Source organism: Cavia porcellus, unplaced genomic scaffold (assembly GCF_034190915.1).
Source record: "Cavia porcellus strain 051 isolate PalLab524CR breed Dunkin Hartley unplaced genomic scaffold, mCavPor4.1 scaffold_5, whole genome shotgun sequence".
Lineage (NCBI taxonomy): Eukaryota > Metazoa > Chordata > Mammalia > Rodentia > Caviidae > Cavia > Cavia porcellus.
This window is the reverse complement of record NW_026947488.1, coordinates 101,174,731-101,246,819: the sequence shown is the minus strand read 5'-3', so window position 1 is coordinate 101,246,819 and position 72,089 is coordinate 101,174,731.

The window sequence follows — 72,089 nt, the reverse complement described above, 5'->3', positions numbered from 1 at the left end:
CTAACTCTAACCCTAATCCTAACTCTAGCCCTAGCCCTAACCCTCTAACACTCACATTAATACGAACCTTCAAACCCTAACACTAACCATAACGGTAACCCTCTAACCCTAACCTTAACGTGGAACCTAAACCTAACCATCTAACTCTCTAAATAAAACCCGAACACTTACGCTCTGATCCTAACACTTAGCCTAACCATAACACTAAACCCAACTGTCAACCAAACCTAATCCTAACCCTAACCGTTACCCTAACCCTATCCCTAAAACTACCACTAACCTTAACCCTAACCCTAAACCCTAACCCTAACCCTAAAACTAACCCTAAATCTAACCCTAAAACTAACCCTAGCCCTAGCCCTAACCCTCTATCCCTAACACTAATACTAACACTCAAACCCTAAAACTAACACTAACTGTAACCCTCTAACCCTAACCTTAACCCCCAGCCTAACCCTAACCCTCTAACTTTCTAAATATACCCCGAAAACTTACCCTCTAATTCTTAGCCTAAGCCTAACCGTAACCCTAAACAAAACTGTAACCCAAACCTCAACTTAACCGTAACCGTTACACTAACCCTAACACTAAACATAACCCTAACTCTTACTCTAACACTAATCCTAACCCTAACACTAACACAAACCCTAACTATAAACCTAACCATAACCATAACCCTAACCCTAACACTGTCACCCTAAACGTAACCCCAAACCTAACCCTAACCCTCACAATAACCCTAAACCTAACCCTTAACCTAAACCTTACACTTACCCCAACCCTAGGCCTAAACCTAACCTAACCCTAACACTAAATCTAACCCTAACTGTAACTCTAACCCTAACCTTAACCCTGACACCTAACACTAACACTAGCGCTAACACTAACCCTAATCCTAAACCCTATCACAAACTTTAACCCTAAACCTAACAGTAACAGTAACTCTAAATCTAAACCTAAGCCTATCCTTAACCAAATCCTAACCCTAACCATCCAATCGTCTAACCCTAGCACTAACCCTAACCCTTACCCTAACCCTAACCCTAACCCTAACCCTCTAACCATAAGTCTAACCATAATCCTCTAACGTGAACCCTAACCCTGATCCTAATCCTAACAATAACCCTCTAATCCTAACCATATCCCTAACACTAACCTGAACATTAACGCTCTAACCCTATAACCATAACCCTAACCCTAAATGTAACACTCTAATCCTAACCCTATCAATAAGCCTCTAAACCTAACCCTCTAACCCTAACGATAACCCTAATCCTAACATTGACACTAAACCTAACTTCTAACCCTAACGCTAACCCTGACCCTAAGATCAACCTTAACCCTCTAAACCTAAACCCGTAACGCTAACCCCAACCCTCAAAACCTTACCATAACCATAACCATAACCCCAAACTTCCAAACCTCTAACCGTAAAACTAACCCTAACCCTAATACTAACCGTAACGCTCACCCAAACACTAACCCTAAACTAAAACCTAAGCCTTACCCTAAACTTAACTTTAAACCTAACCCTAACTTTCTAACCTTAAGCCTAACCCTGCCCCTAACACTAACCCTCTAATGCTCTAAGCTAACACTAACTCTAACCATTACCCTAACACTAAAACTAATCCTAAACCTAACACAAACCCTAACCCTAACCCTAAACCTAAAACTAACCCTAACCCTAACCCTAACCCTAAACCCTAACCCTAACCCTAACCCTAAAACTAACACTGACTCTAACCCTAAACCTAAACCTATCCCTAGCCCTAACCCTCTATCCCTAACACTAATAATAACCCTCAAACCCTAACACTAACCCTAAGCGTAACTCTCTAACCCTAACCTTAACCCTAAACCTAACCCTAAACCTCTAACTCTCTAAACATAACCCTACTACTTATACACTAATCCTAACCCTAAGCCTAACCATAATCCTAAACCCAACCATCACCCAAACCTGATCCTAAACCTAACCGTTACCCTGACCCTAACACTAACCCTAACCCTAACACTTACTGTAACCCTAACTCTAACACTAACACTAACCCTAACCCTAACCCTAACCCTAACACTAACTCTAAACCTAACCCTAAAACGAACCCTAACCCTAACACTAGCCTTAAAACTCTAACCCTAAGGCTAACCCTATCCCTAACCCTAACTCTCTAACACTCTGACCCTAAAACTAACACTAACCCTATCCCTAACCCTAAACCTAACCCTAACCCTAACACTAACCCTAACCCTAACCGTAACCCTAACCCTAACCGTAACCCTAAAACCTAACCCTAACCCTAACCGTAAAACTAACCCTGACTCTAACCCTGAACCTAACCCTGTCCTTTGCCCTAACCCTCTATCACCAACACTAATAATAACCGTCAAACCCTAACACTAACCCTAACCGTAACTCTCTAAACCTAACCTTAACCCTAAACCTAATCCTAAAACTCTAACTCACTAAACATAACCCTAATACTTACCCTTTAATCCTAACCCTAAGCCTAACGATAATCCTAAACCCAACCATCACCCAAACCTGATCCTAACCCTAACCGTTACTCTAACCCTAACACTAACCCTAAACCTAACACTTACTCTAACCCTAATCCTAACCCTAACCCTAACCCTAACCCTAACACTAACACTAACACTAACACTAAAACTAACCCTAACCCTAACACTAACCCTAACCCTAACCCTAACCCTAACCCTAACACTATCACTAACTCTAAACCTAACCTAAAATCTAACCATAACCCTAACACTAGCCCTAAAACTCTAACCCAAAGACTAACCCTATCCCTAACCCTAAATCTCTAACGCTCTGACCCTAAAACTAACAATAACCCTATCCCTAACCCTAAACCTAACCCTAAACCTAACACTAACCCTAACCCTAACCGTAACCCTAAAACTAACCCTAACCCTAACCCTAACCCTAACCCTAACCCTCTAACTCTCTAAACATAACCCTAACACTTGCCCTCTAATCCTAACCCTAAGCCTAACCATAACCCTAAACCCAACTGTCACCGAAACCTTATCCTAACTCTCACCATTACCCAAACCTAACACTAACCCTAACCCTAACACTTACTCTAACCCTAACCCTAACCCTAAGCCTAACCCTAATCCTAAAACTAAACCTAACACTAACCCTAATCCTAACCCTAGCCCTAGCCTTAACCCTCTAACACTCACATTAATACTAACCTTCAAAGCCTAACACTAAACGTAACGGTAACCCTCTTACCCTAACCTTAATCCGGACCCTAAACCTAACCATATAAGTCTCGAAATAAAACCCGAACACTTACCCTCTAATCCTAACACTTAGCCTAACCATAACACTAAACCCAACTGTCACCCAAACCTAATCCTAACCCTAACCATTACCCTAACCCTATCCCTAAAACTACCACTAACCTTAACCCTAACCCTAAACCCTAACCCTAACCCTAACCCTAAAACTAACCCTAACTCTAACCCTAAAACTAACCCTAGCCCTAGCCCTAACCCTCTATCCCTAACACTAATACTAACACTCAAACACTAACACTAACACTAACCGTAACCCTCTAACACTAACCTTAACCCCCAGCCTAACCCTAACCCTCTAACTCTCTAAATGTACCCCGAAAACTTACCCTCTAATTCTTAGCCTGAGCCTAACCATAACCCTAAACAAAACTGTCACCCAAACCTAAACTTAACCCTAACCGTTACACTAACCCTAACACTAACCATAACCCTAACTCTTACTCTAACTCTAATCCTAACCCTAACACTAACACAAACCCTAACCATAAACCTAACCATAACCATAACACTAACCCTAACACTCTCACCCAACATGTAACCCCAAACCTAACCCTAACCCTCACCATAACCCTAAACCTAACACTTAACCTAAACCTTACACTTACCCCAACCCCAGCCCTAAACCTAACCTAACCCTAACACTAAATCTAACCCTAACTGTAACTCTAGCCCTAACCTTAACTCTAACACCGAACACTAACACTAGCGCTAACACTAACCTTAATCCTAAACCCTATCACATACTTTAACCCTAAACCTAACAGTAACAGTAACTCTAAATCTAAACCTAAGCCTATCCTTAACTATAACCCTAACACTAACCATCCAATCGTCTAACCCTAGCACTAACACTAACCCTTACCCTAACCCTAACCTAACCCTCTAACCATAAGTCTAACCATAATCCTCTAACGTGAACCCTAACCCTAACCCTAATACTAACAATAACCCTCTAATCCTAACCATATCCCTAACACTAACCCGAACACTAACGCTCTAACCCTCTAACCCTAACCCTAAACCTAAATTTAACACTCTAACCCTAACCCTATCAATAAGCCTCTAAACCTAACCCTCTAAACCTAACAATAACCCTAACCCTAACCCTAACACTAAACCTAACCTCTAACCCTAACGCTAACACTGACCCTAAGATCAATCCTAACCCTCTAAACCCAACCCCCTAACGCTAACCCTAACCCTCTAAACCTTACCAAAAGCATAACCCTAACTCCAAGCATCCAATCCTCTAACCCTAAAACTAACCCTAACCCTAATACTAACCGTAACACTAAACCTAAACCGAAACATAAGCCTTACATTAAACCTAACTTTAAACCTAACCCTAACCTTCTAACCCTAAGCCTACCCCTACCCCTAACACTAACCCTCTAATGCTCTAAGCTAACACTAACACTAACCATTACCCTAACCCTAAACCTAATCCTAAACCTAAAACTAACCCTAACCCTAACCCTAAACCTAAAACTTACCGTAACCCTAAGCCTAAACCTAACTCTAAACCCTAAACCCTAACACTAACCCTAACCCTAAAACTAACCCTGACTCTAACCCTAAACCTAACCCTATCCCTAGCCCTAACCCTCTATCCCTAACACTAATAATAATCCGCAAACCCTAACACTAACCCTAACCGTAACTCTCTAACCCTAACCTTAACCCTAAACCTAACCCTAAACCTCTAACTCTCTAAACATAACCCTAATACTTACCCTCTAATCCTAACCATAAGCCTAACCATAATCCTAAACCGAACCATCACACAAACCTCATCCTAACCCTAACCGTTACCCTAACCCTAACACTAACCCTAACCCTAAGACTTACTCTAACCCTAACCCTAACCCTAACACTAACACTAACACTAACCCTAACCCTAAACCTAACCCTAACCCTAACCCTAACACTAACTCTAAACCTAACCCTAAATCTAACCCTAACCCTAACACTAGCCCTAAAACTCTAACTCTAAGGCTAACCCCATCCCTAACCCTAACCCTCTAACGCTCTGACACAAAAACTAACACTAACCCTAACACTAACCCTAAACCTAACTCTAACCCTAACACTAACCCTAACCCTAACCGTAACCTAAAACTAACCCTAACCCTAAACCCTAACCCTAACCCTAACCCTAAACCCTAACCCTAACCCTCTAACTCTCTAAACATAACCCTAACACTTACCCTCTAATCCTAACCCTAAGCCTCACCATAACCCTACACCCAACAATCACCGAAACCTAATCCTAACCCTCACCGTTACCCCAAACCTAACACTAACCCTAAACCTAACACTTACTCTAACCCTTAACCTCACCCTAAGCCTAACCCTAATACTAAAACTAAACCTAAATCTAACCCTAATCCTAACCCTAGCCCTAGCCCTAACCCTCTAACCCTCACACTAATACTAACCCTCAAACCCTAACAGTAACGCTAACTGTAACCCTCTAACCCTAACCTTCAACCCGACCCTAACCCTAACGGTCTAACTCTCTAAATAAAACCCGAACACTTACCCTCTAATCCTAACACTTAGCCTAACCATAACACTAAACCCAACCGACACCCAAACCTAATCCTAACCCTAACCATTACCCTAACCCTAACCCTAAAACTACCAATAACCTTAACCCTAAACCTAAACCCTAACCCTAACACTAACCCTAAAACTAACCCTAACTCTAACAATAAAACTAACACTAGCTCTATCCCTAACACTAATACTAACACTCAAACCCTAACACTAACACTAAGTGTAACCCTCTAACCCTAACCTTAACCCCCAGCCTAACACTAACCCTCTAACTCTCTAAATATACCCCGAAAACTTACCCTCTAATTCTTAGCCTAAGCCTAACCATAAGCCTAAACTCAACTGTCACCCAAACCTAAACTTAAACCTAACCGTTACACTAACCCTAAAACTAATCATAACCCTAACTCTTACTCTAAAACTAATCCTAACCCTAACACTAACACAAACCCTAAACATAAACCTAACCATAACCATAACCCAAACCCTAACACTCTCACCCTAAACGTAACCCCACACCTAAACCTAACCCTGACCATAACCCTAAACCTAACCCTTAACCTAAACCTTACCCTTACCCCAACCCTAGCCCTAAACCTAAACTAACCCTAACACTAAATCTAACCCTAACTGTAACTCTAACCCTAACATTAACCCTAACACCTAACACTAACACTAGCACTAACACTAACCCTAATCCTAAACCCTATCACAAACTTTAACCCTAAACCTAACAGTAACAGTAACTCTTAATCTAAACGTAAGCCTATCCTTAACCATAACCCTAACACTAACCATCCAATCGTCTAACCCTAGCACTAACCCTAACCCTTACCCTAACCCTAACACTAACCCTAACCCTCTAACCATAAGTCTAACCATAATCCTCTAACGTGAACCCTAACCCTAACCCTAATACTAACAATAACCCTCTAATGCTAACCGCATCCCTAACACTAACCCGAACACTAACGCTCTAACCCTCTAACCCTAACACTAAACCTAAATCTAACACTCTAAACCTAACCCTATCAATAAGCTTCTAAACCTAACCATCTAACCCTAACGATAACCCTAACCCTAACACTAACACTAAACCTAACCTCTAAACCTAACACTAACCCTGACCCTAAGATCAATCCTAACCGTCTAAACCTAACACCCTAACGCTAACCCTAAGCCTCTAAACCTTACCAAAACCATAACCCTAACTCCAAGCATCCAACCCTCTAACCCTAAAACTAACCCTAACCCTAATACTAACTGTAACACTCACCCTAACACTAACCCTAAACCGAAACCTAAGCCTTACCCTAAACCTAACTTTAAACCTAACCCTAACCCTCTAACCCTAAGTCTCAAACTACCCCTAACACTAACCCTCTAACGCTCTAAGCTAACACTAAAACTAACCATTACCCTAACCCTAAACCTATTACTAAACCTAACCCTAACCCTAACCCTAACCCTAAACCCTAACCCTAACCCTAAAACTAACCCTGACTCTAACCCTAAAGCTAACCCTATCCCTAGCCCTAACCCTCTATCCCTAACACTAATACTAACCCTCAAACACTAACACTAACCCTAAGCGTAACCCTCTAACACTAAACTTAACCCTATCCCTAACCCTAAACTTCTAACTCTCTAAACATAACCCTAATAATTACCCTCTAAACCTAACCCTAAGCCTAACCATAATCCTAAACCCAACCATCACCCAAACCTAATCCTAACCCTAACCGTTACCCTAACCCTAACACTAACCCTAACCCTAACACTTACTCTAACCCTAACCCAAACACTAACACTAACCCTAACACTAACCCTAAAACTAACCCTAACCCTAACCCTAACCTTAACCCTAAAACTAACCCTGACTCTAACCCTAAACCTAACCTTAAGCCCTAACCCCAACCCTAACCCTGAAACTAACCCTAAATCTAACCCTAATGCTAACCCTAGCCCTACCCCTAAGCCTCTATCCCTAACACTAATACTAACCCTTAAACCGTAACACTAACCCTAACGGTAACCCTCTGAACCTAACCTTAACACTAACCATAAACCGAACCCTCTAACTCTCTAAACATAACCCTAACATTTATCCTCTAAACCTAAGCCTAAGCCTAACCATAACCCTAAACCCTATCGTCACCCAAACCTAATCCTAACCCTAACCATTACCCTAAACCTAACACTAACCCTAACCTTAACACTTACTCTAAACCTATCCCTAACCCTAACGCTTATGCCAACCATAACCCTAAACATATCCCTAAACCTAACATTAAATCTAACCCTAACTGTAACTCTAACCCTTACCCTAACCCTAACACCTAACACTAACCCTAAACCTAACCCTAACCCTAATACGAACCATACTGCTAACCCTAACACTAACCCTAATCCTAAACCTAAGCCTTACCATAAACCTAACATTAACCCTAACCCTAACCCTCTAACCCTAAGACTATCCCTATCCCTAACCCTAACCCTCTAATATTCTAACCCTAACACTAACACTAATCCTAACCCTAACCCTAAACCTAAACCAAACCCTAACACTAACTCTAACCCTAACACTAACTCTAACCCTAACCCTAATCCTAAATCCTAACCCTAACCCTGAAACTAAACCTAATTCTAACCCTAAACCTAACTCTAGCCCTAGCCATAACCCTCTAACCCTAACACTAATACCAACCCTCAAAACCTAACACTAACACTAACCATAACCCTATAACCCTTACCTTAACCCCAACCCTAACCCTAACCCTCTAACTATCTAAAGGTAACCCTAAAATTAACCCTCTAATCCTAACCCTAGCCTAACCATAACGCTAAACCCAACTGTCACCCAAACCTAATGCTAACCCTAACCGATACATTAACCCTAACACTAACCCAAACCCTAACACTTAAACTAACCCTAACACTAACCCTAACCCTAACTCTAACATTAACCCTAACTATAAACATAACCCAAACCATAACCTTAGCACTAACACTCTCACCCTAAACGTAATCCCAAACCTAACCCTAACCCTCACCCTAACCCTAAACCTAACCCTTAACCGAAACCTTATACTTACCCCAACCCTAACCCTAAACCTAACCTAACCCTAGCACTAAATCTAACCCTAACTGTAACTCTAACCCTAATCCTAACCCTAACACCTAACACTAACCCTAGCCCTAACACTAACTCTAAACCTAAACCCTAACACAAACCTTAACTCTAACCCTAACATTAACAGAAATTCTAACTTTAACCTAACCCTACCCATAACCATAACCCTAACACTAACCATACAATCGTCTAAACCTAGCCCTAACCCGAACTCTTACCCTAACCCGAACCCTAACACTAACCCTCTAACCATCTGTCTAACCATAATCCTCAAACATGAACCCTAACCCTAACCCTAACCCTAACCCTCTAATGCTCTAACACTAAAACTAACCCTAACCAAAACCCTAACCCTAACCCTAAACCCTAACGCTAACCCTAACCTAAAACTAACCCTAACTCTAACTCTAACCTTAAACCTATCCCTAGCCCTAACCCTCAATCCCTAACACTAACACTAACCCTCAAACACTAACAGTAACACTAAACCTAATCCTAACCCTAACCCTAAAACTAACACTCTAAACCTAACCTTAAACCTAACACTAACCCTAACCCTCACCCTAACCCTCTAACTCTCTAAACAAAACCCTAACACTTACCTTCTAATCGTAACCCTAAGCCTAACCATAACCCTAAACCCAACCGTCACCCAGACCTAATCCTAACCCTAAACTTTACCCTAACCCTAACACTAACCCTAACCATAACACTTACTCTTACCCTAACCCTAACCCTAACCCTAACCCTAACACTAACAATAAACCTAACCCTAACGCTAAACCTATCCCTAACCCTCACACTAACCCTAATACTCAAACCCTAAGCCTAACCGTATCCCTAACCCTAACCCACTAACGCTCTAGCCCTAACACTAACACTAACACTAACCCTAACCCTAACCCTAACCCTAAAACTAACCCTAACACTAACCGTAACCCTAACCCTACACCCTAACCCTAACCCTAACCCTAACCCTAAAACTAACCGTAACTCTAAACCTAACACTAACCCTAGCCCTAGCCCTAACCCTCTAACCCTAACACGAATACTAACAATCAAACCCTAACCCTAACCCTAACTCTAAACCTAACCTGAAGCCCCACTCTAACCCTAATCCTCTAACTCTCTAAATGTACCCTGAACACTTACCCTCTAAACATTACCCTAACTCTAACCATAACCCTAAACCCAACCGTCACCCAAACCTAATCCTAACCCTAACCGTTACCATAACCCTAACACTACCCTAACCCTAACACTTACTCTTACCCTAACCCTAACCCTAACACTAACCCTCTAACACTAACCCTAACATTAACACTCTCACCCTAAATATAACCCCAAACCAAACCTAACCATCACCCTAACCCTAAACCTTACCCTTAACCTAAACCTTACCCTTACCCCAACCTTAACCCTAACCCTAACCTAACCCTAACAGTAAATCTAACCTTAACTGTAACCCTAACCCTAAACCTAACGCCTAACATTAACACTAGCTGTAACAACTAACCCTAACGCTATACCCTAACACCAACCTTAAAACTAACCCTAACAGTAACTGTAACTCTAACTCTAAATCTAACCCTATCCATAACCATAACACTAACACTAACCATCCAGCTGTCTAACTCTAGCACTAACCCTAACGCTTTCCCTGAACCAAACCATAACCCTAACCCTCTAACCATAATCTAACCATAATCCTCTAACCTGTACCATAACCCTAAACCTAATCCTAACAATAACCCTCTAATGCTAACCATATCCCTAACATTAACACGAACCCTAACCCTCTAATGCTCTAACCCTAACCCTAACCCTAAACCTAACCCTAACCGTAAATCTAACACTCTAACCCTAACCCTATTAAGAAGCCTCTAAACCTAACCCTCTAACCCTAATAACCCAAACCCTAACCCTAACACTAAACCTAAAATCCAAACCTAACACTAACCCTGACCCTAAGACAAACCCTAACACTCTAAACCTAACCCTAACGCTAACCTCAACCCTCTAAACCTAACCATAACCATAACCCTAACCCTAAACATCCAACCCTCTAACCCTAAACATAACCCTAACCCTAAAACTAATGCTAATCGTAACGCTAACCCTAACACTAAACCTAATCTGAAACCTAAGCCTTACCCTAAACCTAACCTTAACCCTCACCTTAACGCTCTAACCCAAAGCCTAACCCTAGCCCTAACCTTATCCCTCTAATGCTCTAACCCTAAAACTAACACTAAACTCAACCCTAACCCTAACCCTAAAACTAACCCTAACTCTAACTCTACAAATAACCCAAACCAAAACCCTAACCCTAACCCTAAACCCTAACGCTAATCCTAAACCTAAAACTAACCCTAACTCTAACCCTAACCTTAAACCTATCCCTAGCCCTAACCCTCAATCCCTAACACGAACACTAACCCTCAAACACTAACACTAACCCTAACCCTAATCTTAACCCTAACACTAAAACTAACACTCTAACCCTAACCTTATCCCTAACACTAACCCTAACCCTCACCCTAACCCTCTAACTCTCTAAACATAACCCTAACACATACCTTCTAATCGTAACCCTAAGCCTACCCATAACCCTAAACCCAACCGTCACCCAAACCTAATTCTAACCCTAACCTTTACTCTAACCCTAACAGTAACCCTAACCATAACACTTACTCTTACCCTAAGCCTAACCCTAACCCTAAACCTATCCCTAACCCTAACACTAATCCTAATTCTCTAACCCTAAGCCTAACTCTAGCCCTAAATCTAACCCTCTAACGTTCTAACCCTAACACTAAAACTAACACTAACCCTAAACCTAAACCTAAAACTAAACCTAACACTAACCGTAACCCTAACCCTACATCCTAACCCTAACCCTAACCCTAAAACTAACCCTAACTCTAACCCTAACCCTAACCCTAACCCTAGCCCTAGCCCTAACCCTCTAACCCTAACACGAATACTAACAATCAAACCCTAACCCTAACCCTAACTCTAACCCTAACCTGAAGCCCCACGCTAGCCCTAAACCTCTAACTCTCTAAATATAACCTGAACACTAACCCTCTAAACCTTACCCTAAGCCTAACCATAACCCTAAACCCAACCGTCAAGCAAACCTAATCCTAAACCTAACCCTAACCCTAACACTAACCCTAACCCTAACACTTACTCTAACCCTAACCCTAACCCTAATACTAACACTAACCCTAAAGATAAAGCTAACACTAATCATAACCCTAACCCTAAACTTAACACTTAACCTAAAAATTGCACTTACCCCAACCCTAACCCTAAACCTAACATTAAATCTAAACCTAAATGTAACTCTAACCCTAAACCTAACCCTAACACCTAACACTAACCCTAACCCTAACCCTAATACGAACCATAACGCTAACCCTAAAACTATCACTAATCCTAAACCTAAGCCTTATCATAAACCTAACATTAACCCTAACCCTAACCCTCTAACCCTAAGACTATTCCTATCCCTAACCCTAACCCTCTAATATTCTAACCCTAACACTAACACTAACAATAACCAAAACCAAACCATAAACCTAACCATAACCCTAACACTAACTCTAACACTAACCCTAAACCTAAAACTAACCCGAACCCTAACCCTAACCCTAACCCTAACCCTAAACCTAAACCCAAACCCTAACCCTGAAACTAAATCTAACTCTAACCCTAAACCTAACCCTACCCCTAGCCCTAACCCTCTAACACTAACACTAATACTAACCCTCAAAACCTAACACTAACACTAACCGTAACCCTCTAACCCTTACCTTAACCCCAACCCTAACCCTAACCCTCTAACTATCTAAATATAACCCTAAAATTAACCCTCTAATCCTAACCCTAAGCCTAACCATAACCCTAAACCCAACTGTCACCCAAACCTAATGCTAACCCTAACCATTACGTTAACCCTAAAACTAACCTTAACCCTAACACTTACACTAACCCTAACACTAACCCTCTCACCCTAAACGTAATCCCAAACCTAACCCTAACCCTCAACCTAACCCTAAACCTAACCCTTAACCAAAACCTTACACTTACCCCAACCGTAACCCTAACCCTAACCTAACCCTAACACTAAATCAAACCCTAACTGTAACTCTAACCCTAACCCTAACCCTAACACCTAACACTAACCCTAGCCCTAACACTAACTCAAACCTAAACCCTAACACAAAACTTAACTCTAACCCTAACATTAACAGTAATTCTAAATTTAACCCTAACACTATCCATAACCATAAGCCTAACACTAACCATTCTATCGTCTAACCCTAGCCCTAAACCTAACCCTTACCCTAACCCGAACCCTACCCCTAACCCTCTAGTCATAAGTCTAACCATAATCCTCTAACGTGAACCCTAAACCTAAAACTAATCCTAACAATAACCCTCTAATGCTAACCATATCCCTAACACAAACCCGAACCCTAGCCCTCTAACCCTCTAAACCTAAACCTAACACTAAACCTAACCCTAACCCTAAATCTAACAACCTAACCCTAACCCTATCAATAAGCCTCTAAACCTAACCCTCTAACCCTAACCCTAACCCTAACCCTAACCCTAACACTAACCTTAACGCTAAACCTAACCCTCTAACCCTAAGCCTAAACCTACCCCTAACCCTATACCTCTAACGCTCTAACCCTAAAATTAACACTAACCCTAAACTTAATCCTAAACCTAACCCTAACCCTATACCTCTAACGCTCTAACCCTAAAATTAACACTAACCCTAAACTTAATCCTAAACCTAACCCTAACCCTAACATTAACCCTAAAACTAACCCTAATCTTAACCCTAAAACTAACCCTGACTCTAACCCTAACACTAACCTTAAGCCCTAACCCGAACCCTAACCCTGAAACTAACCCTAAATCTAAACCTAAGCCTAACCCTAGCCCTACCCCTAACCCTCTATCCCTAACACTAATACTAACCCTTAAACCCTAACACTAACCCTAAGAGTAACCCTCTGAACCTAACCTTAACCCTAACCCTAACCCTAACCCTCTAACTATCTATACATAACCCTAACACTTACCCTCTAAACCTAACCCTAAGCCTAACCATTACCCTAAACCCTACCGTCACCCAAACCTAATCCTAACCCTAACCGTTACCCTAACCGTAACACTAACCCTAACCCTAACACTTACTCTAACCCTAACCCTAACCCTAATACTAACACTAACCCTAACCATAAACCTAACACTAACCATAACCCTAACCCTAAACCTAACACTTAAACTAAAAATTGCCCTTACCCCAACCCTAACCCTAAACAAAATCCTAAACCTAACATTAAATCTAATCCTAACTGTAACTCTAACCATAACCCTAACCCTAACAAATAACACGAACCCTATATACTAACCCTAACCCTAATACTAACTATAATGCTAACCCTAACACTAACCCTAATCCTAAACGTAAGCCTTACCATACACCTAACATTAACCCTAACCCTAACTCTCTAACCCTGAGACTATCCCTATCCCTAACCCTAACCCTCTAATATTCTAACCCTAACACTAACACTAATCCTAACCCTAACCCTAAACCTAAACCAAACCCTAACACTAACTCTAACCCTAACCCTAAACCTAAAACTAACCATAACCCTAACCCTAACCCTAAATCCTAACCCTAACCCTGAAACTAAATCTAACTCTAACCCTAAACCTAACCCTAGCCCTAGCACTAACCCTCTAACCCTAACACTGATACTAAAGCTCAAAACCTAACACTAACACTAACCGTAACCCTCTAACCCTTACCTTAACCCCAACCCTAACCCTAACCCTCTAACTATCTAAACATAACCCTAAAATTAACCCACTAATCCTAACCCTAAGCCTAACCATAACCCTAACCCAACTGTCACACAAACCTAATGCTAACCCTAACCGTTACGTTAACCCTAACACTAACTCTAACCCTAACACTTACACTAACCCTAACACTAACCCTCTCACCCTAAACGTAATCCCAAACCTAACTCTAACCCTCACCCCAAACCTAAACCTAACCATTAACCGAAACTTTACACTTACCCCAACCCTAACCCTAAACCTAACTTAACCCTAACACTAAATCTAACCCTAACTGTAACTCTAACCCTAACCCTAACACTAACACCTAACACTAACCCTAGCCCTAACAGTAACTCCAAACTAAACCCTAACACAAACCTTAACTCTAACCCTAAGATTAACAGTAATTCTAACTTTAAACCTAACCCTATCCATAACCATAACCCTAACATTAACCATCCAATCGTCTAACCCTAGCACTAAACCTAACCCTTATCCTAACCTGAACCCTAACCCTAACCCTCTAACCATAAGTCTAACCATAATCCTCTAACGTGAACACTAAACCTAACCCTCATCCTAACAATAACCCTCTAATGCTAACCATATCCCTAACACTAACTCGAACTTTAACACTCTAATCCTCTAACCCTAACCCTAACAATAACCCTAATCCTAACCCTAACCCTAAAACTAACCCTAAACAGAAACGTAACCCTAACCCTAAACCCTAACGCTAACCCTAACCCTAAAAGTAACCCTAACCCTAACCCTAAACCTAACGCTAACCCTGATCCGAAGACCAACCCTATCCCACTAAACCTAAACATAACGCTAACCCCAATCCTCTAAACCTAACCATAACCATTACCCTAACCCTAAACATCCAACCCTCTAAACCTAAACCTAACCCTAACCCTAAACCTAATACTAACCGTAACGCCAACCCTAACACTAAACCTAATCCTAAACCTAAGCCTTACCCTAAACCTAAACTTAACCCTAACCCAAACCCTCTAACTCTAAGCTAACCCTACTCCTAACCCTATCCCTCTAAAGCTCTAACACTAACACTAACACTAACACTAACCCTAACCCTAAACCTAAACCTAACACTAAGCCTAACACTAACCCTAACCCTAACCCTAACCCTAAAACTAACCCAAACCCTAACCCTAACCCTCACCTTAACCCTAACCCCTAAGCCAAACCCTAAGCCTGAAACTAACCCTGAATCTAACCCTAAGCCTAACCCTATCCCTAGCTCTAACCCTCTATCCCTAACAGTAATACTAACCCTCAAACCCTATCAATATCCCTAACTGTAACCCTCTAAACTTAACCTTAAACCTAACACTAACCCTAACCCTCTAACTCTCTAAACATAACCCTAACACTTACCATATAAACCTAACCTAAGGCTAACCATAACCTTAATAATTAACATCACCCAAACATAATCCTAACTCTATCCGTTACCCTAACGCTAACACTAACCCTAACCCTAACACGTACTCTAACACTAACTCTAAACCTAACACTAACACTAAACCTAACCAAAAACCTAACCCTAACCCTAACCCTAACACTAACCATCCAATCGTCTAACCCTAGCCCAAAACCTAACCCTAAGCCTAACACTCACCCGAAACCTAAACCTAAACTTAAACCTAACCCTAAAATTAACAATCTAACCCTAACCCTATCCCAAAGAATCTAACCCTAACGCGAACCCGAAAACTAGCCCTAAATTCTGACCCACTGACCCTACCCATAAACCTAACCCTATCCCTAACACTAAAACTAACCTCAAATCCTAACACTAACACTTACCCTAAGACCAACCCTAATGCTCTAAACCTAACCCTAACGCTGACCCCAACCCTCTAAAACTAACCATAATCATAACCCTAATCCTAAACATCCAAGTTTCTAACCCTAAACTGAACCCTAACATGAATCCTAAGACTAACCATAATGCTAAACCTAACACTAACCCTAATCCTAAACCTAAGCCTTACCATAAACCTAACATTAACCCTAACCCTAACCCTCTAACCCTAAGACTATCCCTATCCCTAACCCTAACCCTCTAATATTCTAACCATAACACTAACACTAACAATAACCATAACCAAACCATAAACCTAACCCTAACCCTAACACTAACTCTAACACTAACCCTAAACCTAAAACTAACCCTACCCTAACCCTAACCCTAACCCTAACCCTAAACCTAAACCCTAACCCTAACCCTGAAACTAAATCTAACTCTAACCCTAAACCTATCCCTAGCCCTAGCCCTAACCCTCTAAGCCTAACACTAATACTAACCCTCAAAACCTAACACTAACACTAACCATAACCCTCTAACCCTTGCCTTAAGCCCAACCCTAACCCTAACCCTCTAACTATCTAAACATAACCCTAAAATTAACCCTCTAATCCTAACCCTAAGCCTAACCATAACCCTAAACCCAACTGTCACCCAAACCTAATGCTAACCCTAACCGTTATGTTAACCCTAACACTAACCTTAGCTCTAACACTTACACTAACCCTAACACTAACCCTCTCACCCTAAACATAATCCCAAACCTAACCCTAACCCTCACCCTAACCCTAAACCTAACCCTTAACCAAAACCTTACACTTACCCCAACCGTAACCCTAAACCTAACCTAACCCATAGACTAAATCTAACCCTAACTGTAACTCTAACCCTAACCCTAACCCTAACACCTAACACTAACCCTAGCCCTAACACTAACTCAAACCTAAACCCTAACACAAACCTTAACTCTAACCCTAACATTAACAGTAATTCTAAATTTAACCCTAACACTATCCATAACCATAATCCTAACACTAACCATCCTATCATCTAACCCTAGCCCTAAACCTAACCCTTACCCTAACCTGAACCCTAACCCTAACCCTCTAACCATAAGTCTAACCATAATCCTCTAACGTGAACACTAACCCTAACCCTCATCCTAACAATAACCCTCTAATGCTAAACATATCCCTAACACTAACTTGAACTTTAACACTCTAATCCTCTAACCCTAACCCTAACAATAACCCTAATCCTAACCCTAACCCTAAAACTAACACTCTAACCCTAACCCTATCCCTAAGCCTCTAAACCAAACCCTAACCCGAACCGTAAACCTAAAACTCTAACCCTCTAACCCTGACCATATCCCTAACCCTAGCCGTAACACTAAACCTAACCTCTAACACTAAAGCTAACACTGACCCTAAGAACAAACCTAACGCTCTACACCTAACCGTAATGCTAACCCCAACCCTCTAAACCTAACCATAACCATAACCCTAACCCTAAACATACAACCCTCTAACCCTAAACATAACCCTAACCCTAAACCTAATACTAACCATAACGCTAACTCTAACACTAAACCTAATCTGAAACCTAAGCCTTACGCTAATCCTAACCTTAACCCTAAACCTAACCCTCTAAAACTAAGCCTAACCCTACCCCTAACCCTATCCCTCTAACGTTCTAACCCTAACACTAACAGTAACCCTAACCCTAAACCTAACCCTAACACTAACACTAAACCTAACCCTAACCCTAAACCTAACACTAACGCTAACACTAACTCTAACACTCTAACCCTAAGCCTAACCCTATCCTTAACCCTAACCCTCTAACGGTATAACCCTAACACTAACACTAACCCTAACCCTAACCCTAAACCTAACCCTGACCCTAACACTAACCCTAACTCTAACACTTACTCTAATCATGACCCTAACCCTAACCCTCTAGCCATAAGTCTAACCATAATCCTCTAACGTGAACCCTAACCCTAAAACTAATCCTAACAATAACCCTCTAATGCTAACCATATCCCTAACACAAACCCGAACGCTAACCCTCTAACCCTCTAAACCTAAACCAAACACTAAACCTAACCCTAACCCTAAATCTAACAACCTAACCCTAACCCTATCAATAAGCCTCTAAACCTAACCCTCTAACCCTAACCCTAAACCTAACCCTAACCCTAACACTAACACTAACCTTAACGCTAAACCTAACCCTCTAACCCTAAGCCTAAACCTACCCCTAACCCTATACCTCTAACGCTCTAACCCTAAAATTAACACTAACCCTAAACTTAATCCTAAACCTAACCCTAACCCTAACATTAACCCTAAAACTAACCCTAATCTTAACCCTAAAACTAACCCTGACTCTAACCCTAACACTAACCTTAAGCCCTAACCCTAACCCTAACCCTGAAACTAACCCTAAATCTAACCCTAAGCCTAACCCTAGCCCTACCCCTAACCCTCTATCCCTAACACTAATACTAACCCTTAAACCCTAACACTAACCCTAACAGTAACCCTCTGAACCTAACCTTAACCCTAACCCTAACCCTAACCCTCTAACTATCTATACATAACCCTAACACTTACCCTCTAAACCTAACCCTAAGCCTAACCATTACCCTAAACCCTACCGTCACCCAAACCTAATCCTAACCTTAACCGTTACCCTAACCGTAACACTAACCCTAACCCTAACACTTACTCTAACCCTAACCCTAACCCTAATACTAACACTAACCCTAACCATAAACCTAACACTAACCATAACCCTAACCCTAAACCTAACACTTAACCTAAAAATTGCACTTACCCCAACCCTAACCCTAAACAAAATCCTAAACCTAACATTAAATCTAATCCTAACTGTAACTCTAACCATAACCCTAACCCTAACACCTAACACTAACCCTATATACTAACCCTAACCCTAATACGAACTATAATGCTAACCCTAACACTAACCCTAATCCTAATCATAAGCCTTACCATAAACCTAACATTAACCCTAACCCTAACTCTCTAACCCTAAGACTATCCCTATCCCTAACCCTAACCCTCTAATATTCTAACCATAACACTAACACTAACAATAACAATAACCAAACCATAAACCTAACCCTACCCCTAGCCCTAACCCTCTAACACTAAACCTAAACCTAAAACTAACCCTAACCCTAACCCTAACCCAAACCCTAAACCTAAACCCTAACCCTAACACTGAAACTAAATCTAACTCTAATCCTAAACCTATCTCTAGCCCTAGCCCTAACCCTCAAAGCCTAACACTAATACTAACCTTCAAAACCTAACACTAACACTAACCATAACCCTCTAACCCTTGCCTTAACCCCAACCCTAAACCTAACCCTCTAACTATCTAAACATAACCCTAAAATTAACCCTCTAATCCTAACCCTAAGACTAACCATAACCCTAAACCCAACTGTCACACAAACCTAATGCTAACCCTAACCGTTACGTTCACCCTAACACTAACCTTAGCTCTAACACTTACACTAACCCTAACACTAACCCTCTCACCCTAAACCATAACCCTAACACTAACCATCCAATCGTCTAACCCTAGCCCTAAACCTAACCCTAAACCTAATGCTAACCCTAAACCTAACCCTAAACATAACCCTAAACATAACCCTTACCCTAACCCGAACCCTAACGCTAACCCTCTAAACATAAGTCTATCGTTAAACCTCTAATGTGAACCCTAACCCCAACCCTAATCCTAACATTAACCCTCTAACGATAATCATATGCCTAACACTAACACAAACCCTAAACTTCTAACCCTCTAACCCTAACCCTAACCCTAACACTAAACCTAACCCTAACCCTAAAACTAACACTCTAACCCTAGCCCTATCCTTCACCTCTTACCCTAACACTAACCCGAACCCAAAACCAAAACTCTAACCCTCTGACCCAAAACATAACACTAACCCTAACCCTAACCCTAACCATAACCCTAATTCTAAACATCCAAAATTCTAACCGTAAAATTAACACTAACACTAATCGTAATACTAACCATAATGATAAAACTAACCCTAAACCTAACCCTAACACTCTAACCCTTAGCCTAACCCTATCCCTAACACTAAACCCCTAACGCTCTAACCCTAACAGTAACACTAAACCTAACCCTAACCCTAAACCTAAACCTAACCCTAACACTTAACCTAACCCTAAATCTAAACTTAAAACTAAACATAACCCTAGCCCTAGCCATAACCCTCTAACCCTAACACTAATACTAACCCTCAAACCCTAACACTGACCCTAACAGTAACCCTATAACCCTAACCTTAACCCCAAACCTAACCCTAACCCTCTAATTCTCTAAACATAACCTAAACACTTTCCCTCTAATCCTAACCCTAAGCCTAACCATAACTCTAAACCCAACTGTCAGCCAAACTAAATCCTAGCCCTAACCGTTACCCTAAACCTAAAACTATCGCTAAGCCTAAGACTTACTCTAAGCCTAAAACTAACCCTAACACTAACACTAACACTAATCCTAACCGTAAACCTAACAATAAACCCTAACCCTAAAACTCTCTCCTTAAGCGAAACCCCCAACCTAAACCTAACCCTCACCCTAACCCTAAACGTGACCCTTAACATAAAACTTACACTTACCCGAACCCTATCCCTAAACCTAACCTAACCCTAACACTAAATCTAACCCTAACTGTAACTCTAACACTAACCCTAACGCTAACAGCTAACACTAACACCACCCCTAATACTAAACCTAACCCTAAACCCTAACACGAACCTTAACCCTAACCCTAACAGTAACAGTAATTCTAACTCTAACCCTAACCCTATGCATAACCATAACCCTAACACTAACCTTCCAATCGTCTAAACCTAGCCCTAACCCTAACACTTACGCTAAGCCGAACCCTAACCCTAACCCTCTGACCATAAGTCTAACAATAATATTCTAACGTGAACCCTAACCCTAACCCTAATCCTAACAATAACCCTCTAATGCTAACCATATTCCTAACACTAACCCGAACCCTAACCCTCTAACTCCCTAACCCTAAAACTAACCCTAAACTTTACCCTAACCCTAAATCTAACATTCTAACCCTAACCCTATCAATAAGCCTCTAAACCAAACCCTCTCACCCAAACAATAACCCTAACCCTAACACTAGCACTAAACATAACCTCTAACCCTAATGCTAACCCTGACGCTAAGACCAACCCTAACCCTCTAAACCTAACCCCCTAAGGCTAACCCCAACCCTCTAAACCTAACCATAACCATAACCATAACCCTAAACATCCAACCATCTAACCCAAAACCTAACGCGAACCCTAACCTTAATACTAACCGTAACGCTAACACTAACACTAACCCTAATCCTAAACCTAAGCCTTACCCTAAACCTAACCTTAACCCCAACTCTAAACCTCTAACCCTAACCCTAACACTAACCACAACCCTAAGCCTAACGCTAAACCTAAACCCAAACCTAAACCTAACCCTAAATCTAATCCTTACGGTAAACCGAACCTTAACCCTAACCCTCTAACCATAAGTCTAACCATAATCCTCTAACGTAAACCCTATCACTAAAACTAATCCTAACAATAAACCTCTAAAGCTAACCATATGCTTAACAGAAACCCAAACCCTAACCCCAAAACACTCTAACCCTAACCCTAACCCTAAAATTAAACCTAACCTTAAATCTAACACAAAACCCCTAGCCCTATCCTTAGCCTGTAACCCTAAACCTAACCCGAACCCTAAACCTAAACTCTAACCCTCTTACCCTAACCATAACCCTAACCCTAACACTAAACCTAAACTGTAATACTAACGCTAACCCTAACCCTAAGACCAACCCTAACCCTCTAAACCTAACCATAACCATAACCCTAATCCTAAACATCCAACATTCTAACCCTAAATCTAAAACTAACATTTAATCATAATACTAACCATAATGATAACCCTAACACTAACCCTAAACCTAAACCTAAGCCTTAACCTAAACCTAACATTAACTCTAACCCTAATCCTCTAACCCTAAGCCTAACCCTATCCCTAACACTACATATCTAACGCTCTAACCCTAACACTAACACTAACCCTAACACTAACCCTAAACCTAAACCTAACCCTAACACTAAACCTAACCCTAACTCTAACCCTTAAAATAACCCTAACCCTGACCCTAACCCTAAAATCCCCTAATCCCTAACCCTAACCATAACCCTAAAACTAACCCTAACTCTAAACCTAACCGTAACCCTAGCCCTAGGCCGAACCATCTCACCCTAACACTAACACTAAGCCTCAAAACATAACACTAAACCTAACAGTAACCCTCTAACCCTAACATTAACCCCAACCCTAACCCTAACCCTCTAACTCTCTAAACATAACCCTAAAATTAACCCTCTAATCCTAACCCTAAGACTAACCATAACCCTAAACCCAACTGTCACACAAACCTAATGCTAACCCTAACCGTTACGTTCACCCTAACACTAACCTTAGCTCTAACACTTACACTAACCCTAACACTAACCCTCTCACCCTAAACGTAATCCCAAACCTAACCGTAACCCTCACCCTAACCCTAAACCTAACCCTTAACCGAAACCTTACACTTACCCCAACCGTAACCCTAAACCTAACATAACCCTTACACTAAATCTAACCCTAACTGTAACTCTAACCCTAACCCTAACCCTAACACCTAACACTAACCCTAGCCCTAACACTAACTCAAACCTAAACCCTAACACAAACCTTAACTCTAACCCTAACATTAACAGTAATTCTAAATTTAACCCTAACACTATCCATAACCATAATCCTAACACTAACCATCCTATCGTCTAAGCCTAGCCCTAAACCTAAACTTACCCTAACCCGAACCCTAACCCTAACCCTCTAACCATAAGTCTAACCATAATCCTCTAACGTGAACACTAACCCTAACCCTCATCCTAACAATAACCCTCTAATGCTAACCATATCCCTAACACTAACTCGAACTTTAACACTCTAATCTTCTAACCCTAACCCTAACAATAACCCGAATCCTAACCCTAACCCTAAAACTAACACTCTAACCCTAACCCTATCCCTAAGCCTCTAAACCAAACCCTAACCCGAACCGTAAACCTAACACTCTAACCCTCTAACCCTGACCATAACCCTAACCCTAGCCGTAACACTAAACCTAACCTCTAACACTAAAGCTAACACTGACCCTAAGACCAAACCTCACGCTCTGCACCTAACCCTAACACTAACCCCAACCCTCTAAACCTAACCATAACCATAACCCTAACCCTAAATATACAACCCTCTAACCCTAAACATAACCCTAACCCTAAACCTAATACTAACCATAACGCTAACTCTAACACTAAACCTAATCTGAAACCTAAGCCTTACCCTAATCCTAACCTTAACACTAACCCTAACCCTCTAACACTAAGCCTAGCCCTACACCTAACCCTATCCCTCTAACGTTCTAACCCTAACACTAACAATAACCCTAACCCTAAACCAAACCCTAACACTAACACTAAACCTAACCCTAACCCTAAACCTAACACTATCGCTAACACTAACTCTAACCCTCTAACCCTAAGCCTAACCCTATCCTAACCCTAACCCTCTAACGGTATAACCCTAACACTAACACTAACCCTAACCCTAACCCTAAACCTAACCCTGACCCTAACACTAACCCTAACTCTAACACTTACTCTAATCATGACCCTAACCCTAACCCTCTAGCCATAAGTCTAACCATAATCCTCTAACGTGAACCCTAACCCTAAAACTAATCCTAACAATAACCCTCTAATGCTAACCATATCCCTAACACAAACCCGAACCCTAACCCTCTAACCCTCTAAACCTAAACCTAACACTAAACCTAACCCTAAATCTAACAACCTAACCCTAACCCTATCAATAAGACTCTAAATCTAATCCTCTAACCCTAACCCTAACCCTAACCCTAACACTAACCCTAACCTTAACGCTAAACCTAACCCTATAACCTTAAGCCTAAACCTACCCCTAACCATATACCTCTAACGCTCTAACCCTAAAACTAACACTAACCCTAAACCTAACCCTAAACCTAACCCTGACCCTAACACTAACCCTAACTCTAACACTTACTCAAATCATGACCCTAACCCTAAACCTCTAGCCATAAGTCTAACCATAATCCTCTAACGTGAACCCTAACCCTAAAACTAATCCTAACAATAACCCTCTAATGCTAACCATATCCCTAACACAAACCCGAACCCTAACCCTCTAACCCTCTAAACCTAAACCTAACATTAAACCTAACCCTAAATCTAACAACCTAACCCTAACCCTATCAATAAGACTCTAAATCTAATCCTCTAACCCTAACCCTAACCCTAACCCTAACACTAACCCTAACCTTAACGCTAAACCTAACCCTCTAACCTTAAGCCTAAACCTACCCCTAACCATATACCTCTAACGCTCTAACCCTAAAACTAACACTAACCCTAAACCTAACCCTAAACCTAACCCTAACCCTAACATTAACCCTAAAACTAACCCTAATCTTAACCCTAAAACTAACCCTGACTCTAACCCTAACACTAACCTTAAGCCCTAACCCTAACCCTAACCCTGAAACTAACCCTAAATCTAACCCTAAGCCTAACCCTAGCCCTACCCCTAACCCTCTATCCCTAACACTAATACTAACCCTTAAACCCTAACACTAACCCTAACAGTAACCCTCTGAACCTAACCTTAACCCTAACCCTAACCCTAACCCTCTAACTATCTATACATAACCCTAACACTTACCCTCTAAACCTAACCCTAAGCCTAACCATTACCCTAAACCCTCCCATCACCCAAACCTAATCCTAACCCTAACCGTTACCCTAACCCTAGCACTAACCCTAACCCTAACACTTACTCTAACCCTAACCCTAACCCTAATACTAACACTAACCCTAACCATAAACTTAACACTAACCATAACCCTAACCCTAAACCTAACACTTAACCTAAAATTTGCCATTACCCCAACCCTTACCCTAAACCTAACCCTAAACCTAACATTAAATCTAATCCTAACTGTAACTCTAACCATAACCCTAACCCTAACACCTAACACGAACCCTATATACTAACCCTAACCCTAATATGAACTATAATGCTAACCCTAACACTAACCCTAATCCTAAACGTAAGCCTTACCATACACCTAACATTAACCCTAACCCTAACTCTCTAATCCTAAGACTATCCCTATCCCTAACCCTATACCTCTAATATTCTAACCCTAACACTAACACTAATCCTAAACCTCACCCTAAACCTAAACCAAACCCTAAAACTAACTCTAACCCTAACCCTAAACCTAAAACTAACCCTAACCCTAACCCTAACCTTAAATCCTAACCCTAACCCTGAAACTAAATCTAACTCTAACCCTAAACCTAACCCTAGCCCTAGCACTAACCCTCTAACCCTAACACTGATACTAACGCTCAAAACCTAACACTAACACTAACCGTTACCCTCTAACCCTTACCTTTACCCCAAGCCTAACCCTAACCCTCTAACTATCTAAACATAACCCTAAAATTAACCCTCTAATCCTAACCCTAAGCCTAACCATAACCCTAACCCAACTGTCACACAAACCTAATGCTAACCCTAACCGTTACGTTAACTCTAACACTAACTCTAACCCTAACACTTACACTAACCCTAACACTAACCCTCTCACCCTAAACGTAATCCCAAACCTAACTCTAACCCTCACCCCAAACCTAAACCTAACCCTTAACCGAAACTTTACACTTTCCCCAACCCTAACCTAACCCTAACCTAACCCTAACACTGAATCTAACCCTAACTGTAACTCTAACCCTAAGCCTAACACTAACACCTAACACTAACCCTAGCCCTAACAGTAACTCAAAACTAAACCCTAACACAAACCTTAACTCTAACCCTAAGATTAACAGTGATTCTAAATTTAAACCTAACCCTATCCATAACCATAACCCTAACACTAACCATCCAATCGTCTAACCCTAGCCCTAAACCTAACCCTTATCATAACCCAAACCCTAACCCTAACCCCCTAACCATAAGTCTAACCATAATCCTCTAACGTGAACACTAAACCTAACCCTCATCCTAACAATAACCCTCTAATGCTAACCATATCACTAAAACTAACTCGAACTTTAACACTCTAATCCTCTAAACCTAACCCTAACAATAACCCTAATCCTAACCCTAAACCTAAAACTAACCCTAAACAGAACCGTAACCCTAACCCTAAACCCTAACGCTAATCCTAACCCTAAAAGTAACCCTAAACCTAACCCTAATCCTAACGCTAACCCTGATCCGAAGACCAACCCTATTCCTCTAAACCTAAACGTAACGCTAACCCCAACCCTCTAAACCTAACCATAACCATTACCCTAACCCTAAACATCCAACCCTCTAACCCTAAACCTAACCCTAACCCTAAACCTAATACTAACCGTAACGCCAACCCTAACACTAAACCTAATCCTAAACCTAAGCCTTACCCTAAACCTAACCTTAACCCTAACCCAAACCCTCTAACCCTAAGCTAACCCTACTCCTCACCCTATCCCTCTAAAGCTCTAACACTAACACTAACACTAACCCTAACCCTAAACCTAAACCTAACACTAAGCCTAACACTAACCCTAACCCTAAACCTAACCCTAAAACTAACCCTAACCCTAACCCTCACCTTAACCCTAACCCCTAAGCCTAAGCCTAACCCTGAAACTAACCGTGAATCTAACCCTAAGCCTAACCCTATCCCTAGCCCTAAACCTCTATCCCTAACAGTAATACTAACCCTCAAACCCTATCAATATCCCTAACTGTAACCCTCCAAACTTAACCTTAACCCTAACACTAACCCTAACCCTCTAACTCTCTAAACATAACCCTAACACTTACCCTCTAAACCTAACCTAAGGCTCACCATAACCTTAATAATTAACATCACCCAAACATAATCCTAACTCTATCCGTTACCCTAACGCTAACACTAACCCTAACCCTAACACGTACTCTAACACTAACTCTAAACCTAACACTAACACTAAACCTAACCAAAAACCTAACCCTAACCCTAACCCTAACACTAACCATCCAATCGTCTAACCCTAGCCCAAAACCTAACCCTAAGCCTAACACTCACCCGAAACCTAAACCTAAACTTAAACCTAACCCTGAAATTAACACTCTAACCCTAACTCTATCCCAAAGAATCTAACCCTAACCCGAACCCGAACCCTAAACCTAAACTCTAACCCTCTGACCCTACCCATAAACCTAACCCTAACTCTAACACTAAAACTAACCTCAAATCCTAAAACTAACACTTACCCTAAGACCAAACCTAACGCTCTAAACCTAACCCTAATGCTGACCCCAACCCTCTAAACCTTACATAATCATAACACTAATCCTAAACATCCAAGCTTCTAACCCTAAACCGAACCCTAACATGAATCCTAAGACTAACCATAATGCTAACACTAACACTAACCCTAATCCTAAACCTAAGCCTTACCCTAAACCTAACCTTAACACTCATCCTAACACTCTAACCCCATACCTAACCTTACCTCTAACACTAAACCAATAATGCTCTAACCCTAACACTAACCCTAACCCTAAAACTAACCCTAAACCTAACCCTAACCCTAACACTAACCCTAAACCTAACTCTAAACCTAAAAGTAACCCTAACCCTAACACTAACCCTAAAACTAAACCTAAACCCTAAAACTAACCCTAACCCTAAAACTAACCCTAACTCTAACCCTAACCCTAACCCTAGCACTAGCCCTAACCCTCTAACCCTAACACTAATACTAACCCTCAAACCCTAACACTAACCCTAACCATAACCTTCTAACCCTAACCTTAACCCCAAACCTAACCCTTAACCTCTAACTCGCTAAACATAAACCTAACACTTACCCTCTAATCCTAATCCTAAGCCTAACCATAACCCTGAACCCAACTCTAGGCCAAACCAAATCCTAAACCTACCCGTTACCCTAACCCTAACACTATCCATAACCCTAACACTTACACTAACCCTAACCCTAAAACTAACACTAACACTAACCCTGACCATAAACCTAACCCTAACAATAACCCTAACCCTAACATTCTCACCCTAAATGTAACCCCAAATCTAACCCTAACCCTCACCCTAACCCTAAACCTAACATTTAACATAAATCTTACCCTTACCTCAAACCTAACCCTAAACTTAACTTACACCTAACATTAAATCTAACCCTAACTGTAACTCTAACCCTAACCCTAACTTTAACCCTAACACCTAACACTATCCCTAGCCCTAACACTAACCCTAACCCTAAACCCTAACACAAACCTTAACCCTCACCCTAACAGTAACAGTATCTCTAAATCTAACCCTAACCCTATCCATAACCATAACCCTAAAACTAACCATGCAATCGTCTGACCCTAGCCCTAAACCTAACCCATACCCTAAACCTAACCTTCTAAACATAAGTCTAACCATAATCCTCTAACGTGAACCCTAACCATAACCCTAATCCTAACAATAACCTTCTAACGATATCCATATCCCTAACAATATACCGAACTTTAACCCTCTATCCCTCTAACCCTAACCCGAACCCTAAACCTAACACTCTAACCCTCTAACCCTAACCATAACCCTAACCCTAACCCTAACACTAAACCTAACCTCTAACCCTAATCCTAACCCTGACTCTAAGATCAATCCTAACCCTATAAACCTAACCCTAATTCTAACCCAAACCCTCCATACCTAACTATAACCATAACCCGAACCCTAAAATTCTAACCCTCTAAACCTAAACCTAACCCTAAACCTCACCCTAACACTAAAGCTAAACCTAACCCTAACCCTAACACTAACCCTAACCCTAACTCTAGCCCTAACCCTAACATTAACCCTAAAACTAACACTAACGCTAACCCTAACCCTAACTCTAAATCTAACCCTAACCCTAACCTTAACGCTAGCCTTAACCCTCTAACCGTAACACTAATATTAACACTCAAATCATAACACTAACCCAAACCGTATCCCTCTAAACCTAACCTTAACCCCAACCCTAACCCTAACCCTCTAACTCTCTAAACATAACCCTAACACTTACCTAATCCTAACCCTAAGCCTAAACATAACCCTAAACTCAACCGTCACCCAAACCTAATCCTGACCCTAACCGTTACCCTAACCCTAACACTAACCCTAACCATAACACTTACTGTAACCCTAACACTAACCCTAACCATAACACTAACATTAACCCTAACCATAAACCTAACCCTAACCATAACCCTAACACTCTCACCCTAAACGTAACCCCAAACGTAACCCTAACCCACACCCTCACCCTAACCCTAAACCTAAAACTTAACCTAAACCTTACCCTTCCCGCAACACTAACTCTAAACCTGAACTAACCCTAACACTAAATCTAACACTAACTGTAACTCTAACCCTAACCCTAACACTAACATCTAAAACTAAGCCTAGCCCTAACACTAACCCTAACACTAAACACTAACACAAACCTTAACCCTAACCCTAACAATTACAGTAACTCTAACTCTAACCCTAACCCTATCCATAACTATAACCCTAACACTAACCATCCAATCGTCTAACCCTAATCCTAACATTAACCCTCTAATTCTAACCATAACCCAACACTAACACGAAGCCTACCCCTCTAACCCTCTAACCCTAACCCTAACCCTAACACTAAACTTAACCCTAACCCTAAAACTAACACTCTAACTCTAACCCTATCCCTAAGCCTCTAACCCTAACCAGAACCCGAACCCTAAACCTAACACTCTAACCCTATAACCCAAACCATAACCCTAACACTAACCCTAACAAAATCCTAACCTCTAACCCTAACGCTAACATTGACACTAAGACCAACCCTAACCGCTAAACCTAACCCTAACTCTAACCGAAATTCTCTCAACCTAACCATAACCACAACCCTAACCTTAAACATCCAACCCTCTAACCTTAAACCTAACCTAACCCTAACCCTAACACTAAACCTAATCCTAAACCAAAGCCTTACCCTAAACCTAACCTAAAGCCTAACCCTAAATCTCTAACCCTAACACTAACCCTACCCCTAACACTATGCCTCTAATGCTCTAACCTAAAAAAAACACTAACCCTAATCCTAACCCTAAACCTAATCCTAAACCTAACACTAACCCTAACGCTAACCCTAAACCTAAAACTAACCCTAACCCTAACATTAACCCTAACCCTAAACCCTAACCGTATCCCTAACCCTAAAACTAACCCTGACTCCAACACTAAACCTAACCCTATCCATAGCTCTAACCCTCTATCCCTAAAACTAATACTAACCCTCAAACCCTAACACTAACCCTAACCGTAACCCTCTAACCCTAACCCTAACCCTAACCCTCTAACTCTGTAAACATAACCCTAACACTTACCCTCTAATCCTAACCCTAAGCCTAACCATAATCCTAAACCCAACCATCACCCAAAACTAATCCTAACGCTAACCGCTACCCTAAATCTAACACTAAACCTTACCCTAACACTTACTCTAAACCTAATACTATCCCTAACACTAACACTAACACTAAACTTAACCCTAACTCTAACACTAACACTAACCCTAACCCTAACCCTAAATCTAACCCTAACCCTAACACTAACCCTAACCCTCTAAACCTAAGGCTAACCCTATCCCTAACCCTAACCCTCTAACGCTCTGACCCTAAAACTAACACTAACCCTAACCCTAACCCTAACCCTAACACTAACACTAAACCTAACCGTAACCCTAAAACTAACCCTAACCCTAACCCTAAACCTAAACCCTAACCCTAACCCTCTAACTCTCTTAACATAACCCAAACACTTACCCTCTAACCCTAACCCTAAGCCTAACCATAAGCCTAAACACAAGCGTCACCCAAACCTAATCCTAACACTCACCGTTACCCTAACCCTAACACTAACCTTAACCCTAACACTAACTCTAACCCTAACCCTAACCCTAAGCCTAAACCTAATCCTAAAACTAAAACTAATTCTAACCCTAATCCTAACCCTAGCCCTAGCCATAACCCTCTAACCCTCACACTAATACTAACCCTCAAACCCTAACACTAAACCTAACTGTAACCGTCTAACCCTAACCTTAACCCCGACCCTAATCCTAACCGTCTAACTCTCTAAATAAAACTCGAACACTTAACTTCTAATCCTAACACTTAGCCTAACCATAACCCTAAACCCAACCGTCACCCAAACCTAATGTTATCCCTAACCGTTACCCTAACCCTATCCCTAAAACTACCACTAAACTTAACCCTAACCCTAAACCCTAACCCTAACCCTAACCCTAAAACTAACCCTAACTCTAACCCTAAAACTAACCCTAGCCCTAGCCCTAACCCTCTATCCCTAACACTAATACTAACACTCAAACCCTAAAACTAACACTAACCGTAACCCTCTAACCCTAACCTTAACCCCCACCCTAACCGTAACCCTCTAACTCTCTAAATATACCCCGAACACTTACCCTCTAATCCTTAGCCTAAGCCTAACAATAACCCTAAACCCAACTGTCACCCAAACCTCAACTTAACCCTAACTGTTACACTAACCCTAACACTAACCATAACCCTAATTCTTACTCTAACACTAATCCTAACCCTAACACTAACACAAACCCTAACCATAAACCTAACCCTAACCATAACCCTAAACCTAACACTCTCACCCTAAACGTAACCCCAAACCTAACCCTAACCCTCACCAAAACCCTAAACCTAACCCTTAACCTAAACCTTACACTTACCCCAAACCTAGCCCTCAACCTAACCCAACCCTAACACTAAATCTAACCCTAACTGTAACTCTAACCCTAACCTGAACCCTAACACCTAATACTAACATTAGCGCTAAAACTAACCCTAATCCTAAACCCTATCACAAACTTTAACCCTAAACCTAACAGTAACAGTAACTCTAAATCTAAACCTAAGCCTATCCTTAACAATAACCCTAACACTAACCATCCAATCGTCTAACCCTAGCACTAACCCTAATCCTTACCCTATCCCGAACCCTAACCCTAACCCTCTAACCATAAGTCTAACCATAATCCTCTAACGTGAAACCTAACCCTAACCCTAATACTAACAATAACCTTCTAAAGCTAACCATATGCCTAACAGAAACCCAAACCCTAAACCCAAAACACTCTAACCCTAACCCTAAACCTAACCCTCTAAACATAAGTCTAACCATAATCCTCTAATATGAACCCTAACACTAACCCTAATCCTAACAATACCACTCTAATGCTAACCATATCCGTAACACTAACCCGAACACTAACGCTCAAACCCTCTAACCATAAACCTAACCCTAAATCTAACACTCTAACCCTAACCCTATCAATAAGTCTCTAAACCTAACCCTCTAACCCTAACGATAACCCTAACCCTAACACTAACACTAAACCTAACCTCTAACGCTAACGCTAACCCTGACCATAAGATCAACCCTAACCCTCTAAACCTAACCCTCTACCGCTGACCCCAAACCTCTAAACCTTACCAAAACCATAACCCTAACCCCAAACATCCAACCCTCTAACCCTAAAACTAACCATAACCCTAATACTAATCGTAACGCTAACCCTAACACTAACCCTAAAACGTAACCTAAGCCTTACCCTAAACCTAACGTTAAACCTAACCCTAATCCTCTAACCCTAAGCCTATCCCTACCCCTAACACTAAACCTCTAACGCTCTAAGCTAACACTAACAATAACCCTAACCCTAAACCTAAACCTAATCCTAAACCTAACACTAACCCTAAACCTAACCCTAAACCTAAAAATAACCGTAAACCTAACGCTAACCCTAACCCTAACCCTAAAACTAAGCCTGACTCTAACACTAACCTAACCCTATCCCTAGCCCTAACCCTCTATCCCTAACACTAAAACTAACCCTCAAACACTATCACTAACCCTAACCGTAACCCTCTAACCCTAACCTTAACCCTAACCCTAAAATTAACCTTCTAACTCTCTAAACATAACCCTAATACTTGCCCTCTAATCCTAACCCTAAGCCTAACCATAACCCTAAACCCAACTGTCACCAAAACCTAAACTTAACCCTAACCGTTACACTAATCCTAACCCTAAACCTAAACCTAACCCTAACCATAACACTAACCCTAGCACTAACCATAACCCTAACTCTTACTCTAACACTAATCTTAACCCTATCACTAACACTAACCCTAACCATAAACCTAACCCTAACCATAACCCTAACCCTAACACTCTCACCCTAAACGTAGCCCCAAACCTAACCCTAAACCTCACCATAACCCTAAACCTAACCCTTAACATAAACCTTACCCTTACCCTAACCCTAACCCTATACCTAACATAACCCTAACACTAAATCTAACCCTACCTGTAACTCTAACTCTAACCCTAACCCTAACACCTAACACTAACCCTAGCCCAACACTAACCCTAACACTAAACCCTAACACAAACCTTAAACCTAACCCTAACAGTAACAGTAACTCTAACTCTAACTCTAACCCTATCCATAACCATAACCCTAACACTAACCATCTAATCATCTAACCCTAGCCCTAGCGCTAACTCTTACACTATCCTGAACCCTAACCGTAACCCACTAACCATAGGTCTAAACATAATCCTTTAACGTGAAACCTAACCCTAACCCTAATCCTAACAATAACCCTCTAATACTAACCATGTACTTAACACTAATCAGAACCCTAACCATCTAATCTTCTAACCCTAACCCTAACCCTAAACCTAAGCCTAACCCTAAACTAACACTCTAACCCTAACCCTATCCCTGAGCCTCTAACTCTATCCCTAACCCAAACCCTAATCCTAAACCTCCAAACCTCTAAACCTAACCCTAACCTAACCCTAACCCTAACAATAACTCTCTAAACATAACCCATAACACTTACCCTCTAATCCTAACCCTAAGCCTAAACATAACCCTAAACCCTACTGTCACCCAACCTAATCCTAACCCTAACCGGTACCCTAAACCTAACACTAACCCTAACCCTAACACTTACTCTAACCCTAACCCTAACCGTAACACTAACACTAACCCTAACCCTAACCGTAAACCTAACCCTAATCATAACCCTAACTCTAACACTCTCACCCTAAATGTAACCCAAAACCTAACCCTAACCCTCACCCTCACCCTAAACCTAAACCTAAACCTTAACCTGAACCTTACCCTTGCCCGAAGCCTAACCCTAAACATAACCTAACCCTAACACGAAATCTAACCCTAACTGTAACTCTAAACCTAACCCTAAGCCTAACACTAACTCTAGCCCTAACAATAACCCTAACCCTAAACCCTAACACAAACCTTAACCCACACTCTAACAGTAACAGTAACTGTAACTCTAAACCTAACCCTATCCATAACCATAACCCTAACACTAACCATCTAATCGTCTAACCCTAGCACTAACCCTAACCCTTAACCTAACCCAAACCCTAACCCTAACACTCTAACCATAAGACTAACCATAATCCTCTAATGGGAACCCTAACCCTAACCCCAATTCTAACAATAACCCTCTAATGCTAACAATATCACTAACACTAACCCGAACGCTAACGATCTAACCCTCTAACCCTAACCCTCACCCTTAATCTAACACTCTAACCCTAACCCTATCAATAAGCCTCTAAACCTAACCCTATAATCCTAATGATAAGCCTAAACCTAACATTAACACTAAACCTAACCTCTAACCATAAGGCTAACCCTGACCCTAAGATCAACCCTAACCCACTAAACCTGACACCCTAACGCTAACCCCAACCCTCTAAACTTTACCAAAACCATAACCCTAACCCCAAACATTCAACCCTCTAACCCTAAACATAACCATAACCCTAATACTAACTGTAATGCTAACCCTAACACTAACCCTAATCGGAAACTTAGGCCTTACCCTAAACCTAACTTTAACCCTAACCCTAACCTCTAACCCTAAGCCTAAAACTACCCATAACACAATCCCTCTGACGCTCTAACCCTAACACTAACACTAACCCTAAACCTATCCCTAAAACTAACCCTAACCCTAACACTAACACTAACCCTAACCCTAACGCTCTAAACCTAACCCTAACCCTAACCCCAACCCTAAACCCTAACACAAACCTTAACACAAAACCTAACAGTAACAGTAACTCAAACTCTAACCCTAACCTAATCCATAACCGTAACCCTAACACTAACCATCCAATTCTAACCCAAGCCCTAAACCGAACCCTAAGCCTAACGCTAACCCTAAATCTAACCCTAAACCTAACCCTAAACCTAACCCTAACCCTAACCCGAATCCTAACCCTAACCCTCTAACCATAAGTCTAACCATAATCCTCTATCGTGAACCCTAACCCTAACCCTAATCCTAACAAAAACCCTATAACGCTGACCATATGCCTAACACTAACCCAAACCATAACCCTCTAACACTCTAAACCTAAACCTAACCCTAAACCTAACCCTAACGCTAAAACTAAAACTGTAACCCTAGCCCTATCTTTATCCTCTAACCCTAACACTAACCCTAACCTTAACCCTAACCCTAAGTCTAACCCTAACCCTAACACTAACCCTAACCCTCCAACCCTAAGGCTAACCCTATCCCTAACACTAACCCTCTAACGCTTGGACCCTAAAACTAACAATAACCCTAACCCTAACCCTAAACCTAACCCTATCCCTAACACTAACCTTAACCCTAACCCTAACCCTAAACCTAAACTAACCCTAACACTAAATCTAACCCTACTGTAACTCTAACCCTAACCCTAACATTAACCCTAACACCTAACACTAACATTATCGCTAACACTAACCCTAATCCTAAACCCTATCACAAACGTTAACCCTAAACCTAACAGTAACAGTAACTCTAAATCTAAACCTAAGCCTATCCTTAACAATAACCCTAACACTAACCATCCAATTGTCTCACCCTAGCACTAACCCTAGCCCTTACCCTATCCCAAACCCTAACACTAACCCTCTAACCATAAGTCTAACCATAATCCTCTAACGTGAACCCTAACCCTAACACTTATTCTATCAATAACCCTCTAATGCTAACCATATCCCTAACACTAACCCGAACCCTAACGCTCTAACCCTCTAACCCTAACCCTAAACCTAAATCTAACACTCTAACCCCAACCCTATCAATAAGCCTCTAAACCTAACCCTCTAACCCTAACGAAAACCCTAACCCTAACACGAACACTAAAGCTAACCTCTAACCCTAACGCTAACCCTGACCCTAAGATCAACCCTAACCCTCTAAACCTAACCCCCTAACGCTGACCCCAACCCTCTAAACCTTAACAAAACAATAACCTTAACTCCAGGCATCCAACCCTTGAACCCCAAAACTAACCCTACCCATAATACAAACCGTAACACTAACCCTAACACTAACCCTAAACCAAAACCTAAGCCTTACCCTAAACCTACCTTTAAACCTAACCCTAAACCTCTAACCCTAAGCCTAACCCTACCCCTAACACTAAACCTCTAACGCTCTAAGCTAACACTAACTCTAACCCTAACCCGAAACCTAAACCTAATCCTAAACCTAACACTAAACCTAACACTAACCCTAAACCTAAAACTAACCATAACCCTAACACTAACCCTAACCCTAAACCCTAACCCTAACCCTAAACCTAAAACTAACCCTGACTCTAACCCTAAACGTAACCCTATCCCTAGCCCTAACCCTCTATTTCTAACACTAATACTAACCCTCAAACCCTATCACTAACCCTAACCGTAACCCTCTACCTTCATTAACCCTAACCCTAACACAAGCCCTCTAACTCTCTAAACATAACCCTAATGCTTACCCTCTAATCCTAACCCTAAGCCTATCCATAACCCTAAACCCAACTGTTACCCAAACCTAAACTTAACCCTAAACGTTACACTAACCCTAACCCTAACCCTAACCCTAACCCTAAACCTAACCCTAACCCTAACACTAACACTAACACTAACACTAACCATAACCCTAACTCTTACTCTAACACTAATCCTAAACCTAATACTAACACTAACCCTAACCATAAACCTAACCCTAACCATAACCCTAACCCTAACACTCTCACCCTAAACGTAACCCCAAACCTAACCCTAAACCTCACCATAACCCTAAACCTAACGCTTAACCTAAACCTTACCCTTCCCCCAACCCTAACCCGAAACCTAACCTAACCCTAACACAAAATCTAACCCTAAGTCTAACTCTAAACCTAACCCTAACCCTAACACCTAACACTAACACTAGTGCTAACATAACCCTAACCCTAAACCCTAACACAAACCTTATCCCTAATCCTAACAGTATCAGAAACTCTAACTCTAAACCTAAGCCTATTCTTAACCATAACCCTAACACTAACTATCTAATCGTCTAACCCTAGCACTAAACCTAACTGTTAACCTAACCCAAACCCTAACCCTAACACTCTAACCATAAGTCTAACCATAATCCTCTAATGGGAACCCTAACCCTAACCCCAATTCTAACAATAACCCTCTAATGCTAACAATATCACTAACACTAACCCGAACCCTAACGATCTAACCCTCTAACACTAACCCTCACCTTAAATCTAACACTCTAACCCTAACCCTATCAATAAGCCTCTAAACCAAACCCTCTAATCCTAATGATAACCTAACCCTAACATTAACACTAAACCTAACCTCTAACCATAAGGCTAACCCTGACCCTAAGATCAACCCTAACCCACTAAACCTGACACCCTAACGCTAACCCGAACTCTCTAAACTTTACCAAAACCATAACCCTAACCCCAAACATTCAACCCTCTAATCCTAAACCTAACCCTAACCCTAATACTAACCGTAACACTAACCCTAACACTAACCCTAATCCGAAACTTAGGCCTTACCCTAAACCTAACTTTAACCCTAACCCTAACCTCTAACCCTAAGCCTAAAACTACCCATAACCCAATCCCTCTGACGCTCTAACACTAACACTAACACTGACCATAAAACTATCCCTAAACCTAACCCTAACCCTAACCCTAACACTAACCCAAACCCTAACCCTCTAACACTCTAAACCTAAACCTAACCCTAAACCTAACCCTAACGCTAAAACTAAAACTGTAACCCTAGCCCTATATTTATCCTCTAACCCTAACACTAACCCTAACCTTAAACCTAACCCTAAGTCTAACCCTAACACTAACACTAACCCTAAGCCTCTAACCCTAAGGCAAACCCTATCCCGACCCTAACCCTCTAACGCTCGGACCCTAAAACTAACAATAACCCTAACCCTAACCCTAAACTTAACCCTATCCCTAACACTAACCCTAACCCTAACCGTAACCCTAAAACTAACCCTAACCCTAACCCTGACCCTAAACCCGAAACCTAACCCTCTAATTCTCTAAACATAACCCTAACACTTACCCTCTAATCCTAACCCTAAGCCTAACCATAACCCTAAACACAACCGTCACCCAAACCTAATCCTAACCCTCACCGTTACCCTAACCCTAACACTAACCGTAAGCCTAACCCTAATCCTAAAACTAAACCTAACTCTAACTCTAATCCTAACCCTAGCCCTAGCCCTAACCCTCTAACCCTCACACTAATAATAACCCTTAAACCCTAACACTATCCATAACTGTAAACCTCTAACCATAACCTTAACCCCGACCCTAACCCTAACCGTCTAACTCTCTAAATAAAACCTGAACACTTACCCTCTAATCCTAACACTTAGCCTAACCATAACCCTAAATCCAACTGTCACCCAAACCTAATCCTAACCCTAACCGTTACCCTAAAACTAACCCTAAAACTGCCACTAACCTTAACCCTAACCCTAAACCCTAACCCTAACCCTAACCCTAAAACTAACCCTAACTCTAACCCTAAAACTAACCCTAGCCATAGCACTAACCCTCTATCCCTAACACTAATACTAACACTCAAACCCTAACACTAACACTAACCGTAACCCTCTAAGCCTAACCTTAACCCCCACCCTAACCCTAACCCTCTAACTCTCTAAATATACCCCGAACACTTACCCTCTAATCCTTAGCCTTAGCCTAACCATAACCCTAAACCCAACTGGCACCCAAACCTAAACTTAACCCTAACCGTTACACTAACCCTAAAACTACCCGTAACCCTAACTCTTACTCTAACACTAATCCTAACGCTAACACTAACACAAACCCTAACCATAAACCTAACCTTAACCATAACCCTAACCCTAACACTCTCACCCTAAATGTATCCCCAAACCTAACCCTAACCCTCACCATAACCCTAAACCTAACCCTTAACCTAAACCTTACACTTACCCCAACCCTAGCCCTAAACGTAAGCTAACCCTAACAATAAATCTAACCCTAACTGTAACTCTAACCCTAACTCTAACCCTAACACCTAAAACTAACACTAGTGCTAACACTAACCCTAATACTAAACCCTATCACAAACTTTAACCCTAAGCCTAACAGTAACAGTAACTGTAAATCTAAACCTAAGCCTATCCTTAACCATAACCCTAACACTAACCATCCAATCGTCTAACCCTAGCACTAACACAATCCCTTACCCTATCCAGAACCCTAACCCTAACCCTCTAATCATAAGTCTAACCATAATCCTCTAACGTGAACCCTAACCCTAACCCTAATCCTAACAATAACCCTCTAATGCTAACCATATTCCTAACACTAACCCGAACCCTACGCTCTAACCCTCTAACCCTAACCCTAAACCTAAATCTAACACTCTAACCCTAACCCTATCAATAAGCCTCTAAACCTAACCCTCTAACCCTAACGATAACCCTAATCCTAACACTAACACTAAACCTAACCTCTAACCCTAACGCTAACGCTGACCCTAAGATCAACCCTAACGCTCTAAACCTAACCCTCTAACGCTGCCCCCAACCCTCTAAACCTTACCAAAACCCTAAACCTAACTCCAAGCATCCAACCCTCTAACCCTAAAACTAACCCTAACCCTAATACTAACCGTAACGCTAACCCTAACACTAACCCTAAACCGAAACCTAAGCCTTACACTAAACCTAACTTTAAACCTAACCCTAACCCTCTAACCGAAAGCCTAACCCTACCCCTAAAACTAAACCTCTAATGCTCTAACCATAACCCTAATGCTTACCCTCTAATCCTAACCCTAAGCCTAACCATAACCCTAAACCCAACTGTCACCCAAACCTAAACTTAACCCTAACCGTTACACTAACCCTAACCCTAAGCCTAATCCTAACCCTAACACTAACACTAACCCTAACCATAAACCTAACCCTAACCATAACCCTTAAAATAACACTCTCACCCTAAACGTAACCCCAAATCTAACCCTAAACCTCACCATAACCCTAAACCTAACGCTTAACCTAAACCTTACCCTTCCCCCAACCCTAACCCGAAACCTAACCTAATCCTAACACAAAATCTAACCCTAAGTCTAACTCTAAACCTAACCCTAACCCTAACACCTAACACTAACACTAGTGCTAACATAACCCTAACCCTAAACCCTAACACAAACCTTAACCCTAATCGTAACAGTAACAGGAACTCTAACTCTAAACCTAAGCCTATGCTAAACCATAACCCTAACACTTACCATCTAATCGTCTAACCCTAGCACTAACCCTAACCCTTAACCTAACCCAAACCCTAACCCTAACACTCTAACCATAAGTCTAACCATAATCCTCTAATGGGAACCCTAACCCTAATTCTAACAATAACCCTCTAATGCTAACCATATCACTAACACTAACCCGAACCCTAATGATCTAACGCTCTAACCCTAACCCTCACCCTAAATCTAACACTCTAACCTTAACCCTATCAATAAGCCTCTAAACCTAACCCTATAATCCTAATGATAACCCTAACCCTAACATTAACACTAAACCTAACCTCTAACCATAAGGCTAACCCTGAACCTAAGATCAACCTTAACCCACTAAACCTGACACCCTAACGCTAACCCCAACCCTCTAAACTTTACCAAAACCATAACCCTAACCCCAAACATTCAACCTAACCCTAAACCTAACCCTAATACTAACCGTAACGCTAACCCTAACACTAACCCTAATCCGAAACCTAGGCCTTACCCTAAACCTAACTTTAACCCTAACCCTAACCTCTAACCCTATGCCTAACACTACCCATAAACCAATCCCTCTGACGCTCTAACCCTAACACTAACACTAACCCTAACACTATCCCTAAACCTAACCCTAACCCTAACCCAAACACTAACCCTAACCCCAACGCTCTAAACCTAACACTAACCCTAACCCCAACCCTAAACCCTAACACAAACCTTAACCCTAAACCTAACAGTAACAGTAACAGTAACTCTAACTCTAAACTTAACCTAATCCATAACCGTAACCCTAACACTAACCATCCAATTCTAACCCAAGCCATAAACCTAACCCTAAGCCTAACGCTAACCCTAAATCTAACCCTAAACCTAACCCTAACCCTAACCCTAACCCTAACCCTAACCCTAACCATAAGTCTAACCATAATCCTCTATCGTGAACCCTAACCATAACCCTAATCTTACAATAACCCTAAAACGCTGACCATATGCCTAACACTAACCCGAACCCTAACCCTCTAACACTCTAAACCTAAACCTAACCATAAACCTAACCCTAACGCTAAAACTAACACTGTAACCATAGCCCTATCTTTATCCTCTAACCCTAACTAACCCGAACCCTACACCTAAACTCTAACCCTCTGACCCTAAACATAACCCTAACCCTAACACTAACCCTAACACTAAACCTAACATCTAATCCTATCGCTAACCCTTACCCTAAGACCAACCCTAACCCTCTAAACCTAACCCTAACGCTAACCCCAACTCTCTAAACCTAACCATAACCATAACCATAAAACTACTCCTAAACATCAAACATTCTAACCCTAAACCTAACACTAACACTAATCCTAATACTAACCATAATGCTAACACTAACACTATCCCTAATCCTAAACCTACGCCTTACACTAAACCTAACATTAACCCTAACCATAACCCCCTAAGCCTAACCCTATCCCTAAAACTAAACTTCTAACACTCTAAACCTAACACTAACACTAATCCTAGACCTAACAATAAAACTAAACCTAACCCTAAAACAAACCCTAACCCTAAATCTAACCCTAAAACTAACCCTAACCCTATCCCTAAATCTAAAACTACCCCTAAACCATAAATCTAACCGTAAACCTAAAATTAACCCTAACTCTAACCCTAACCCTAAGCCTAACACCAAACACTAACACTAGCCCAGCACTAACTGTAACCCTAAACTCTAACACCAACCTTAACCCTAACCCTAACAGTAACAGTAACTCTAACTCTAACCCTAACCCTATCCATAACCATAAACCTAACACTAACCTTCCAATCGTATAACCCTAGCCCTAACCCTAACCTGAACACTAAACCGAACCCTAACGCTAAACCACTAACCATAAGTCTAACCATAATCCTCTAACGTGAACCCTAACCCTAATCCTAACAATTGCCCTCTAATGCTAAGCATATGCCTAACAATAACCCACACCCTAAGACTCTAACCCTCTAACCCTAACCCAAACCCTAACACTGAACCAAAACCTAACCCTAAAACTAACACTCATACCCTAGCCCTATCCTTAGCCTCTAACCCTAACCCTAACCCGAACCCTAAACCTAAACTCTAACCCTCTGACCCTAACCATAACCCTACCCCTAACACTAAAACTAAACCTAACCTCTAATCCTAATGCTAACCCTAACCATAAGACCAACCCTAACCCTCTAAACCTAACCCTAACGCTAACCTCAACCTTCTAAACCTAAACATAACCCTAATCCTAAACATCCAAAATTCTAACCCTAAACCTAACACTAAAACTAATCGTAATACTAACCATAATGCTAACCCTAACCTTAACCCTAACCCTCTAACCCTAAGCCTAACCCTATCCCTAACACTTAACCTCTAAAGCTCTAACTCTAACAGTAACACTAACCCTATCCCTAACCCTAAACCTAAACCTAAACCTAACACTAAACCTAAACCTAAATCTAAACCTAAAACTAACCCTAGCCCTCGCCCTAACTCTCTAACCCTAACACTAATACTAATGCTCAAACCCTAACACTAACCCTAACAGTAACCCTCTAACCCTAACCTTAACCTCAACCCTAACCCTAACCCTCTAATTCTCTATACATACCCCTAACACTTACGCTCTAATCCTAACACTTAGCCTAAACATAACCTTAAACCCAACCGTCACGCAAACCTAATCCTAACCCACAGCCTAACCCTAACCCTAACACTTACTCTAACCCTAACCCTAAACCTAACACTAAACCTAACACTAACCCTAACCCTAAAACTAACACTAATCCTAACCCTAACCCTAGCCGTAACCTAAAACCCTAACCCTAACCCTAACCCTGAAACTAACCGTAAATCTAACCCTAAGCCTAAACCTATCCCTGACCCTAACCCTCTATCCCTAACACTAATAGTAACCCTCAAACCCTAACACTAACCCTAACCATAACCCTCTAAACCTAACCTTAACTCTAACCCTAACCATAACCCTCTAACTCTCTAAACATAATCCTAACACTTACCCTCGAAAAATAATCCTAAGCCTAACCATAACCTTAAACCCTACCGTCACCCAAAACTAATGCTAAACTTAACCGTTACACTAACCCTAACACTAAGCCTAACCTTAACACTTACTCTAACCCTAACCATAACCCTAACACTAAAACTAACCCTAACCACAAACCTAACCCTAAAAATAACCCTAACCCTAACACTGTCATCCTAAACGTAACCCCAAAGCTAACACTAAACCTCACCCTAACCCTAAACCTAACCCTTAACCTAAACCTTGCCCTTACCACAACCCTAAACCTAACCCTAACCCGAAACCTAACACTAAATCTAACACTAACAGTAACTCTAACCCTAACCCTAACCCTAGCACCTAACACTAACCCTAGACCTAAAACGAACCCTAACCCTAACCCTAATACAAACCTTAACCCTAACCCTAACAGTAACAGTAACTCTAACTCTAACCCTAACCCTATCCATAACCATAACCCTAACACTAACCATCCAATCGTCTAACCCTAGCCCTAAACCTATCCCTAAGCCTAACGCTAACCCTAAACCTAACTCTAAGCCTAACACTAAACCTAACCTTTACCCTAACCCGAACCCTAACCCTAACCCTCTAACCAGAAGTCTAACGATAAACCTCTAACGTGACCCTAACCTTAACCCTAATCCTAACAATAACCCTCTAACGCTAATCATATGCCTAACACTAACACGAACCCTAACCTTCTAACCCTCTAACCCTAACCCTAACGCTAACACTAAGCCTAACACTAACCCTAAAACTAACACTCGAACCCTAGCCCTATCCTTCTCCTCTTACCCTAACCCTAACCCGAACCCGAAACCGTAACTCTAACCCTCTGACCCTAACCATAACCCTAACCCTAACCCTAACCCTAACCCTAACCCTAACAGAAAAACTAACCTCTAATCCTAACACTAACCCTGACCCTAAGACCAACCCTAACCCTCTAAACCTAACCCTAACACTAACCCCAACCTTCTAAACCTAACCATAACCATAAGACTACTCCTGAAGATCCGAAATTCTAACCCTAAACCTAACACTAACACTAATCATAATACTAACCATAATGCTAACCCTAACCCTAACCCTAACCCTCTGACACTAAGCCAAACCCTATCCCTAACACTAAACCAATAACGCTCCAAATCTAACAGTAACAGTAACCCTATCCTGAAGCCTAAACCTAAACCTAACCCTAACACTAAACCTAACCCTATATTTAAACCTAAAACTAACCCTAACCCTAATTCTAACACTAACCCTAAAACTACCCCTAAATCCTAACCCTAACACTAACCGTAAAACTAACCCTAAATCTAACCCTAAACTTAACCCTAGCCCTAGCCCTAACCCTCTAACCCTAACACTAATACTAACCCTCAAACCCTAACACTAACCCTAAAAGTAACCCTCTAACCCTAACCTTAACCGCAACCCTAACCCTAACCCTCTAACTCTCTAAACATAACCCTAACACTTACCCTCTAATCCTAACCATAACCCTAACCCTAACCCTAACACTCTCACCTTAAGCGAAACACCAAACCTAACACTAACACTCACCCTAACCCTAAACCTAACCCTTAACATAAACCTTACCCTTACCCGAACCTTACCGCTAAACCTAACCTAAACCTAACACTAAATCTAACCCTAACTGTAACTCTAACCCTCACCCTAACCAATACACCTAACACTAACACCAGCCCTAACACTAACCCTAACCCTAAACCCTAACAGGAACCTTAACCATAATCCTAACAGTAACAGTAATTCTAACTCTAACCCTAACCCTATGCATAATCATAACCCTAACACTAACCTTCCAAACGTCTAAACGTAGCCCTAAACCTAACCCTTACCCTAACCTGAACCCTAAACCTAACCCTCTAACCATAAGTCTAACAATAATACGCTAACGTGAACCCTAACCCTAATCCTAACAATAACCCTCTAGTGCTAACCATATCCCTAACACTAACCCGAACCCTAAACCTCTAACCCTCTAACCTAACACTAACCCTAAACTTAACCCTAACCCTAAGTCTAACACTCTAACCCTAACCCTATCAATAAGCCTCTAAACCTAACCCTCTCACCCGAACCATAAACCTAACCCTAACACTAACACTAAACCTAACCTCTAATCCTAACGCTAACCCTGACCCTAAGACCAACCCTAACCCTCTAAACCTAACCGCCTAACGCTAACCCTAACCCTCTGAACCTAACCATGACCATAACCGTAACCCTAAACATCCAACCATCTAACCCTAAACCTAACTCTAACACTAACACTAATACTAACCGTAACGCTAACACTAACACTAACCCTAATCCTAAACCTAAGCCTTACCATAAACCTAACCTTAACCCTAACCGTAACCCTCTAAACCTAACCCTAACACACTAACCACAACCCTAAGCCTAACGCTAACCCTAAACCCAACCCTAAACCTAACCCTAAATCTAACCCTTGCCCTAACCCGAAAGCTAACCCTAACCCTCTAAGCATAAGTCTAACCATAATCCTCTAACGTGAACACTACCCCTAAACCTAATCCTAAAAATAAACCTCTAACGCTAACCATATGCCTCACAGTAACCCGAACCTTAACCCTAAAATCCTCTAACCCTAACCCTAACCCTAAACCTAAACCTAACACTAACCCTAAACCTAACACACTAACCCGAGCCCTATCCTTAGCCTCTAACGCTAACCCTAACCCGAACCCTAAACCTAAACTCTAACCCTCTGACCCTAACCATAACCCTAACCCTAACCCGAACAGTAACACTAAACCTAACCTCTAATCCTAACGCTAATCCTCACCCTAAGACCAACCCTAACCCTCTAAACCTAACCCTAACGCTAACCCAAACCCTCTAAACCTAACCATAACCGTAACCCTAATCCTAAACATCCAACATTCTATCCCTAAACCTAACAATAACACTAATCCTAATACTAACCATAATGCTAACCCTAACACTAACCCTAATCCTAAACCTAAGCCTTAACCTAAAACTAACATTAACCATAACCTTCACCCTCTAACCCTAAGCCTAACCCTATCCCTAACACTAAACCTCTAACGCTCTAACCCTAACACTAACACTAACCCTAACACTAACCCTAAAACTAAACTTAACCCTAACACTAACCCTATACCTAACTCTAACCCTTAAACTAACCCTAACACAAACCCTAATATCCCCTAATCCCTAACCCTAAACCTAACCCTAAAACTAAACCTAAATCTAACCCTAACCCTAACCCTAGGCCTAGGCCTAACCCTCTCACCCTAACACTAATACTTATCCTCAAACCATAACACTAACCCTAACAGTAACCCTCTAACCCTAACATTAACCCCAACCCTAACCCTCACCCTCTAACTCTATAAACATACCCCTAACACTTACCTTCCAATCCTAACCCTAAGCCTAACCATAACCCTAAACACAACAGTCAGCCAAACCAAATCCTAATGCTAACCGTTACCCTAACCCTAACACTATCCCAACCCTAACGCTTACTCTAACCCTAACCCTAAACCTAAAACTAACCCTAACCCTAACCCTAACCCTAAAACTAACACTAACCGTAACCCTAACCCTAAACCCTAACCCTAACCATAACCCTGAAACTAACCGTAAATCTAATCCTAAGCCTAACCCTGTCCCTAGCCCTAACCCTCTATCCCTAACACTAATAGTTACCCTCAAACCCTAACACTAACCCTAAATGTAACGGTCTAAACCTAACCTTAACTCTAACCCTAACTATAACATTCTAACTCTCTAAACATAACCCTAACACTTACACTCGAAACCTAATCCTAAGCCTAACCATAACCTTAAACCCTACCGTCACATAAAACTAATCCTAACCCTAAACCTTACACTAAATATAACACTATCCCTAACCCTAACACATACTCTAACACTAACCATAACCCTAACACTAACACTAACACTAACCAAAAACCTAACCCTAACCATAACCCTAACCCTAACACTGTCACCCTAACCCTAAACCTAACCCTTAACCTAAACCTTGCCCTCACCACAACCCTAAACCTAAGCTAACCCGAACCCTAACACTAAATCTAACACTAACAGTAACTCTAACCCTAACCCTAACCCTAGCACCTAACACTAACCCTAGACCTATCACTAACCCAAAGCCTAACCCTAACAAAAACCATTACCCTAACCCTAACAGTAACAGTAACTCTAACTCTAACACTAACCCTATCCATAACCATAACCCTAACACTAACCATCCAATCGTCTAACCCTAGCACTAAACCTAACCCTAAGCATAACGCTAACCCTAAACCTAACCATAAACCTAACCCTAAACCTAACCCGAACCCTAACCCGAACCCTAACCTAATCCTCTAACCATAAGTCTAACAATAAACCTCTAACGTGAACGCTAACCCTAACGCTAATCCTAACAATAACCCTCTAACGCTAATCATATGCCTAACATTAACACGAACCCTAACCTTCTGACACTCTAACCCTAACCCTAACCCTAACACTAAACCTAACCCTAACCATAAAACTAACACTCGAACCCTAGCGCTATATTTCGACTCTTACCCTAACCCTAACCCGAACCCCAAACCAAAATTCTAACCCTCTGACCCTAACCATAACCCTAACCCTAACTGTAACAGTAAATCTAACCTCTAATCCTAATGCTAACCCTGACCCTAAGACCAACCCTAACCCTCTAAACCTAACCCTAACGCTAACCCCAACCTTCTAAACCTAACCATAACCATAAACATAATCCTAAACATCCAAAAATCTAACCACAAACCTAACACTAACACCAATCGTAATACTAAACATAATGCTAACCCTAATCCTAACCCTAACCCTAACCCTAAGCCTAACCCTATCCCTAACACTAAACCTCTAACGCTCTAACCCTATAATTAACACTAACCCTAACCCTAACCCTAAACCTAAACCTAACCCTAACACTAAACATAATCCTAAATCTAAACATAAAACTAACCCTAACCCTAATTCTAACCCTAACCCTAAAACTATCCATAAACCCTAACCCTAACCCTAAAACTAACCCTAACTCTAACCCTAACCTAACCCTAGCCCTAGCCCTAACCCTCTAACCCTAACACTAATACTAACCCTCAAACCCTAACACTAACCCTAACAGTAACCCTCTAACCCTAACCTTAACCGCAACCCTAACCCTAACCCTCTAACTCTCTAAACATAACCCTAACACTTACCCTCTAATCCTAACCGTAACCCTAACCCTAACCCTAACACTCTCACCTTAAGCGAAACACCAAACCTAACACTAACACTCACCCTAACCCTAAACCTAACCCTTAACATAAACCTTACCCTTACCCGAACCTTACCGCTAAACCTAACCTAAATCTAACACTAAATCTAACCCTAACTGTAACTCTAACCCTCACCCTAACCAATACACCTAACACTAACACCAGCCCTAACACTAACCCTAACCCTAAACCCTAACAGGAACCTTAACCATAATCCTAACAGTAACAGTAATTCTAACTCTAACCCTAACCCTATGCATAATCATAACCCTAACACGAACCTTCCAAACGTCTAAACGTAGCCCTAAACCTAACCCTTACCCTAACCTGAACCCTAAACCTAACCCTCTAACCATAAGTCTAACAATAATACGCTAACGTGAACCCTAACCCTAATCCTAACAATAACCCTCTAGTGCTAACCATATCCCTAACACTAACCCGAACCCTAACCCTCTAACCCTCTAACCCTAACACTAACCCTAAACTTAACCCTAACCCTAAGTCTAACACTCTAACCCTAACCCTATCAATAAGCCTCTAAACCTAACCCTCTCACCCGAACCATAAACCTAACCCTAACACTAACACTAAACCTAACCTCTAATCCTAACGCTAACCCTGACCCTAAGACCAACCCTAACCCTCTAAACCGAACCTCCTAACGCTAACCCTAACCCTCTGAACCTAACCATGACCATAACCGTAACCCTAAACATCCAACCATCTAACCCTAAACCTAACTCTAACACTAACACTAATACTAACCGTAACGCTAACACTAACACTAACCCTAATCCTAAACCTAAGCCTTACCATAAACCTAACCTTAACCCTAACCCTAACCCTCTAAACCTAACCGTAACACACTAACCACAACCCTAAGCCTAACGCTAACCCTAAACCCAACCCTAAACCTAACCCTAAATCTAACCCTTGCCCTAACCCGAAAGCTAACCCTAACCCTCTAAGCATAAGTCTAACCATAATCCTCTAACGTGAACCCTACCCCTAAACCTAATCCTAAAAATAAACCTCTAACGCTAACCATATGCCTCACAGTAAACCGAACCTTAACCCTAAAATCCTCTAACCCTAACCCTAACCCTAAACCTAAACCTAACACTAACCCTAAACCTAACACACTAACCCGAGCCCTATCCTTAGCCTCTAACGCTAACCCTAACCCGAACCCTAAACCTAAACTCTAACCCTCTGACCCTAACCATAACCCTAACCCTAACCCTAACAGTAACACTAAACCTAACCTCTAATCCTAACACTAATCCTCACCCTAAGACCAACCCTAACCCTCTAAATCTAACCCTAACGCTAACCCAAACCCTCTAAACCTAACCATAACCGTAACCCTAATCCTAAACATCCAACATTCTATCCCTAAACCTAACAATAACACTAGTCCTAAAACTAACCATAATGCTAACCCTAACACTAACCCTAATCCTAAACCTAAGCCTTAACCTAAAACTAACATTAACCGTAACCTTCACCCTCTAACCCTAAGCCTAACCCTATCCCTAACACTAAAGCTCTAACGCTCTAACCCTAACACTAACACTAACCCTAACACTAACCCTAAACCTAAACTTAACCCTAACACTAACCCTATACCTAACTCTAACCCTTAAACTAACCCTAACACAAACCCTAATATCCCCTAATCCCTAACCCTAAACCTAACCCTAAAACTAAACCTAAATCTATCCCTAACCCTAACCCTAGCCCTAGGCCTAACCCTCTCACCCTAACACTAATACTTATCCTCAAACCATAACACTAACCCTAACAGTAACCCTCTAACCCTAACATTAACCCCAACCCTAACCCTCACCCTCTAACTCTATAAACATACCCCTAACACTTACCCTCCAATCCTAACCCTAAGCCTAACCATAACCCTAAACACAACAGTCAGCCAAACCAAATCCTAATGCTAACCGTTACCCTAACCCTAACACTATCCCAACCCTAACACTTACTCTAACCCTAACCCTAAACCTAAAACTAACCCTAACCCTAACCCTAACCCTAAAACGAACACTAACCGTAACCCTAACCCTAAACCCTAACCCTAACCATAACCCTGAAACTAACTGTAAATCTAATCCTAAGCCTAACCCTATCCCTAGCCCTAACCCTCTATCCCTAACACTAATAGTTACCCTCAAACCCTAACACTAACCCTAAATGTAACGGTCTAAACCTAACCTTAACTCTAACCCTAACTATAACACTCTAACTCTCTAAACATAACCCTAACACTTACACTCGAAACCTAATCCTAAGCCTAACCATAACCTTAAACCCTACCGTCACATAAAACTAATCCTAACCCTAAACCTTACACTAAATATAACACTATCCCTAACCCTAACACATACTCTAACACTAACCATAACCCTAACACTAACACTAACACTAACCAAAAACCTAACCCTAACCATAACCCTAACCCTAACACTGTCACCCTAACCCTAAACCTAACCCTTAACCTAAACCTTGCCCTCACCACAACCCTAAACCTAAGCTAACCCGAACCCTAACACTAAATCTAACACTAACAGTAACTCTAACCCTAACCCTAACCCTAGCACCTAACACTAACCCTAGACCTAACACTAACCCAAACCCTAACCCTAACAAAAACCATTACCCTAACCCTAACAGTAACAGTAACTCTAACTCTAACACTAACCCTATCCATAACCATAACCCTAACACTAACCATCCAATTGTCTAACCCTAGCACTAAACCTAACCCTAAGCATAACGCTAACCCTAAACCTAACCATAAACCTAACCCTAAACCTAACCCGAACCCTAACCCGAACCCTAACCTAATCCTCTAACCATAAGTCTAACAATAAATCTCTAACGTGAACGCTAACCCTAACGCTAATCCTAACAATAACCCTCTAACGCTAATCATATGCCTAACATTAACACGAACCCTAACCTTCTGACACTCTAACCCTAACCCTTACCCTAACACTAAACCTAACCCTAACCATAAAACTAACACTCGAACCCTAGCGCTATATTTCGACTCTTACCCTAACCCTAACCCGAACCCCAAACCAAAATTCTAACCCTCTGACCCTAACCATAACCCTAACCCTAACTGTAACAGTAAATCTAACCTCTAATCCTAATGCTAACCCTGACCCTAAGACCAACCCTAACCCTCTAAACCTAACCCTAACGCTAACCCCAACCTTCTAAACCTAACCATAACCATAAACATAATCCTAAACATCCAAAAATCTAACCACAAACCTAACACTAACACCAATCATAATACTAAACATAATGCTAAACCTAACCCTAACCCTAACCCTAACCCTAAGCCTAACCCTATCCGTAACACTAAACCTCTAACGCTCTAACCCTATAATTAACACTAACCCTAACCCTAACCCTAAACCTAAACCTAACCCTAACACTAAACATAATCCTAAATCTAAACATAAAACTAACCCTAACCCTAATTCTAACCCTAACCCTAAAACTATCCGTAAACCCTAACCCTAACCCTAACCCTAAAACTAACCCTAACTCTAACCCTAACCTAACCCTAGCCCTAGCCCTAACCCTCTAACCCTAACACTAATACTAACCCTCAAACCCTAACACTAACCCTAACAGTAACCCTCTAACCCTAATCTTAACCCCAACCCTAACCCTAACCCTCTAACTCTCTAAACATAGCCCTAATACTTACCATCTAATCCTAACCCTAAGCCTAACCATAACCCTAAACCCAACCATCAGCCAAACCAAATCCTAACACTCACCATTATCGTAACCCTAACACTATCCCTAACACTAACACTTACTCTAACCCTAACACTAACCCTAACACTAACACTAGCCCTAACCATAAACCTAACCCTAACCCTAACCCTAACACTATCAACTTAAGCGAAAACATAAACCTAACCCTAACCCTCACCCTAACCCTAAACCTAAAACTTAACATAAACCTTACACTTACCCGAACCCTATCCCTAAACCTAACCTAAACCTAACACTAAATCTAACCCTAACTGTAACTCTAACCCTAACACTAACCCTAACACCTAACACTAACACCAGCCCTAACACTAAACCTAACCCTAAACCCTAACACGAACCTTAACCCTAACCCTAAAGTAACAGTAATTCTAAATCTAAACCTAACCCTATGCATAACCATAACCCTAACACTAACCCTCCAATCGTTTTACCCTAGCCCTAACCCTAACCCGAACCCTAACCCTAACCCTCTAACCATAAGTCTAACAATAATACTCTAACGTGAACCCTAACCCTAACCCTAATCCTAACAATAACCCTCTAATGCAAACCATATCCGTAACAGTAAAACGAACCGTAACCCTCTAACCCTCTAACCCTAAAACTAACCCTAAAATTTACCGTAACCGAAAATCTAACACTCTAACACTAGCCCTATCAATAAGCCTCTAAACCTAACCCTCTCACCCAAAGAATAACCCTAACCCTAACCCTAACACTAAACCTAACCTCTAACACTAATGCTAACCCTGACCCTAAGACCAACCCTAACCCTCTAAATCTAACGCCCTAACGCTAACCCCAACCCTCTAAACCTAATCATAACCATAACCGTAACCCTAAACATCCAACCATCTAAACCTAAACCTAACCTTAACCCTAACCCTAATACTAACCGTAACGCTAACACTGACACTAACCCTAATCCTAAACCTAAGCCTTACCTTAAAGCTAACCTTAACCCTAAACATAACCCTCTAACCCTAACCCTAACACTAACCAGAACCCTAAGCCTAACGCTAACCCTAAACCCAAGCCTAAACCTAACCTTAAATCTAAAACTTACCGTAACCCGAAACCTAACCCTAACCTTCTAACGATAAGTCTAACCATAATCCACTAACGTGAACCCAAACCCTAACCCTAATCCTAACAATAAACCTCTAAAGCTAACCATATGAATAACAGAAACCCGAACCCTAACCCTAAAACACTCTAAACCTAACCCTAACCTTAACCCTAAACCTAACCCTAACCCTAAACCTAACCCACTAACCCTAGCCCTATCCTTAGCCTCTAACCCTAACCCTAACCCGAAACCTAAACCTAAACTCTAACCCTCTGACCCTAACCATAACCCTAACCCTAACACTAACCCTAACCTCTAATACTAACGCTAACCCTCACCCTAAGACCAACCCTAACCCTCTAAACCTAACCATAACCGTAACCCTATCCTAAACATCCAACATTCTAACCCTAAACCTAACACTAACACTAATCCTAATACTAAACATAATGCTAAGCCTAACACTAACCCTAATCCTAAACCTAAGCCTTAAATTAAACCTAACATTAATCCTAACCCTAACCCTCTAATCCTAAGACTAACGCTATCCCTAACACTAAACCTCTAACGCTAAAACCCTAACACAAACACTAACCCTAACACTAAACTTAAACCTAAACCTAACCCTAACATTAATCCCAACCCTAACCCTAACCCTCTAATTCTCTAAACATACCTCTAACACTTACCCTCTAATCCTAACCCTAAGCCTAACCATAACCCTAAACCCAACATTCAGCCAAACCAAATCCTAACCCTAACCGTTACCCTAACCCTAACACTATCCCAACCCTAACACTTACTCTAACCCTAACCCTAAACCTAACACTAACGCTAACCCTAACCCTAACCCTGAAACTAACCGTAAATCTAACCCTAAGCCTAACCCTATCCCTAGCCCAAACCCTCTATCCCTAACACTAATACTAACACTCAAAGATAACACTAACCCTAACCGTAACACTCTAAACCTAACCTTAACTCTAACCCTAACCATAACCCTCTAACTCTCTAATCATAACCCTAAAACTAACACTCGAAACCTAACCTAAGCCTAACCATAACCTTAAACCCTACCATCACCCAAACGTAATCCTAACCCTAACAGTTACCCTAACCCTAACACTAACCCTAACCCTAACACTTGCTCTAACCATAACCATAACCCTAACACGAAAACTAACCCGAACCACAAACCTAACCATAACCATAACCATAACCCTAACACTGTCACGCTAAACGTAACCCCAAAGCTAACCCTAACCCTCACCCTAACCCTAAACCTAACCCTTAACTTAAACCTTTCCCTTACCACAACCCTAAACTTAACCCTAACCCAAACCCTAACACTAAATCTAACACTAACAGTAACTCTAAACCTAGCAATAACCCTAGCACCTAACACTAACCCTAGACCTAACCCTAACCCTAACCCTAACCCTAACCATAACCCTAACACTAACTATCAGAATCGTCTAACCCTAGCCCTAAACCTAACCCTAAACCAAACGCTAACCCTAAACCGAACCCTAAACCTAAACCTTACTCTAACCCGAACCCTAACCCTAACCCTCTAACCATAAGTCTAACAATAAAACTCTAACGTGAACCCTAACCCTAACCCTAACCCTAACATTCTAACCCTCTAACCCTAACCCTAACACTAAACCTAACCCTAACCCTAAAAATTACACTCTAACCCTAGCTCTATCTTTCGACTCTTACCCTAACCCTAACCCGAACCCCAAACCAAAGCTCTAACACTCTGACCCTAACCATAAACCTAACCCTAACCTTAACCGTAACAGTAAACCTAACCTCTAATCCTAATGCTAACCCTGACCCTAAGACCAACCCTAACCCTCTAAACCTAACCCTAACGCTAACCCCAACCTTCTAAACCTAACCATAACCATAAACATAATCCTAAACATGCGAAAATCTAAGCATAAACCTAACACTAACACTAATCGTAATACTAAACATAATGCTAACCCTAACCCTAACCCTAAACCTAACCCTAACCCTAAGCCTAACCCTATCCCTAATACTAAACCTCTAACGCTCTAACCCTATCATTAACACTAAGCCTAACCCTAACCCTAAACCTAAACCTAACCCTAACACTAAACCTAATCCTAAATCTAAACATAAAACTAACCCTAACCCTAATTCTAACCCTAACCCTAAAACTATCCGTAAACCCTAAACCTAACCCTAACCCTAAAACTAACCCTAAACCTAACCCTAACCCTAACCCTTACCATAAACCTAACCCTAACCCTAACACTCTCACCTTAAGCGAAACCCCAAACCTAACCCTCACCCGAACCCTAAACCTAACCCTTAACATAAACCTTACACTTACCCAAACCCTATCCCTAAACCTAACCTAACCCTAACACTAAATCTAACCCTAACTGTAACTATAACCCTAACACTAACCCTAACACCTAACACTAATACCAGCCCTAACACTAAACCTAACCCTAAACCCTAACACGAACCTTAACCCTAACCCTAACAGTAACAGTAATTCTAACTCTAAACCTAACCCTATGCATAACCATAACCCTAACACTAACCCCCCGATCGTTTAACCCTAGCCCTAACCCTAACCCTTACCCCAACCCGAACCCTAACCCTAACCCTCTAACCATAAGTCTAACAATAATACTCTATCGTGAACCCTAACCCTAACCCTAATCCTAACAATAACCCTCTAATGCTAACCATATCCCTAACACTAACCAGAAACCTAACCCTCTAACCCTCTAACCCTAAAACTAACCCTAAACTATACCCTAACCCTAAATCTAACACTCTAACACTAACCCTATCAATAAGCCTCTAAACCTAACCCTCTCACCCGAACAATAACCCTAACCCTAACCCTACCACTAAACCTAACCTCTAACACTAATGCTAACCCTGACCCTAAGACCAACCCTAACCCTCTAAATCTAACGCCCTAACGCTAACCCCAACCCTCTAAACCTAACCATAACCATAACCGTAACCCGAAACATCCAACCATCTAAACCTAAACCTAACCTTAACCCTAACCCTAATACTAACCGTAACGCTAACGCTAACACTAACCCTAATCCTAAACCTAAGCCTTACCCTAAAGCTAACCTTAACACTAAACATAACCCTCTAACCCTAAACCTAACACTAACACTAACCACAACCCTAAGCCTAACGCTAACCGTAAACCCAACCCTAAACCTAATCCTAAATCTAACCCTTACCATAACCCGAAACCTAACCCTAACCTTCTAACCATAAGTCTAACCATAATCCACTAACGTGAACCCTAACCCTAACCCGAATCCTAACAATAAACCTCTAAAGCTAACCATATGAATAACAGAAACCCGAACCCTAACCCTAAAACACTCTAATCCTAGCCCTAACCTTAACCCTAAACCTAACCCTAACACTTAACCTAACACAGTAACCCTAGCCCTATCCTTAGCCTCTAACCCTAACCCTAACCCGAAACCTAAACTTAAACTCTAATCCTCTGACCCTAACCATAACCCTAACACTAATCCTAACCTCTAATACTAACACTAACCCTCCCCCTAAGACCAACCCTAACCCTCTAAACCTAACCATAACCGTAACCCTAATCCTAAATATCCAACATTCTAACCCTAAACCTAACACTAACACTAATCCTAATACTAACCATAATGCTAATCCTAACACTAATCCTAATCCTAAACCTAAGCCTTAACCTAAACCTAACATTAACCCTAACCCTAACCCTCTAACCCTAAGATTAACCCTATCCCTAACACTAAACCTCTAACCCTATAACCCTAACACTAACCCTAAACCTAAACCTAACCCTAACATTAACCCCAACCCTAACCCTAACCCTCTAATTCTCTAAACATACCCCTAACACTTACTCTCTGATCCTAACCCTAAGCCTAACCATAACCCTAAACCCAACATTCAGCCAAATCAAATCCTAACCCTAACCGTTACCCTAACCCTAACACTATCCCAACCCTAACACTTACTCTAACCCTGACCCTAAACCTAACCTAACCCTAGCCCTAAACCCTAACCCTAACCCTAACACTGAAACTAACCGTAAATCTAACCCTAAGCCTAAGCCTATCCCTAGCCCTAACCCTCTATCCCTAACAGTAATACTAACCCTCAAATCCTAACACTAACCCTCACCGTAACCCTCTAAACCTAACCTTAACTCTAACCCTAACCATAACCCTCTAACTCTCCAAATATAACCCTAACAATTACCCTCGAAACCTAACCTAAGCCTAACCATAACCTTAAACCCTAACATCACCCAGACTTAATCCTAACCCTAACAGTTACCCTAACCCTAACACTAACCCTAACCCTAACCATAACCCTAACAAGAAAACTAACCCGAACCACAAACCTAACCATAACCATAACAATAACCCTAACACTGTCACCCTAAACGTAACCCCAAAGCTAACCCTAACCCTCAACCTAACCCTAAACCTAACCCTTAACACAAACCTTACCCTTACCCGAACCCTATCTCTAAACCTAACCTAACCCTAGCACTAAATCTAACACTAACAGTAACTCTAAACCTAACCCTAACCCTAGCACCTAACACTAACCCTAGACCTAGCACTAACCCTAACCCTAACCCTAACACAAAACTTAACCCTAACCCTAACAGTAACAGTAACTCTAACTCTAGCCCTAACCCTATCCATAACCATAACCCTAACACTAACCATCCAATCGTCTAACCCTAGCCCTAAACCTAACCCTAAACCTAATGCTAACCCTAAACCTAACCCTAAACATAACCCTAAACATAACCCTTACCCTAACCCGAACCCTAACGCTAACCCTCTAAACATAAGTCTATCGTTAAACCTCTAATGTGAACCCTAACCCCAACCCTAATCCTAACATTAACCCTCTAACGATAATCATATGCCTAACACTAACACAAACCCTAAACTTCTAACCCTCTAACCCTAACCCTAACCCTAACACTAAACCTAACCCTAACCCTAAAACTAACACTCTAACCCTAGCCCTATCCTTCACCTCTTACCCTAACACTAACCCGAACCCAAAACCAAAACTCTAACCCTCTGACCCAAAACATAACACTAACCCTAACCCTAACCCTAACCATAACCCTAATTCTAAACATCCAAAATTCTAACCGTAAAATTAACACTAACACTAATCGTAATACTAACCATAATGATAAAACTAACCCTAAACCTAACCCTAACACTCTAACCCTTAGCCTAACCCTATCCCTAACACTAAACCCCTAACGCTCTAACCCTAACAGTAACACTAAACCTAACCCTAACCCTAAACCTAAACCTAACCCTAACACTTAACCTAACCCTAAATCTAAACTTAAAACTAAACATAACCCTAGCCCTAGCCATAACCCTCTAACCCTAACACTAATACTAACCCTCAAACCCTAACACTGACCCTAACAGTAACCCTATAACCCTAACCTTAACCCCAAACCTAACCCTAACCCTCTAATTCTCTAAACATAACCTAAACACTTTCCCTCTAATCCTAACCCTAAGCCTAACCATAACTCTAAACCCAACTGTCAGCCAAACTAAATCCTAGCCCTAACCGTTACCCTAAACCTAAAACTATCGCTAAGCCTAAGACTTACTCTAAGCCTAAAACTAACCCTAACACTAACACTAACACTAATCCTAACCGTAAACCTAACAATAAACCCTAACCCTAAAACTCTCTCCTTAAGCGAAACCCCCAACCTAAACCTAACCCTCACCCTAACCCTAAACGTGACCCTTAACATAAAACTTACACTTACCCGAACCCTATCCCTAAACCTAACCTAACCCTAACACTAAATCTAACCCTAACTGTAACTCTAACACTAACCCTAACGCTAACAGCTAACACTAACACCACCCCTAATACTAAACCTAACCCTAAACCCTAACACGAACCTTAACCCTAACCCTAACAGTAACAGTAATTCTAACTCTAACCCTAACCCTATGCATAACCATAACCCTAACACTAACCTTCCAATCGTCTAAACCTAGCCCTAACCCTAACACTTACGCTAAGCCGAACCCTAACCCTAACCCTCTGACCATAAGTCTAACAATAATATTCTAACGTGAACCCTAACCCTAACCCTAATCCTAACAATAACCCTCTAATGCTAACCATATTCCTAACACTAACCCGAACCCTAACCCTCTAACTCCCTAACCCTAAAACTAACCCTAAACTTTACCCTAACCCTAAATCTAACATTCTAACCCTAACCCTATCAATAAGCCTCTAAACCAAACCCTCTCACCCAAACAATAACCCTAACCCTAACACTAGCACTAAACATAACCTCTAACCCTAATGCTAACCCTGACGCTAAGACCAACCCTAACCCTCTAAACCTAACCCCCTAAGGCTAACCCCAACCCTCTAAACCTAACCATAACCATAACCATAACCCTAAACATCCAACCATCTAACCCAAAACCTAACGCGAACCCTAACCTTAATACTAACCGTAACGCTAACACTAACACTAACCCTAATCCTAAACCTAAGCCTTACCCTAAACCTAACCTTAACCCCAACTCTAAACCTCTAACCCTAACCCTAACACTAACCACAACCCTAAGCCTAACGCTAAACCTAAACCCAAACCTAAACCTAACCCTAAATCTAATCCTTACGGTAAACCGAACCTTAACCCTAACCCTCTAACCATAAGTCTAACCATAATCCTCTAACGTAAACCCTATCACTAAAACTAATCCTAACAATAAACCTCTAAAGCTAACCATATGCTTAACAGAAACCCAAACCCTAACCCCAAAACACTCTAACCCTAACCCTAACCCTAAAATTAAACCTAACCTTAAATCTAACACAAAACCCCTAGCCCTATCCTTAGCCTGTAACCCTAAACCTAACCCGAACCCTAAACCTAAACTCTAACCCTCTTACCCTAACCATAACCCTAACCCTAACACTAAACCTAAACTGTAATACTAACGCTAACCCTAACCCTAAGACCAACCCTAACCCTCTAAACCTAACCATAACCATAACCCTAATCCTAAACATCCAACATTCTAACCCTAAATCTAAAACTAACATTTAATCATAATACTAACCATAATGATAACCCTAACACTAACCCTAAACCTAAACCTAAGCCTTAACCTAAACCTAACATTAACTCTAACCCTAATCCTCTAACCCTAAGCCTAACCCTATCCCTAACACTACATATCTAACGCTCTAACCCTAACACTAACACTAACCCTAACACTAACCCTAAACCTAAACCTAACCCTAACACTAAACCTAACCCTAACTCTAACCCTTAAAATAACCCTAACCCTGACCCTAACCCTAAAATCCCCTAATCCCTAACCCTAACCATAACCCTAAAACTAACCCTAACTCTAAACCTAACCGTAACCCTAGCCCTAGGCCGAACCATCTCACCCTAACACTAACACTAAGCCTCAAAACATAACACTAAACCTAACAGTAACCCTCTAACCCTAACATTAACCCCAACCCTAACCCTAACCCTCTAACTCTCTAAACATAACCCTAAAATTAACCCTCTAATCCTAACCCTAAGACTAACCATAACCCTAAACCCAACTGTCACACAAACCTAATGCTAACCCTAACCGTTACCCTAACCCTTACACTAACCTTAGCTCTAACACTTACACTAACCCTAACACTAACCCTCTCACCCTAAACGTAATCCCAAACCTAACCGTAACCCTCACCCTAACCCTAAACCTAACCCTTAACCGAAACCTTACACTTACCCCAACCGTAACCCTAAACCTAACATAACCCTTACACTAAATCTAACCCTAACTGTAACTCTAACCCTAACCCTAACCCTAACACCTAACACTAACCCTAGCCCTAACACTAACTCAAACCTAAACCCTAACACAAACCTTAACTCTAACCCTAACATTAACAGTAATTCTAAATTTAACCCTAACACTATCCATAACCATAATCCTAACACTAACCATCCTATCGTCTAAGCCTAGCCCTAAACCTAAACTTACCCTAACCCGAACCCTAACCCTAACCCTCTAACCATAAGTCTAACCATAATCCTCTAACGTGAACACTAACCCTAACCCTCATCCTAACAATAACCCTCTAATGCTAACCATATCCCTAACACTAACTCGAACTTTAACACTCTAATCTTCTAACCCTAACCCTAACAATAACCCGAATCCTAACCCTAACCCTAAAACTAACACTCTAACCCTAACCCTATCCCTAAGCCTCTAAACCAAACCCTAACCCGAACCGTAAACCTAACACTCTAACCCTCTAACCCTGACCATAACCCTAACCCTAGCCGTAACACTAAACCTAACCTCTAACACTAAAGCTAACACTGACCCTAAGACCAAACCTCACGCTCTGCACCTAACCCTAACACTAACCCCAACCCTCTAAACCTAACCATAACCATAACCCTAACCCTAAATATACAACCCTCTAACCCTAAACATAACCCTAACCCTAAACCTAATACTAACCATAACGCTAACTCTAACACTAAACCTAATCTGAAACCTAAGCCTTACCCTAATCCTAACCTTAACACTAACCCTAACCCTCTAACACTAAGCCTAGCCCTACACCTAACCCTATCCCTCTAACGTTCTAACCCTAACACTAACAATAACCCTAACCCTAAACCAAACCCTAACACTAACACTAAACCTAACCCTAACCCTAAACCTAACACTATCGCTAACACTAACTCTAACCCTCTAACCCTAAGCCTAACCCTATCCTAACCCTAACCCTCTAACGGTATAACCCTAACACTAACACTAACCCTAACCCTAACCCTAAACCTAACCCTGACCCTAACACTAACCCTAACTCTAACACTTACTCTAATCATGACCCTAACCCTAACCCTCTAGCCATAAGTCTAACCATAATCCTCTAACGTGAACCCTAACCCTAAAACTAATCCTAACAATAACCCTCTAATGCTAACCATATCCCTAACACAAACCCGAACCCTAACCCTCTAACCCTCTAAACCTAAACCTAACACTAAACCTAACCCTAAATCTAACAACCTAACCCTAACCCTATCAATAAGACTCTAAATCTAATCCTCTAACCCTAACCCTAACCCTAACCCTAACACTAACCCTAACCTTAACGCTAAACCTAACCCTATAACCTTAAGCCTAAACCTACCCCTAACCATATACCTCTAACGCTCTAACCCTAAAACTAACACTAACCCTAAACCTAACCCTAAACCTAACCCTGACCCTAACACTAACCCTAACTCTAACACTTACTCAAATCATGACCCTAACCCTAAACCTCTAGCCATAAGTCTAACCATAATCCTCTAACGTGAACCCTAACCCTAAAACTAATCCTAACAATAACCCTCTAATGCTAACCATATCCCTAACACAAACCCGAACCCTAACCCTCTAACCCTCTAAACCTAAACCTAACATTAAACCTAACCCTAAATCTAACAACCTAACCCTAACCCTATCAATAAGACTCTAAATCTAATCCTCTAACCCTAACCCTAACCCTAACCCTAACACTAACCCTAACCTTAACGCTAAACCTAACCCTCTAACCTTAAGCCTAAACCTACCCCTAACCATATACCTCTAACGCTCTAACCCTAAAACTAACACTAACCCTAAACCTAACCCTAAACCTAACCCTAACCCTAACATTAACCCTAAAACTAACCCTAATCTTAACCCTAAAACTAACCCTGACTCTAACCCTAACACTAACCTTAAGCCCTAACCCTAACCCTAACCCTGAAACTAACCCTAAATCTAACCCTAAGCCTAACCCTAGCCCTACCCCTAACCCTCTATCCCTAACACTAATACTAACCCTTAAACCCTAACACTAACCCTAACAGTAACCCTCTGAACCTAACCTTAACCCTAACCCTAACCCTAACCCTCTAACTATCTATACATAACCCTAACACTTACCCTCTAAACCTAACCCTAAGCCTAACCATTACCCTAAACCCTCCCATCACCCAAACCTAATCCTAACCCTAACCGTTACCCTAACCCTAGCACTAACCCTAACCCTAACACTTACTCTAACCCTAACCCTAACCCTAATACTAACACTAACCCTAACCATAAACTTAACACTAACCATAACCCTAACCCTAAACCTAACACTTAACCTAAAATTTGCCATTACCCCAACCCTTACCCTAAACCTAACCCTAAACCTAACATTAAATCTAATCCTAACTGTAACTCTAACCATAACCCTAACCCTAACACCTAACACGAACCCTATATACTAACCCTAACCCTAATATGAACTATAATGCTAACCCTAACACTAACCCTAATCCTAAACGTAAGCCTTACCATACACCTAACATTAACCCTAACCCTAACTCTCTAATCCTAAGACTATCCCTATCCCTAACCCTATACCTCTAATATTCTAACCCTAACACTAACACTAATCCTAAACCTCACCCTAAACCTAAACCAAACCCTAAAACTAACTCTAACCCTAACCCTAAACCTAAAACTAACCCTAACCCTAACCCTAACCTTAAATCCTAACCCTAACCCTGAAACTAAATCTAACTCTAACCCTAAACCTAACCCTAGCCCTAGCACTAACCCTCTAACCCTAACACTGATACTAACGCTCAAAACCTAACAATAACACTAACCGTTACCCTCTAACCCTTACCTTTACCCCAAGCCTAACCCTAACCCTCTAACTATCTAAACATAACCCTAAAATTAACCCTCTAATCCTAACCCTAAGCCTAACCATAACCCTAACCCAACTGTCACACAAACCTAATGCTAACCCTAACCGTTACGTTAACTCTAACACTAACTCTAACCCTAACACTTACACTAACCCTAACACTAACCCTCTCACCCTAAACGTAATCCCAAACCTAACTCTAACCCTCACCCCAAACCTAAACCTAACCCTTAACCGAAACTTTACACTTTCCCCAACCCTAACCTAACCCTAACCTAACCCTAACACTGAATCTAACCCTAACTGTAACTCTAACCCTAAGCCTAACACTAACACCTAACACTAACCCTAGCCCTAACAGTAACTCAAAACTAAACCCTAACACAAACCTTAACTCTAACCCTAAGATTAACAGTGATTCTAAATTTAAACCTAACCCTATCCATAACCATAACCCTAACACTAACCATCCAATCGTCTAACCCTAGCCCTAAACCTAACCCTTATCATAACCCAAACCCTAACCCTAACCCCCTAACCATAAGTCTAACCATAATCCTCTAACGTGAACACTAAACCTAACCCTCATCCTAACAATAACCCTCTAATGCTAACCATATCACTAAAACTAACTCGAACTTTAACACTCTAATCCTCTAAACCTAACCCTAACAATAACCCTAATCCTAACCCTAAACCTAAAACTAACCCTAAACAGAACCGTAACCCTAACCCTAAACCCTAACGCTAATCCTAACCCTAAAAGTAACCCTAAACCTAACCCTAATCCTAACGCTAACCCTGATCCGAAGACCAACCCTATTCCTCTAAACCTAAACGTAACGCTAACCCCAACCCTCTAAACCTAACCATAACCATTACCCTAACCCTAAACATCCAACCCTCTAACCCTAAACCTAACCCTAACCCTAAACCTAATACTAACCGTAACGCCAACCCTAACACTAAACCTAATCCTAAACCTAAGCCTTACCCTAAACCTAACCTTAACCCTAACCCAAACCCTCTAACCCTAAGCTAACCCTACTCCTCACCCTATCCCTCTAAAGCTCTAACACTAACACTAACACTAACCCTAACCCTAAACCTAAACCTAACACTAAGCCTAACACTAACCCTAACCCTAAACCTAACCCTAAAACTAACCCTAACCCTAACCCTCACCTTAACCCTAACCCCTAAGCCTAAGCCTAACCCTGAAACTAACCGTGAATCTAACCCTAAGCCTAACCCTATCCCTAGCCCTAAACCTCTATCCCTAACAGTAATACTAACCCTCAAACCCTATCAATATCCCTAACTGTAACCCTCCAAACTTAACCTTAACCCTAACACTAACCCTAACCCTCTAACTCTCTAAACATAACCCTAACACTTACCCTCTAAACCTAACCTAAGGCTCACCATAACCTTAATAATTAACATCACCCAAACATAATCCTAACTCTATCCGTTACCCTAAACCTAACACTAACCCTAACCCTAACCCTAACACTAAAACTAACACCAACCCTAAACCCTTACCCTAACCCTAACGCTGAAACTAACCGTTAATCTAACCCTAAGCCTAAACCTATCCCTAGCCCTAACCCTCTATCCCTAACACTAATAGTAACCCTCAAACCCTAACACTAACCCTAACAGTAACCCTCTAAACCTAACCTTAACTCTAACCCTAACCATAACCCTCTAACTCTCTAAACATAACCCTAACACTTACCCTCGAAACCTAATCCTAAGCCTAACCATAACCTTAAACACTACCGTCACCAAAAACTAATCCTAACCCTAACCGTTACCCTAACCCTAAAACTAACCCTAACCCTAACACTTACTCTGACCCTTACCATAACCCTAACACTAACACTAACCCTAACCACAAACCTCACCCTAACCCTAACCCTAACCCTAACACTGTCACCCTAAACGTAACCCCAAAGCTAACCCTAACCCTCACCCTAACCCTAAAACTAACCCTTAACCTAAACCTTGCCCTTACCACAACCCTAAACCTAACCTAACCCGAACCCTAACACTAAATCTAACACTAACAATAACTATAAGCCTAACCCTAACCCTAGCACCTAACACTAACCCTAGACCTAACACTAAGCCTAACCCTAACACAAACCTTAACCCTAACCCTAACAGTAACAGTAACTCTAACTCTAACCCTAACCCAATCCATAACCATAACCCTAACACTAACCATCCAATCGTCTAAACCTAGCCCTAAACCTATCCCTAAGCCTAACGCTAACCCTAAACCTAACTTTAATCCTAACCCTAAACCTAACCCTTACCCTAACCCGAACCCTAACCCTAACCATCTGACCATAAGGCTAACGATAAACCTCAAACCTGAACCCTAACCCTAACCGTAATCCTTACAATAACCCTCTAAAGCTAATCATATGCCTAACACTAACACGAACCCTAACTTTCTAACCCTCTAACCCTAACCTAACCCTTACACAAAACCTAACCCTAGCGCTAAACCCAACCTTCTAAACCTAACCATAAACATAACCCTAATCCTAAACATCCAACATTCTAACCCTAAACCTAACACTAACATTAATCGTAATGCTAACCATAATGCTAACCCTAAACCTAACCCTACACTCTAACCCTAAGATTAACCCTATCACTAATATTAAACCTCTAACGCTCTAACCCTAACAGTAACACTAACCCTAACCCTAACCCTAACCCTAAACCTAAACCTAACCCTAACACTAAACCTAACCCTAAATCTAAACCAAAAAGTAACCCTAACCCTAATTCTAACCCTAACCCTAAAACTACCCCTAAACCCTAAACCTAACCCTAAAACTAAACCTAACTCTAACCCTAACCCTAACCCTAGCCCTAGCCCTAACCCTCTAACCCTAACACTAATACTAACCCTCAAACCCTAACACGAACCTTAACAGTAACACTCTAACCCTAACCTTTACCCCAACGCTAACCCTGACCCTCTAACTCTCTAAACATAACCCTAATAAGTACCCTCTAATCCTAACCCTAAGCCTAGCCATAACCCTAAACCGAAACATCAGCCAAACCAAATCCTAACACTAACCATTACCCTAACCCTAACACTATCCCTAACCCTAACCCTTACACTAACCCTAACTCTAACCCTAACACTAACACTAACCCTAACCATAAACGTAACGCTAACCCTAACCCTAACCCTAACCCTAACACTCTCACCTTAAACAAAACCCCAAACCTAACCCTAACCCTCACCCTAATCCTAAACCTAAGCCTTAACATAAACCTTACCCGTACCCGAACCCTATCCCTAAACATAACCTAACCCTAACACTAAATCTAACCCTAACTGTAACTCTAACCCTAACCCTAACACTAACACCTAACACTAACACCAGCCCTAACACTAACCCTAACCGTAAACCCTAACACGAACCTTAACCCTAACCCTAACAGTAACAGTAATTCTAACTCTAACCCTAACCCTATGCATAACCATAATCCTAACAATAACCTTCCAATCGTCTAACCCTAGCCCTAACCCTAACACTTACGCTAACCGAACCCTAACCCTAACCCTCTAACCATAGGTCTAACAATAACACTCTAACGTGAACCCTAACCCAAACCCTAATCCTAACAATGACTATCTAATGCTAACCATATCCCTAACACTAACCTGAACCCTAACCCTCTAACTCTATAACCCTAAAACTAACCCTAAACTTTACCCTAACCCTAAATCTAACACTCTAACCCTAACCCTATCACTAAGCCTCTAAATCTAACCCTCTCAACCGAACTATAACCCTAACCCTAACCCTAACCCTAACACTAAACCTAACCTCTAACCCTAACGCTAACCCTGACCCTAAGACCAACACTAACCCACTAAACCTAACCCCCTAACGCTAATCCCAACCCTCTAAACCTAACCATAACCATAAACGTAACCCTAAACATCCAACCATCTAACTCTAAACCTAACCCGAACCCTAACGCTAATACTAACCGTAATGCTAACACTAACACTAACCCTAATCCTAATCCTAAGCTTTAACCTAAACCTAACCTTATCCCTAACCCTAACCCTCTAACCCTAACCCTAACACTAACCACAACCCTAAGCCTAACACTAACCCTAAACCCAACCCTAAAACTAACCCTAAATCTAACCCTTACCGTAACCCGAACCCTAACCCTAATCCTCTAACCATAAGTCTAACCATAATCCTCTAACGTGAACCCTAACCCTAATGCTAATCCTAACAATAATCCTCTAAAGCTAACCATATGCCTAACAGAAACCCGAACCCTAACCCTAAAACACTCTAACCTTAACCCTAACCCTAACCCTAAACCTAACCCTAACCCTAAACCTAACACACTAACCCTAGCCCGATCCTTAGCCTCTAACCCTAACCCTAACCCGAACCCTAAACCTAAACTCTAACCCTCTGACCCTAACCAAACCCTAACCCTAACCCCAACCCTAACACTAAACCAAACCTCTAATACTAACGTTAACCCTGACCCTAAGACCAACCCTAACCCTCTAAACCTAACCATAACCATAACTCTAATCCTAAACATACAACATTCTAACCCTAAACCTAACACTAACACTAATCCTAATACTAACCATAATGCTAACCCTAACACTAACTCTAATCCTAAACCTAAGCCTTAAACTAAACCTAACCTTAACCCTAACCCTAACCCTCGAACCCTAAACCTAACACTAACATCAACCACAACCCTAAGCCTAACGCTAACACTAAACCCAACACTAAACCTAACCCTAAATCTAATGCTTACCGTAACCGGAACCCTAACCCTAACCCTCTAACCATAAGTCTAACCATAATCCTCTAACGTGAACCCTAATCCTAACCCTAATCCTAACAATAATCCTCTAAAGCTAACCATATGCCTAACAGAAACCTGAACCCTAACCCTAAAACACTCTAACCTTAACCCTAACCCTAACCCTAACCCTAAACCTAACCCTAACCCTAAACCTAACACACTAACCCTAGCCCGATCCTTAGCCTCTAACCCTAACCCTAACCCGAACCCTAAACCTAAACTCTAACCCTCTGACCCTAACCATAACCCTATACCTAACCCTAACACTAAACCTAACCTCTAATACTAATGCTAACCCTGACCCTAAGACCAACCCTAACCCTCTAAACCTAACCATAACCATAACCCTAATCCTAAACATACAACATTCTAACACTAAACCTAACACAAACACTAATCCTAATACTAACCATAATGCTAATCCTAACACTAACCCTAATCCTAAACCTAACATTAACCCTAACCCTAACACATAACCCTAAACCTAATCGTATAACTAACACTAAACCTCTAACGCTCTAACCCTAACACTAACACTAACCCTAACACTAAACCTACACCTAAACCTAACCCTAACACTAACCCTAACCCTAACACTAACACTAACCCTAAACGTAAACCTAACCCTAACACTAACCCTAACCCTAACTCTAACCCTTAAACTATCCATATCCCTAACCCTAAACCTAAAATCCTCTAATCCCTAACCCTAACCCTAACCCTAAAACTAACCCTAACTATAACCCTAAACCTAACCCTAGTCCTAGGCCTAACCCTCTCACCCTAACACTAATATTAACCTTCAAACCATAACAGTAACTCTAACAGTAACCGTCTAACCCTAACATTAACCCCAACACTAACCCTAACCCTCTAACTCTCTAAACATACCCCTAACACTTACCCTCTAATCCTACTCTAAGCCTAACCATAACCCTAAACACAGCAGTCAGTGAAACCAAATCCTAACCCTAACCATTACGCTAACCCTAACACTATCCCAACCCTAACACTTACTCTAACCCTAACCCTAAACCTAACACTAACCCTAACTCTAACCCTAACCCTAACCCTAAAACTAACACTAACCCTAACCCTAACCCTAACCCTAACCCTAACCCTAAACCCTAACCCTAGCCCTAACCCTGAAACTACTCGTAAACCTAATCCTAAGCCTAACCATAACCTTAAACCCTACAGTCACCCAAAACTAATCCTAAACCTAACCGTTAATCTAACCCTAACCCTAACCCTAACCCTAACACTTACTCTAACCCTTACCACAACCCTAACACTAACACTAAACCTAACCACAAACCTAACCCTAACCATAACCCTAACCCTAACACTGTCACCCTAAACGTAAC